The 72,089-nt window shown below is 37.3% G+C and overlaps 4 protein-coding genes across 6 annotated transcripts; all 4 read right to left on the bottom strand.

Moving 5' to 3' along the window:
- Window positions 1-4,036: 4,036 nt before the first annotated feature.
- Window positions 4,037-5,679, bottom strand: LOC145643489 (uncharacterized). Its single transcript, XM_081694832.1, has 3 exons — window positions 5,597-5,679; window positions 4,809-5,171; window positions 4,037-4,566 (listed from the first exon to the last, which is right to left on the bottom strand). Exons 1-3 carry the CDS (start codon window positions 5,643-5,645, stop codon window positions 4,172-4,174), a joined length of 807 nt encoding a protein of 268 aa, XP_081550958.1. The 5' UTR covers window positions 5,646-5,679; the 3' UTR covers window positions 4,037-4,171.
- A 7,647-nt stretch (window positions 5,680-13,326) lies between these two features.
- On the bottom strand, window positions 13,327-24,989 carry LOC145643498 (uncharacterized). Of its 2 annotated transcripts, XM_081694921.1 has the most exons (6): window positions 14,959-15,049; window positions 14,483-14,840; window positions 14,014-14,358; window positions 13,780-13,881; window positions 13,632-13,666; window positions 13,327-13,518 (listed from the first exon to the last, which is right to left on the bottom strand). In XM_081694921.1, the coding sequence occupies exons 2-6, from the start codon at window positions 14,709-14,711 to the stop codon at window positions 13,399-13,401; spliced, it is 831 nt and encodes a 276-aa protein (XP_081551047.1). In that variant the 5' UTR covers window positions 14,712-14,840; window positions 14,959-15,049; the 3' UTR covers window positions 13,327-13,398. The 2 variants fall into 2 exon arrangements, with proteins under 2 accessions (XP_081551047.1, XP_081551048.1); XM_081694922.1 differs by lacking the exons at window positions 14,483-14,840; window positions 14,959-15,049 and adding an exon at window positions 24,785-24,989 and having other exon boundaries at window positions 14,014-14,111.
- A 1,597-nt stretch (window positions 24,990-26,586) lies between these two features.
- Window positions 26,587-31,055, bottom strand: LOC145643405 (uncharacterized). 2 transcript variants are annotated; one of them, XM_081694543.1, is made up of 7 exons: window positions 30,948-31,055; window positions 30,473-30,829; window positions 30,004-30,348; window positions 29,774-29,872; window positions 29,617-29,651; window positions 29,310-29,454; window positions 26,587-26,868 (listed from the first exon to the last, which is right to left on the bottom strand). In XM_081694543.1, the coding sequence occupies exons 1-6, from the start codon at window positions 30,985-30,987 to the stop codon at window positions 29,347-29,349; spliced, it is 984 nt and encodes a 327-aa protein (XP_081550669.1). In that variant the 5' UTR covers window positions 30,988-31,055; the 3' UTR covers window positions 26,587-26,868; window positions 29,310-29,346. The 2 variants fall into 2 exon arrangements, with proteins under 2 accessions (XP_081550669.1, XP_081550670.1); XM_081694544.1 differs by lacking the exon at window positions 29,774-29,872.
- Window positions 31,056-37,586: 6,531 nt separating this feature from the next.
- On the bottom strand, window positions 37,587-62,851 carry LOC113568752 (uncharacterized). Its single transcript, XM_081695085.1, has 3 exons — window positions 62,599-62,851; window positions 62,397-62,486; window positions 37,587-37,900 (listed from the first exon to the last, which is right to left on the bottom strand). Exons 1-3 carry the CDS (start codon window positions 62,849-62,851, stop codon window positions 37,587-37,589), a joined length of 657 nt encoding a protein of 218 aa, XP_081551211.1.
- Window positions 62,852-72,089: the final 9,238 nt, after the last annotated feature.

Raw genomic sequence — 72,089 nt, 5'->3', positions numbered from 1 at the left:
CTTTCTGCATGTCTGATACAAAAACCAGGCCTCTCAAAAATAGAAAAATAGTTTGATTGTCTAATGCTGATTTAGAACCCTGCAAACCACAACTCAAATATGCTTCTCCTTCCATCATGTGTACTTGTGCTCAGTGGATTTTGCATGTGAAATATGTGTATTTCTATCTTATTCTAAAGTATTTTTCTTATTATTTTCTGTCATTGAAAATGTGTTAAGTAAAAAAATGTTTAAGTAAAAAATTAGTAACAATCTGTGTACAATTATTCTTTTTTGTGGTATATAGTCATGTCTTTAGTCTGAACTACTTATTAATTGTCAGCTTTGCACTGGCTGATAAAGTACGATATTAAAAATTATCAACGACAAATTGAAAGAAGACGATTATGAAGTTATCAAAGTATCTGTTTTCATTGTAATTCTTTATGGCTTTCAGGCTTCATCCTTAAATGGACATCTCAAACCCTTGCACTGATGGTGAATATTGGACAAAACGCAACTTTTACCTGTGTCAACATTTTAAGAGAAACAAGTTACCTAGCATGGTTCGAACAGACCAATGGTTCTCTCCCACTTTGTATTGTAACTAAATATTATAGCTATGAAACAAGAAGAACATTTTAAAATGACTCAACAAAACCCATCCTTGAAAATCCTTGAAAAGCTCATCCTTGAAAATCATGAAAGTGGATCATACTGACACTAGCCTTTATTATTGTGGAGCTTTTTTTGCGGGATCAAATTGAATTCTATAATGAATCATATTTAGATATTAAAGGTAATATTGCATGATTAAAAATATTTATTCAGAAATATTCTTTGATCTATGATCTTCTATATGATCTATGCTTCTACTGTATACTGTATTATGTGGTTTTGTTTTATGGTTTGTCAACATACCTATTGTTCTGAGTACCTGTAGTAATGCATGTGATGATTTTTCATTATGATACCTTTCTAAATAGGTCATGATGATATACCTACAGAGGAGTGTGGTGGTGATGACATCTTTTTCAAACTAACACTGCTCTTGAGTGGAATCATCATTATTTTGATCATGGCCCTGGTGGTACTGTTCCTCCTCAGGCTAAAAAAGAAAAGCAAGCAGGCCCAAGGTAAACTCAAGAATGACAGCTTATACAGGTTACATTAATAAGCTTTCCAGAATTCATAGAGAATTTAATGTCAAAGAAACTGCAATCAGGCTTTTATCTCACACAAAATTCTGCTGTCTTTAGCTAAAAACACATTTATTTCTTGTTTCCTTTCAGATGTTCCTATCCAAGCCCACTGTCACCATGTAGAGGTAAAATTGGTTACAAATTGACATTGCAGTGTATACTTGCATATTCAAACACTTGTGGGTTATGTGCTTCTGTTTCATTTGCACCAAAAATAATAACAACAATCCAGTTAAATCAATCTTCAATTTCATAGTACAAGATCCCACTTGTACTAGTTAATTTGTTGATTTTAATCCAGATTGTTATGTGATGTTACAAGACACAAGTATTGTACAGCAGTTACATTAATAGTAACATAGTAATGTAATCCATCTGCAACATTGTGTTCACCTGTAACCATGTAGTTTTACTGTAGAAGCATAGTAGCTCTAATACACAGGTATTGAAGTAAGGCAACCAATGTTTCACAGCAAGAGTTTTCTTGCCAACTAATTACCTCAGTATACATGCTTTTTTTTTTTTCAATCACACAGAGTTTAAATTTTAGCCTACAAAAATAAAGGCTTTCAACAAGGCCACTCTACCATTTCAAAAATGGTGAAATAACTGTTGCTCTAGTTAACAGTGAATCTAATCAGTAATTCAGCTATAGATTATGACGTAGGCGGCACAGAGGAAGTGAGAGGTAAGGTTGAACTGATATGTTCTTTATTCTCCATGTAATTTGAACAAACACTAAAATAAGTCACGTTAAATCTCCTGGAACAGAGTAGGATTGCACCGAAGGGCACTCGTGGTCTCGTTCACTAATGTGCAGCATTTTCCCGCCAAACCTGTAGGATTATAAATAGGGAGATATAGAATGAGGAGCAGGTGTCTCCTATTAAAAGACATGTGACCGTGACACAGGTACTTTGTATATAGACTTTATATAGATGTGTATAAGGCTGACTTCCCACTGCATACATCATGATTTTATTTTGTTGTAAGCCAAATCATGCATGGTGTATGGAAATCTTTGGTTGTGAGTTAAGATTGGTGGACATATAATGCATAAAGTGACATACTCCGTTTTGGCCAATTTAGTGCTTCTGAGACTTTTGTGTGATGACTTTTCAGTTCTGGTAGTGTCAGAAAATGTAAAAAATCAGAGTGAGATTGCTCCTTCAAGCAGGTGCATGATTATATGCTGAATCAACATATTTATATACTGACTTGTGAACTATAAATATTAAACTGCAATAAAAACAATTTTATTGTGAGGTATTTTATGTTTTCAAGTGTATTTGTGAGGTATTTTATGTTTTCAAGTGTATTTGGACAGTTTTTACCAGACTTGTATCTGGTGCATTTACATGTTTGCTTATAAGGAAAATAAAACCTACAGTTTTCACAGTCTGACTTGTGCATACACAGATTTGTCTTTAATGGGCTTTGCTCTTGATTTTTTTGAAGATGCTGGCTTATGAGAAAAAACTCAAAGCAGCATAATTCAAGGAATCCTTGTCATCAACCTGCAAGAGCAATAAAATAACATTCATAACAACGCAAAAGTTTAGTTATCAGCTTTCAAATGAACATTCTGTGTCATACAGTGAGATACCACTTTTTTGAAGTAGGCTTATTGATTGAGAGATTTGAATAACATCAATTTAATTCTGTGGCAATTCAGAAATTAACATTTACCTGATTCACTTGTATTGTTTGAGCAGTTAAAGAGTCTTGAAAACAATCAGAAAGTATAATTAACTGTAATTTCACATTTAGAGATACTGGATATTTATGTGCAAATATATAAGAAAACTTGACAAATCCATACCTTTTTGTCGATACTTTTGTAACATTCTGATAAGCATTATAACCACAGTTACAGTTACGATGTTTGATGATCCAACAAGGATCATAGCGCTTTTTACAACTGATACGTCGATGAGTTGTTTTTCATGCTGTGTTATTTTAAGATTTGTTTTACATGGATGCTACAGAGATGACTCATCAGTATAATTATAATTTTTTATATATATATATATATATATATATATATATATATATATATATATATATATAATTATAATTATTACCCAACATGCTGTTCTACTCCAGGAGGGCTACTGACCCAATCATCGACAGGTCATCAGAGCCTCATCACCTGCATATTGAGTTCACCTGTTTTCCATGTATATAAGCCATTCTAAGAGTGTTTTTGTGAAGTATTGCCTCCAGTTTACCTGAACATACTGAGCGCTCTTTTCCTGTTTTTGCCCTCCTGTTTTTTTACCTAGTTTTCCCGTTACTCTCAATTCTGATTTTTGCTTACCCCTTGTTGGATCAATTATATGCTCAAAATAAATGTGTCACAATTAGTCCCTCCCAACTTCCTTGTTCCGTGTTTTCCCTGTCTTGTGTATTTTAATTCCAGGCAATAGTTTAGTTTTCTCCACCCCTCGTTTGATTGTCCACACCTTCTACCTTGTTTAGTTCATGTATTTAAACATGTATTTCAATCCTAAACACCCCAAAATAAACCATTATTAACCACAGAAGTTAAATGCATTTACCTCAATAAGAAAGAAATAACATGACAGTGCTTGAGAATACATTTTTAAGCTGATATATGAGCCAGCCCTTCATTGTCATACAACTAATCACTTCAATAGCTGAGAATACACAGTTTAATTAATTCATGTTTCAAACCACTTAATCCAATTCAGGGGGACCAGAACCTATCTCAGCAGCACAGGCCGCAATGTTGGGACCAACCCTGGACAGGGCACCAGCCCATATGCATGTTAGGCTGAGACACCAAGTTATGCTAACATGCACGACACTGGAATGTGGGAGGAAACTGTAACTCCACTCAGTATTTTACAGTAGTCTATAAATATCCATAATTTTTAATAGTATGCTATCTCTAAGTATACTATGTATTATCTTTAATCTATTTAACCTGGTGTTAAAACACCAAGTAGTAGTAATTGAATGTTGATCTAGAGTTTGCTTTTTTCACCTGACATTATATTGCAATCCTTACCATTGAAGAACAGTGTAGTTCCATTCCCAAACAGTATCTCTCCACAAAGAGCCACAGCACAGTAGTAAGTACCAGCATCAGAGAGGCTGAGATTCCTCTTTGTGAGCTCATACACAAAGCTCTCTGTAAGAGAGTCAGCCACAGAGCTCTTCTGACACTGACCCTTGCTATGTCCATTAGAATAAAAAATTCCTGGTTGAGACTCTTCTGAACCATGTCTGAACCAATAGACGCTGTGTCCTCCGGCACAGATCTCTGTGAGGACTGTACACTGCAGAGTCACAGAGTTTCCTGGATGAACTGGTTCCAACATAGGCTGCTGGAGAAGTGTGTGGTTGGAATAATGTGCACCTTAAAAAGTAAAGAATTAGAAGAGAAAAATTGTAATAATGAAATTAATTGTAACAAATACAATTGATATGTAAATAGTATAAACTCTAACTTTAAAAATGAAGTAATCAACTAATGTGTAACATAAAATATTACCAAATAAAAAGTCCTTGATCCAAAATGTCTGATAATAAATATCTGCAATAATGTCCAATTAAAATTCTTATTTCTGCATTAGCATTTTGGTTGAAAGTGTAACTAACCTTCAGAATCTTTGATCACCAAAACTGTTCCATCTCCAAAAGTAATGATATTTATAAAAGCCACGGCACAGTAGTAGGTCGCAGAATCAGACTGCTCTGTTTTCACAATGCTCAAAGCACAACTGCTGTCTTCAGTTTGTACAATATAATGTTTTTTGTCAAAACCATTATAAAATGTGGCTTCTTTTGAGTAGCGCTGAGAGTCTGCAACTAGTAGTTGTCTTGTTCCGATAGTCTGCTTGTACCATGAAACTTTATGCATAAAGTCGGAGGAATAATTACAAAGAATTGCCAGATTGGCTCCAAGTTCAGCCGTTATGAGAGGGTCCTTTTGCACAACCCCCACCACCTGACATTGTGCATCTGAAAACGCAAAGAGAATATATGCATAAACATTCAATGAAAAGGACACTGTAATCATATGAAAAACTAAAATAGAAAATCTAACTTAAAAAAGCAGTCTGAGTAAAGGTATATAATCAAGAACAGGAACCTCATTTCTCAGTGAAGTCTGGAAGAAAAACATATTTTGTAGAAATATATATGTTTTTGCAAGTGAATTTATGCAAGTGTACTTATCAAACATATTATATTAACAGACTGGTAGAATTCAAAGACAGATCTTCTAAACAGTTTAACAAGCCTTAGTCTGTAATTTCACTTTTATAATATCCACATAAAATCATAAATACTTGATTCTTCTGATGGTCACCTTTGTATCATTCCAGTACTTAATAGATGCATCTGTTTTCAGAGAGGCATGTACAAAACAAATTTGTTCCAATTACATGCTCTTTGTATAAGGATTTGGTGGAATAATCCTTTAACTCTGCCCATATATTCATTTGCACAGAATAATGGCTAGTGAGAACAACATGTCCTTGTATGGGATGTAGCAGTGGTTGAGTGTCCTATTTCCCCTGGTGGGGAAGATTATATGCTGATAAAGGTTGGGCACTGCATGCTTGAGGTTAGCGCTGTTGAAATCCCCAACCACGATAAGTGCAGCGTCCCGGTGCTGTGCCTGAAACTGTGTGAGAGCCTCATGAAGTTTAACAGTGCCATAGGGTGAGGAGCAGGACACACAGTGCCTCGATAGTGATAGACGTTTGTTTACACACGTGAAAGACAACACCACTCACATATAACATAAGCAGTGAACGCTAACACAACTACAGCAAACATGAATGATGTGAACACAAGCATGAATAAACATAATGACAATGACTGATAAAGACCCACACACCAACAGTCGTTTAAATGCACATACATCACAACACTAAACCTGAGGGTGAGGGTGGATGAGGCACAGTTGCCCACTACTGTACTGTACTACTGTACTGTACTGGCTAGGATACATTCTATGAGTAGATGACTTTGTAAGTCATAGTTCAGTGTATTGTCCTGTCCTCAACCATCAATTAATCTCACCTGGTTAAAGGCATAACTCAAGAAGTTATCCTATGGCTGTTCTATCAGAAAATACCCATAGTTAATTTCACTAGTCAAAGTCAACATCAAATGTATTTATATAGCGCTTTTTACAACTGTTACGTTGACAAGTTGTTCATGTTGTGGTATTTAAATATATGTTTTACATGGATGCTACAGAGATGACTTATCAATTTATATATATATATATATATATATATATATATGTTCTTTCGTCTTTGTACACCCAAACAAACTACAATACCCATCATGCTGTTCTACTCCAGGAGAGCAACTGACCCAATCATCGACAGTTCATCAGAGCCTCATCACCTGTATATTGAGTTCACCTGTTTCCCATGTATATAAACCATTCTAAGACTGTTTGTTTTTGTGAAGTATTGCCTCCAGTTTACCTGAGCATATGGAATGGTCTTTTCCTGTTTTTGCCCTCCTGTGTTTTTGACCTAGTTTTCCCATTACTCTCAATTCTGATTTTTGCTTACCTCTTGTTGGATTTGGCTGCTTGTATTTTTGCTCTACAGTTTTTTGGACTTGGACTGTTTTCCTCAATGATTTCCTCAATGATTGTCTGACCCTGGCTAGATTAACGCCTATGGATCTGGATTACAATAAAACTCCTGCCTTTCTCTGCAAGTGTCTGACTTTGCTTACAACGTTACAGTTGTATACTGTTCTGTGATAAGGAGTTGAGGAAAGAGATAAATATTTTTTCTTTTGTTTTTGGGAAGTTAATGGTTGAGTGGGCTTTAGTAAATGTTTGTTTAATGTGTTGTGCTGAAACACTCCTATTTAGATTCAAATTATGTTGTTATATATATTTTTGTTTATGTTTTTGTTACAGTATAAAAAAGAAAACAATAACATCACTGAAAACCCTCTATAGAGTGCATCTTCATGTTTCTTTTTTAATGTTGTGACCTTTTTGGTCCTAGAATTCGAGCTCATGAAATGTGTAGGTAAAAGGGCTGTAATAACAACAGCTGTTGTCACAAAGCAGCTTTACATATATCTGAGTCCAAGTCCCCAGTGAGCAAGCCAAGGGCAACAGTGGCAAGAAAAACTCTAGAGAAAGAGGGGGACCCATGCTCCTCTGGCTGGCAATGTACACTACAATGATATGAACAGTTGAGAACAAAATAAGTAATGAGAAAAAAAGTCTATTCGGGTTTTGTGTCTGAAACCCATCTGGCCCAAGAATGTCTGTCTCTCTAGGGCAATGGAGAAGTAAGTGGCTGAGGTGGAGGTGTGGTGGACTACAACAGGGGGGCATCAGGGGATGGTAGGAGGAGCCATACTTTATTATGTATAGAGTCAGCAGAATTATTGCAAAGTATTGTCACATTGTTTTCAAATTCAGCAATTATTTTAGGACTCAGGACTGAGTGAAACTTAGCGATTATACAGTCCAAATTACAAAAGCAGTTGGGGGAGAAGAATATAAAGTAGAGGAACCGATTCTCACTAAGAACATCTGGAAGACAAATGCTTATAGTAAAAATAATGGTTTTTGCATTTGTATATTTTGAGAAATTCTGCAGTAATATCACAAAACATAGTAAATATAAAGAATTATATTATTATCTAAAATTTCCTGTAAGACATTTGACAAGTCTTTGTAATTTCAATTATATTCTCAAAATACCAACAGATGTGTCACGATTAGTTCCTCCCAGCTTCCATGTTCCGTGTTTTCCCTGTCTTGTGTATTTTAGTTTATGCAATAGTTTCGTTTTCTCCACCCCTCATTTGATTGTCCACACCTTCTACTGGCCCTGAGACCAACAGAGATGTCGGAGGACCAGACAACCTGCCACGGGCCATCGTGAGCAGGGTAGCTTGGGGAAGGACAGGGAGCAAGACAATGATAGACACAGGGACGCACACACTAACGGGCACGGGCACAGACACAAAGGGGAGCAAAGTGACTGGTACATTTAGCGTAATAGGGACAGACACGGTGACAGTGACAGGCACATGAGCACCACCACACACATTCAATAGTCCAGGGAAGGGGGAAGGAACCCCAACCAGTCCCCCAGTCGTCGGCTGGGTCGAAGATTGACCAGCCTGGCGGGAAGTGTCCCTTGCCAGCCTTGGTAGCAGCGACTGCCCTGGTTCTGGTATTGGTACCGCTGCCTTTTTGCCTGCACAAGGCTTCAGCGTAGGTGCATATGCTCTGGAGCTCTTCGCCTCAGGCGGGGGAGTGTCCTTCTCCAACAACGGTGCCTCCCTGCTAGCCACCTGGGTTAGCTTGCTCGCACCTGGGCAGTGTGCCCTAGGCAGTGCCTTGGGTGCTGGAGGCTCCTTGCTCTTTGAGCTTTGGCGTCGCCGTGGGAGGGAGGATCCCTATGAGGGTACTCTTCTACCTCCATTGGAGCTTCCTCCTCACAATCGGAACCCTTATCCGACTGCAGACAGATGTTGCTGCACTCCTCTGTCTCTCCGTAAACTGTCTCCCCTATGATCATCCAGGTAGGGATCATAGGACCCAGCAGAGTCACGAGTTCATGGTGGAGTCCAGTATTTGGTGGACTGGGAGGGATATGGGCCAGAGGAGTGTTCTGGGTTCCCCTCCTATCACATCCTGGACCGCGAACTTGTTTGGGTTTTTCGGGGGGATCGTGTGGCTGGCCTTGTGACGTCAGGAGCTGCCCCTTCCAGGGGGTGTACTGTAAGGGTTGGCACCAGGCCGAGGCCCCCTCTGGCCACGAAAGGGGGAGTTTTTGCTATGCATGACTGAAGTAGGATTGAGCACCATGGACAATAGGGCTGTTCACTTTGTCTGGCTCATTTGAGTTTTATTTGAAACAAGCCTAGAATCACCAAAACGGGAGTTCAGTTTTGTTGCCCATTCATGGCTGTCATGTTGCATATAAATAGAGAGACTAATATGGTATTAAACAGAGAATAAAAATGTTCTCATTTCAATTATACATTGTATTTTGACCTGAGCATAAACATCTGAATTGTTCATAACTTCTGAATTGTTCATAAAGGTATAAGGTTTTCAAGCAAATCTCAAAGCTGCGTAGTTCAAGCCATCTGTGTCTTCAACCTGACAGAGAACAAAATGTTATAAACCATGCAGAGAATAGGAGTATAGTAAAATTAGTCTACTTTTATGTGCAAGAACATTTTTATTTTTATTTTTTTTACCTTATTTGTGTGTCGAGTGACCTTGACCTTGTCTTGAACCTTTGAAGGGAAAAAAGTAAGTAATGATGTTCAAATATTTGTGAAAATATTATGTTAAAATTTAAAATGACTCCAGTATTATAAATTAATCTTTAAATACAATGTAATTTAACCAACTTTTCTGTTGGTTCTTATATAACAGTCCACCCAGAACCATGATGATAATAACAGTGAACACATTACATATTGTCAAAACAGTAACAATCCATCTGGTATTTTCTGAAATTATCAAAAGCAATAGGTTAAAAGCAAATTCATTTATAGACAATGGTCTATTTTTCCCATTCATTAAATATTAATTATATATATATATATATATATATATATATATATATATATATATATATATATATATATATATATATATATATATATATATACATATACCCAGGAATCATTTAAACTCATGGCAACAGGAGTGATCAGTGTAAGACAGACTCTGATGCTGTATCTCCTACACAGACTTGTGTCTACGACCTTCCCAGGAGTTGCACCAGACATTCTGATGGTGGAACTTATTACTGTGCTGTGGCTGCATGTGGGGAAATATTCTTTGGAAATGGAACTAAAGTTGATGTTGAAGGTAAAACCACTAATAAATAGTGATTATTTTTTTTGTAATACATTTTAACTGTATATTTGTATATATATATATATATATATATATATATATATATATATATATATATATATATATATATATATATATATACAATAAAACCATTTCAGTTTTAAGCTGCCACTTGATCTTTTCAGCCTGAAAAATTTATAAAAACAAAGTAACAATGGAGAACCATTAATCAGGCCAAAGAGGAAAAGAAGCAGAACAGTAAATCTGTGCACACAATTACCTTGAAATAGCATAAGGGGCGCAGATCCAAACTCTACAACATTTGCCTTCACTGTTCCACAGAAATATGTTCCTATGTCATCTTCTGAGATTTCATTAATGTTGAGGTCTAACGTTTCATCACCCAGAGCAACACTGAAGTGGCCATTGTCAAATGCTTGAGCAAATCTGTATTTTGTACCATCTTCAGTTGTTCTCACAACCTGCTGAGGCAACTTTCGTAAACTCATCTTATACCAAATGAAAATACCTTTGCTATCTTTGACCTTGTTTTGGCCATGTTTAATTGCCACGCTATGTCCCTGTCTAAATGTTTGTACCTGAAGTTCCATGATTGTAGAAGTTTTAACAGGAGAGTAAAGAATGCATGTTACTCATATGCAGTTGATACTGTAGCATAAACATACTGGTTATTAAAAATATGAGTGAAAAAAAATACTAAGCATTTCTACTGTTTAGTAGAATCTAGTGAATCAGAAAAAGAGACTTTGTGTTATTTGAATAGATATTTTAAACTTATAGAAGTCATGTGCTCATTTGATTGGTCCAGTAGTTTTGAGGAAATGCTATGTTGTGGTTTCATATTACAGATGATATATTGCAGTGTTGCTATTTAAAGTAGTAAAGCGGTTTGTCAAAATGAGGCACAGAAAATATTTTTAAAAGTTGTCCTATAGTGCTGTTACATGAAACCTTCAGCTCAGTTTATTTGGTTCAATTTAACACAGGGTATTAAGGTATTAACATGTTTAACATGCAAATCAATAGTCTTTTGTTTCACACTGATTTTGACTAAGAAACTCTAGTACAAATTCTAGTTCATTGGTATAATGGACTCTAACCTACTGTACTGTCTAGGATGTATTCTTTGAGTAAATGTTTTCTAAAATCTGAGTGTGATATATAGGTTGAACTCATTGTAGGTCAGCATTGCCCATTAGCTACTGAAACATGATTAAAACACTGATAAATAAATAAACAATAGCATAGCTCAAACAGAAAACATATCTCAAACAACATATCTTATCTGGAATGGCTAAATCAAAGCCCTGACCATTATTCAATTTTATTGCTTTCATCTGAACCACTTAAATCCTAGGCAACTATCCCTAAATAAAACTATACATTACTATACATTACTAAGCAAAACTATACATTGCTGAAAGAAGTTTGTATAGAGGAATACAGGTTACAGTACCTCCTTACACATGAACAGAACTGATCAGCAGATGCAAAACTTGTTTGGTGGAGATTACTTATAGTAACTGATAACTCTTTTAAATTCTGGATTCAACATACTTTTTCAATTATTGTTTAACACTACAATGACCAAGATGATCATTTTGAAATTGCAATTTGAAAATCGCAATTTGAAATTGCATATAATAGCCTTAACAACAACAACAAAAAAAACACCATGTCTTCCAATAGGTTACCTATATTAGTGTATATTTTGGTTTATTAGTATTTTGGAGTACAAATATATTATGAGCAGTTCTACTTTGAAAAGCCATAGCATTTACATTTACATTTACGGCATTTAGCAGACGCTCTTATTCAGAGCAACTTACAAAAGTGCTTTGTCATTTACTCATAAAATATCCTAGTACAGTACAGTAGGTTAGAGTCCAATATACCAATGAATTAGAATACTGTAGAATACAGGGATCAATGCTGATACCTAGAAGTACAAAATACATAAGGTCAATCTTAAACAATGATAAGTGCAATAAACAATAAGTGCTAGGCTACATAAGCAATACCTTACAATAAGTACTAAATTACTCAGTCAATATGGGAACAGTGTCAGTTGTCCTTTAAATATTCTGCAAATAGATGGGTCTTCAGACCCAATGTTAACTTGCCAGTGCTCCTGTTTTTTTTTTTCATAATAGTGTATGTTTCATTCTTTTTCCCCCATACATTTCTTTAGGATGAACCCAAAGAGGGGATCAAAGGCAAGCAGAGGCAAAGTAATGAGCAAGAGGACCAGACAGCCTGTCCATAAATAATATTTATTAGTATAAAATGTTTCATACATTCCTAGAGACCTTATTTTTTGGTTATTTGTAAAGCAATATATTTGTAAAGCCAATAATCCAATTTGCACAATTTGCCTAAATGTATTTGATCAGCCAAGATATGTTTTGAGTCCAGAGTTTGCTTCTTTAGTTTAAAAGTGAAGCTGCAAAGATAGTGTTGCTATCAAACACTGGAACAAATAGTCACCCAAATAGCTCAAATTTCACTACATCTAGTGTGAGTGGAAAATTAGATTTATTAAACTGTTTCTTTAACAATTATGTAGTGTTAAAAACCCATGCATTGAGTTTGGAAAGATATTGTATGTGAATATGAAATAAGACAAAAGTCTTGATATTCAAGAAAAGTTTTTTTTTTTTTTTACTATATACTTGATTGTGGAGAGGACAGATCTGCATGAAAATCTAAATTAGTTATAAGTGAAGTTTTTAAAAAAAAATATTTAGTAATCTTAATTGTTTTCATGCTTGTTGCCTCAAAATACTTATCACAGCAGTTACATAATTAATTTAGTCATCAGAGCTGTGAAGATGGAGTTTCTGAATAATGTAATGTCAGTTGTGATAGTAATTTGCCTGTAAGTTTGCAGCAATAGTCTCTTAAAAATAACCACAGATTTTGTAAAATTACATTAATCTCATAGCAGTAAAGTGCAATATAATGCAATGTAGTAATTTTCCTGTTTATACAGTAACAGAATTTAAAATTTATTTAGTTTCTATAAATGTACAGAGCAATACTGAAGTCTTTGCTGCCAGTTAAAAGTAGGCAAGAAAATACTGTAATAACATAATACAGTAACAATCTGTAAATTAAATGTACAGTTCAGATACTGTAAATTTAATATACTGCCCATAATTGTGCTGTAGAATGTACATGTTGTTTTGCAGTTTATGCATTTCTGCATGTGGCTGTAACCCCCGGTTAGGATTAAGTATGCATCTCAGAAAGCAGGTTAGATTCAGAGCCACAGTATGAAAAGGAAGTTCAGTTTTATTGCCACTTCAAGTCTGTCCTACAGAATGTAAATTTAAACATATCAATAGCCTATTGTATTCTGACCCGGGCATAAACATCTGAATTTTCCTTAACTCTGGAAATTCCAAAGGAGGAAGGTTTCTGAGCAAATCTCAAAGCAGCATAGTTCAAGCCATCTGTGTCTTCAACCTGACAGAGAATGAGAGGTGTTATAAACCAAGCAGAAAATAAGAGTATAGTAAAAGTAATTTTGTAGATTTTAAGTCTATTTTTATTTGAAGGCCAATTAATTCACAATTTACCTTATTTGAGGGACTTGATTGAACATTAACTGAGCCTTTAAAAAAATGTAATAATGTTCAAATATTTGTGATAATATCAAAAATGTTTAAATCAAAAATAATTCCAACATTAAAGACAAATCTTTAATTACATTGTAGTTTATCTAACCTTTTTGATGATTCTTATATAGAAGTCCACACAGAGCCATGATGGTGATAACAGAGCTCACATTACATATTATCAAAGCAGTAACAATCCATCTGTTATTTTCTGAAATTATCAAAAGCGATAGGTCAAAAGCAGATTCATTCATAGACAATGGTATATTTTTCCCATTCATTATAGTTAGGTATACAGCTAAAATCCATTACAAAAAGTATTATAATTTATTATAGATTTTACCTTCAACATCAACTTTAGTTCCATTTCCAAAGAGTATTTCCCCACATGCAGCCACAGCACAGTAATAAGTTCCACCATCAGAATGTCTGGTGTAACTCCTGGGAAGGTCGTAGACACAAGTCCGTGTAGGAGATCCACCATCAGAGTCTGTCTTACACTGATCACTCCTGTTTCCATGAGTGTAAATGATTTCTGGACGAGATTTGTTTGAGCCATGTCTGAACCAGAAGACACTGTGTTCTCCTGAGCAACTCTCAGTAACAGCTTGTAGTGAACACTGGACTGTAGAATATTCTCTGTCCTTGAAAACCATTTCAGTCTGAAGCTGCCACTTGATCTTTTCAGCTTGAAAAATGTGTAAAAACAGGAAATAATGAGAGAGAATCATGAATTCTGATTCATGGTTCTCTCTCATTACTTGCAATGAAAAAAAAAAGTAGCTGAACAGTAAACCTGTGCAAGCAGTTACCTTGAAATAGCAGAAGGGTCCCAGATCCAAACTCTACAACATTTGCCTTCACTGTTCCACAGAAGTATGTTCCAATGTCATCTTCTGAGACATCATTAATAATGAGGTCAAACATCACTTCACTCATAGAAACAGTGAAGTGGCCATTTTCAAATGCTCGAGCAAATCTGTACTTTGTACTATCCTCAGATGTTCTCATAATGTACTGAGGCACCTTTCCTAAACTCATTTTATACCAAACAAAAAAATGCTGGGGATTTTTTTCTGTCTTGGACTATGTTTTGGCCACATTTAATTGCCACACTAAGTCCCTGCCTAACTGTTTGTACTTGAATTTCATTGACTGCAGAGGTTTTAACTGGAGAGAAAAAAAAGAAAAATTTTAATGGCTAGAATCCACCAGTTATTTATATGTACCATGTACTTAACAGGTAGATTGTAGGATAAACATATTGTTTATTTAAAATATGACTTACCAGTTATGAAGAAGCAAAGAGAGAAAAAATGACTAAACATTTTTACTGATAGTAAAATCTAATGAATCAGTACCTTGTTCAACTGTTCAACAGCAAAAGAGGCTTTGTCTTTTCTGAATGGATGTTTTAAAGTTATAAACAGATTTGATTGGTCCAGTAGCTTTGAGGAAATGCTATGCTGTAGTTTCACACTATAGAAAGAGTACTGCTGTGGTGCTATTTAAAGCAGTAAAGAGGCAAGCCAAAATGAGGCACAGAAAAATAGTTATGTTGTCCTGTAGTGCTGTTACACGAAACGTTCAGGTTAGTTTATTTGGTTTATTTATGTCAGCTTAGTTTATTTCACAAGTTTTAAAGCACTAGACTTTTGTTTTAGGCACGGTGAGCCTTGAAAACAATCATGTCAGGTAATCCATAACAAAGTGCTCTAATTACAAAGCATTTTAAATGTTGAACTAAGATCTGCGTGTGATGTGGTGGTTGACCTCATTCCTGCTCAAAGTCCTGACATTAATCCGATTTTGTTGATGTGGTCTCGTCTGAAGCACTGAAATCCTAGGCAATTATCTCCACACTATACATTTCTGAAATAATTTTGCATATTTGAATGCAGGTTACAGTACCTCCTAACTGGGAACAGAACTGATCAGCAGATGCAGGACATGTTTGGTAGAGGTTACTTATAGTAACTGATAACCGTTTTAAATTCTGGATTAAACATACTTTTCAAATTAATGGCCTTGCATGTTTAACAGTAGAATGACCAAGATGATCATTTTGACCAGTTTGAAATCGATATAATTGAAATTGATAATTTTATATCAGTAACTGATTTTTATATAACAAAATAACCCCAACCATGTCTACCAATTATTGACTTATATTAGCGTATATTGGTCTATCAGTATTTCAGATTTAAGAGTATTTTAAAAAAAAGAGTAGTTCTACCATGAAGACCATAGCAGACACCTTGACTGTATACAATATTAGATTATGTGATTAAGAATGGACACATTTTATGAAACATTCTCGTGTAAGTCCAGATGGTTGTAAAGGGTTCTCAAAGCTGTTGCTGTGATATGCTGTGGTCATGAGTAGGTCAGTAAAATGTATTTAGAAAAGTTATTTATGAATATGGAATGGCAAGATTTGGTAGATTGCAGGAAAAGGAAAAGGGACAACGTGTAGTGAAGTCAAGGTGGTATGTAGAAACAGTCTCATTCAGGAATTAAGGTCTCTTAGAAAGCAATGAAGGCTTGCATTGGAGGAGGAAATAGGATATTAATACACTACAGAAAGAGTTGAATGTGTTAGTGCAGCCTTCTTTAGGAATTCTTTAAATTATGTGACCTTATTTAGTAAGGAGAAATAAGGAGTTGAAAAGTATGAAAAAGTTAATTAGAGGGGTATTTTGAGGGTGTTTATAAAGATAACAATAAGTCAAAGGAGATGGAGTTGCCACTACATATTCCAACTGGGGGTTAAACAGAATAGCAAATGGATGTTAGCCCACCAAAATGGAGTGAGGTTCAAGACAAGGTGTGTCATGCAAAGGCAGTTTCTGCACAAGGACCTAAAGGAGTGCCGTATCAAGTGTATAAAAAGGCATCTGAAGTCTTGATATTTTTGTGGAAGATGATGTTCATAAACTGGTAGAAAGGGATTATTAGAGTGGAGAAGTGTAGGAGGTATCCTTATTCCTAAAGAAAAGGATTCCATGGGTATAAAATATTTTCAGCCTATATGTCTTCTTAATGTGGATGATAAGATTTCTTTTAGTGTAAGAGTGTGGAGACTGGCAAAATACTTGAAGAGTTGGTTACATCCAGCAGAGTTGGTTACATCCTGGCTGAGATTGGAAATGGGGATGATGACTGGTTGTTCCAGTTCACCGTTAGCATTTAGAGTGGAGATAGAGCCAATAATTGTAGCCTCGAAGTGGGTTGTAGGTGTGGAGTGGCTACACAACGGCTTCCGGTTACCTCAGGTTAGGGCATACATGGAAGACATGACATGACATGACATGACATGACATGACAATGCTGACAACTACTGTGCTGTGTACCTGGTGGTTGCTAGGGAAGATAAATGATAATTTTAGGTGGGCAAGGATGAAGCCTAATAGCTGTTCACCTTCACATTTCACCTGCTTTTTTGGTCCAATAGTTAATAGAGGAAATGCTATGTTGTAGTTTCATATTAGAGGAAAAAGTACTGCAGCGTTGCCATTTAAAGCAATAAAGAGACATTCTGGTTCCTGGGAATAATGACATAGCATATAGTGCTATGTTAAACAAGACTTAATTTCACAAACACAAAATTACACATTATTATCCTCTCATGAAAGCAAATTTATACAAGTAGGTTTTAAGACTTGCCTTATAAGCAGAAATAGAAGAGCCTTGGTGAACAGTAAATGGTAAGGTCTTCTTGGGCATAGACAACAAATACATAGTCACATCTAAGCATAGAGCATGCCTTTGGAACAGCCAACAAAATCTGTGAAGAAGGCCTCGGGGTTTGCTGCATGGTTGAATAGAATAAATTAGTGATATAAGAGGGAGCTGGTTTGGTAAGTGCTTTAAAAAGAAACAAAAGCATTTACACTGAATGCTAAACTGAACTGTAGCTAGAAGGTGGAAAATAGGACAGGTGTAATATGATCTCTTTACTTAGTGCTAGTAAGTAACCTAGCTACAGTGTTCTTTACTATCTGTAAGCTATGCTATAGGGAATGGTTGATCCCATATATGTTACAGTATTCAATTCATGAAGAATCGATTGCATGAATGACCTCCCGATGATTGCAGAACACTTAAACTTCACAAAAGGTCTAAATTGGAAAATATTGCTTTTCACCACATAATTGATTTGTTTATTAAATCTGAGATCAATCAAAGAACACACACAATTTTTTCAGTATCATCTTTGCATGGGAAGACAAGATTCATGACTTATGGGGCTGTTATTGTCAGAAACAACCAGAGAGTCAGGATGGAAATGCATATATATTATTGAGCAATATTCCAAATGCATAGACAAACTCATAATCAAAAGGTAGGTTTGTTATGAGCAAACAAGAGTCCTGACAGGCATCCAAAGAGGGTAGTAGCAATATGGTGGGTCATTGCACCGAAAGAGAGAATGGCAGAAAACATGGCTCAGGAGAGGCTCAGGAGACTTCAAAACTGAAGATCTTGACTTAAATAGGGCAGGTAATTTAAAAACAGATGCAGAGGAGGGAACCGCAATCACAACAATGGGGATATAGAATGAGGGAGTTGAGAGGGTTGAAGTAAAGATTGTGACAATACCCTGGCTTCAATTAAGAAAAATGCTGTGATTACATTCTTTGGGAGTTTTGTGACTTTTATGACCACAGCCTCATGTTGGAGTCAGAATCCTTCAGGAACTTCAATGAACAAAGTGGAAGGTTGGATGAATTTGACGATACACATTCATCCAACAAACAGTTTTGCCATCTGTTGGATATGATAAAACTCCTGGTCCTCTCAAATGGTCCATTCGCTGTTGACAGAGGTTTTTCAGGTAAGAAGATGGTAATCGTGGAGAACCTTAAGAGCATTCACTGATTTCTCAGTGGATCATTCATGACCATGTGAATAATTTTGGAGGGCTACTCAACATAGTCAGCATGAAGAATCTACTCCTCTCTGCAGTTGCTGCCAGCCAGAAATATCACATGTATCTTGATAACCAAATACATCTAAAGCAAGATGAGCAGAAAACACAGAAGAGGAAATGACTAATGGAGGAGATAATTGAGATAAAAGCAAAAAAGAAGAGAATAGAGGAGGATATAAATGTGCTGCTTAAGACTGCTGATCACAATGCTGAGCTGAGTCAGAAGGAAAACTGTGCTTCGTCTCAAAGTCCAAGGGACATCAAAGAGGTGCAAAAGAAAAAGAAAAACAATCTGGAGGCTTTGGAAAAACAGCTGTCAAATCAAGGAACCAGAACACACTCCTTAATAGGCTCTGCCCTAGTTGACGTTACCTTGCGGAATTTTGTGGTGTTTTGTGCAGTTTTTTTTTTTTTTTCAACTGAATGGGATAAAAGCTAATAACATCAACTTACGTTGATTTGTTTACATTTACGCATCATCTTTCTGAGTTAATGTGAGGTGAAATAAATATTTTGAGTTTATACACTGTATACCTAGAACACAATGTTTTGCCTAACATGGGTTTCACCAACAATGTTGAAATTGTTAACAAGTCAGGCACTACTATTCAAATTGTGTCTATTGATGTGATTTTTATTTTATTTTTTGCATTGTGCTATGTTCATCCTGGTGCCAGTTAACATGTGCCTGTACTTTGACAGCTGACTTGTCTGAAGGTAAGATTTAGCACTCAGCAATATACCAATTGAATAGTGGAAAACAAATATTATGGTTATAACAAAGCTATTCTCAGCTCATTGCTTCTTCAACCCAAAACCCTCCACCCAATGAAATGCTACATAATCATATGAATTAAACCAGAACCAGTCTGATTCAGGAATTATGGTCTCTTAGAAAGCAATGAAGACATGTATTGGATGAGGAAAAAGGGTATTAATACACTACAGAAAGAGTGGAGTGTGCTAATGCAGCCTTCTTTAGAAATTCTTTAAATCATGTGACCTTATTTAGTAAGGAGAAATAAGGAGTTGAAAAGTATGAAAAAGTTAATTAGAGGGGTATTTTGAGGGTGTTTATAAAGATAACAATAAGTCAAAGGAGATGGAGTTGCCACTACCTATTCCAACTGGGGGTTAAACAGAATAGCAAATGGATGTTAGCCCACCAAAATGGAGTGAGGTTCAAGACAAGGTGTGTCATGCAAAGGCAGTTTCTGCACAAGGACCTAAAGGAGTGCCGTATCAAGTGTATAAAAAGGCATCTGAAGTCTTGATATTTTTGTGGAAGATGATGTTCATAAACTGGTAGAAAGGGATTATTAGAGTGGAGAAGTGTAGGAGGTATCCTTATTCCTAAAGAAAAGGATTCCATGGGTATAAAATATTTTCAGCCTATATGTCTTCTTAATGTGGATGATAAGATTTCTTTTAGTGTAAGAGTGTGGAGACTGGCAAAATACTTGAAGAGTTGGTTACATCCAGCAGAGTTGGTTACATCCTGGCTGAGATTGGAAATGGGGATGATGACTGGTTGTTCCAGTTCACCGTTAGCATTTAGAGTGGAGATAGAGCCAATAATTGTAGCCTCGAAGTGGGTTGTAGGTGTGGAGTGGCTACACAACGGCTTCCGGTTACCTCAGGTTAGGGCATACATGGAAGACATGACATGACATGACATGACATGACATGACAATGCTGACAACTACTGTGCTGTGTACCTGGTGGTTGCTAGGGAAGATAAATGATAATTTTAGGTGGGCAAGGATGAAGCCTAATAGCTGTTCACCTTCACATTTCACCTGCTTTTTTGGTCCAATAGTTAATAGAGGAAATGCTATGTTGTAGTTTCATATTAGAGGAAAAAGTACTGCAGCGTTGCCATTTAAAGCAATAAAGAGACATTCTGGTTCCTGGGAATAATGACATAGCATATAGTGCTATGTTAAACAAGACTTAATTTCACAAACACAAAATTACACATTATTATCCTCTCATGAAAGCAAATTTATACAAGTAGGTTTTAAGACTTGCCTTATAAGCAGAAATAGAAGAGCCTTGGTGAACAGTAAATGGTAAGGTCTTCTTGGGCATAGACAACAAATACATAGTCACATCTAAGCATAGAGCATGCCTTTGGAACAGCCAACAAAATCTGTGAAGAAGGCCTCGGGGTTTGCTGCATGGTTGAATAGAATAAATTAGTGATATAAGAGGGAGCTGGTTTGGTAAGTGCTTTAAAAAGAAACAAAAGCATTTACACTGAATGCTAAACTGAACTGTAGCTAGAAGGTGGAAAATAGGACAGGTGTAATATGATCTCTTTACTTAGTGCTAGTAAGTAACCTAGCTACAGTGTTCTTTACTATCTGTAAGCTATGCTATAGGGAATGGTTGATCCCATATATGTTACAGTATTCAATTCATGAAGAATCGATTGCATGAATGACCTCCCGATGGTTGCAGAACACTTAAACTTCACAAAAGGTCTAAATTGGAAAATATTGCTTTTCACCACATAATTGATTTGTTTATTAAATCTGAGATCAATCAAAGAACACACACAATTTTTTCAGTATCATCTTTGCATGGGAAGACAAGATTCATGACTTATGGGGCTGTTATTGTCAGAAACGACCAGAGAGTCAGGATGGAAATGCATATATATTATTGAGCAATATTCCAAATGCATAGACAAACTCATAATCAAAAGGTAGGTTTGTTATGAGCAAACAAGAGTCCTGACAGGCATCCAAAGAGGGTAGTAGCAATATGGTGGGTCATTGCACCGAAAGAGAGAATGGCAGAAAACATGGCTCAGGAGAGGCTCAGGAGACTTCAAAACTGAAGATCTTGACTTAAATAGGGCAGGTAATTTAAAAACAGATGCAGAGGAGGGAACCGCAATCACAACAATGGGGATATAGAATGAGGGAGTTGAGAGGGTTGAAGTAAAGATTGTGACAATACCCTGGCTTCAATTAAGAAAAATGCTGTGATTACATTCTTTGGGAGTTTTGTGACTTTTATGACCACAGCCTCATGTTGGAGTCAGAATCCTTCAGGAACTTCAATGAACAAAGTGGAAGGTTGGATGAATTTGACGATACACATTCATCCAACAAACAGTTTTGCCATCTGTTGGATATGATAAAACTCCTGGTCCTCTCAAATGGTCCATTCGCTGTTGACAGAGGTTTTTCAGGTAAGAAGATGGTAATCGTGGAGAACCTTAAGAGCATTCACTGATTTCTCAGTGGATCATTCATGACCATGTGAATAATTTTGGAGGGCTACTCAACATAGTCAGCATGAAGAATCTACTCCTCTCTGCAGTTGCTGCCAGCCAGAAATATCACATGTATCTTGATAACCAAATACATCTAAAGCAAGATGAGCAGAAAACACAGAAGAGGAAATGACTAATGGAGGAGATAATTGAGATAAAAGCAAAAAAGAAGAGAATAGAGGAGGATATAAATGTGCTGCTTAAGACTGCTGATCACAATGCTGAGCTGAGTCAGAAGGAAAACTGTGCTTCGTCTCAAAGTCCAAGGGACATCAAAGAGGTGCAAAAGAAAAAGAAAAACAATCTGGAGGCTTTGGAAAAACAGCTGTCAAATCAAGGAACCAGAACACACTCCTTAATAGGCTCTGCCCTAGTTGACGTTACCTTGCGGAATTTTGTGGTGTTTTGTGCAGTTTTTTTTTTTTTTTCAACTGAATGGGATAAAAGCTAATAACATCAACTTACGTTGATTTGTTTACATTTACGCATCATCTTTCTGAGTTAATGTGAGGTGAAATAAATATTTTGAGTTTATACACTGTATACCTAGAACACAATGTTTTGCCTAACATGGGTTTCACCAACAATGTTGAAATTGTTAACAAGTCAGGCACTACTATTCAAATTGTGTCTATTGATGTGATTTTTATTTTATTTTTTGCATTGTGCTATGTTCATCCTGGTGCCAGTTAACATGTGCCTGTACTTTGACAGCTGACTTGTCTGAAGGTAAGATTTAGCACTCAGCAATATACCAATTGAATAGTGGAAAACAAATATTATGGTTATAACAAAGCTATTCTCAGCTCATTGCTTCTTCAACCCAAAACCCTCCACCCAATGAAATGCTACATAATCATATGAATTAAACCAGAACCAGTCTGATTCAGGAATTATGGTCTCTTAGAAAGCAATGAAGACATGTATTGGATGAGGAAAAAGGGTATTAATACACTACAGAAAGAGTGGTGTGTGCTAGTGCAGCCTTCTTTAGGAATTCTTTCAATTATGTTAAAACCTTATTTAGTAATCTTCTTAATGTGGAAGGTAAGATTCTTTCCTACATTGTGGAGACTGGAAGCATACTTGAAGACAATTAAACTAATTGGTATATCAATACAACTGGCAGGCATTTCTGGATTTGCAGGTTGTTTGGAGAATAGTAGTATGATTTGGCATCTGATTCAGGCAGGATAGAAATAGAATAGGGACCTACATGTGGTTTTCTTATATTTAGCTAAAACATTTGGTCCAGTGTCGCATAACTTCTTATGTAAAGCATGTGAATTCTTACAGGTTGCACATAAAATTACTAATGGTTAAGCATATCCTGGCTGAGATTGGAAATGGGCATGATGGCTGGTTGTTCCATTTTACGTTACTGTTTACAGTGGAGATGGAGCCCCGAAGTGGGTTGTAGGTGTGGATGGCTTCTGGTTACCTCAGGTTAGGGCATACATGGAAGACATGACAACGCTGACAACTACTGTGCTGTGTACCTGGTGGTTTCTAGAGAAGATAAATGATAATCTTAGATAGGCAAGGATGAAGGTTAAATCTAACAAATATAGAAGTCTAATAATTGTTAATGGAAAACTTGTGCAGGAAATTTCATAATGGAAGGAGAAGTGATGAGTTTAGGTAGATGGTACCGTGCAGCACTAAATGCTAAAGAACAGGTTTGTCAGGCTAAAGGAAGAATTGTTGAAGGCTATTAATAGTACTGAGTAATTACATTTACATTTATGGCATTTAGCAGACGCTCGTATCCAGAGCGACTTACAAAACTGCTTTGTTATTTACTCATAGAATATATTCAAGTACAGTGTAGTAGGTTAGAATTAAACATACCAATGAACTAGAATACTGTAGAATACAGGGATAAATGCTGATACCTAGAAGTGCAAAATACATAAGCTCTATCTTAAGCAATGATAAGTGCTATAAACAATAAGTGCTAGCGTTTGTTAAAAAGCATAAATAATTATATCTTACAAGCAAATTGAAATTGTGGTAGTGGTGTTTCCAGTTTGGCATACTGTCACATATTAGATGGCCACTAACTAATGTGTGTATGAGGTCCCAATTACAGTAGTGGAGAAGCTGTAGAGGATTCTGAATAAATTAGAAATAGGCTGCATTGTTTATGTAGTATAGCATGGTATTGGATGGGAGTGCTGGAGATACCACTGACAATCTTAACTGAGGAACTTAAATGTGCTAAGGTGGCTCTTGAGTTAATTTTTTTTATGGATTGAATGATGTAGTGATAAAAACAGTTGCACTAGTAATGAAATCAGGGAGGAAGTGGAATTCACAACTGGTGGAGCAGTTAGCTAAGAGTTCCTTAGAGTAAAAGGATGCCATTGGATGAGTGCAATGGAAAAATAGGCCTTGGGTCAAGTGATTCCTGAAAAGCATTTAATAAGGCCACATTGCCTGAAAGAAGGTGTATGAAGGATCATTTTAGCAAGAAGAAGATGCATGGTGCACAGCAGAGTATTGCATGGAAAACAAGGCCAATGGATTTACTGGGAAAGTGTGGAGAAATAAATAAAGTGTTTAAAGTATTAGAGTGTTTATTTGATAATAAGCATCTATAAGTTAACACATCACAGAGTGGTAGTAGTAATAAAGCAATTAAGTTTGTGCGAGAGGGGCAACATGTTGGAGAGTGAACGCAAGCTATAAATATGAGTAGATAGGGTGACGTGTAAGACTGGAAATTGGTGGTGGACAGAGGTCAAAACTACAGGTCCCACAGTATTATTGCATTAACTGTGCTGAGGCCAAACATGGTGTTGTACTCTGAAAGTAAATGGATAGTTGATATTCTTGAGTTGATATTATCAATTCCATTTGAGGATTCTGTAGATGAAGCTGGAGATCACTTACCTCAGCTTGTTTTTGGGACAACACACAGTGATGTCCACCTTCACCATAAATGGTCTAGAGGGATCCAGGTCCTTGAGAAGAGGGGCCATTCTGAACCTCTTTGTTAACATAGAGAATGCTTTCTCTGACTCGGGGGTCCAGTCCAACTTCTTTCCCTGCAACATGGAAGTGATTGGAACAGCAATCTAAATTTAACTTTGGATGGACCTGTGGTAAAAACTGATGGACTTTTGGTAAAAAAGGAAGTGTTACAGTGCTTTCACAGAGAGCTTTTTGGGTCATGAGTGCACTGCCTCTATATTGTGGTCATCCATCTGTATTCCCTCAGATATAATCCAGGAAGGAGATGTAATCTTGTGGGAATTGGCCCTCTCCACTTTTCAGTGGAGATTCCATGCAGTATAGAAAGGTACTCAAAGTGGCTTCAGACTGTACTGAACTCTTCCTTCCACTCTTTCCCTTATGAAGATGAAGTTATATATAATGTGCAGGTGAAGCTTCACAACAGTCTATGCATGGCCTTAGACCAACATCCTTCTTTTTAACAAAAAACCCTGTGGACAAAGGGGAAGTGAATGGTCAAATGAAGCCTTGTTTATAGGCTTCATCAATGTAGCCCTCCGTGGCCTGAGATTCTGGTAGAAAAAGAGAGGCTAGAACCTAGCCCTAATAGGAATTGTATTTGCACTGAGATCAACTGAAAATTCCAGGGTTGATGTGGGTGCTGATGTGGCTTTGGTTCTGTAAAGCCATCCCTGAAATCCATGTATTTTGAGGGAAAGATTGGTCAGTGATTTTTACCTTTTAGGTTATGCTTGCTCTAGCAGACCATGAGTCCACTGGATTTTGTGGTTGATGTTCAATGCATTGGGGTATATGTGATAAAAATGATCAGGTTTCAATTTGTGAAGGGGGATTATGTTATGAGGAATATAGCTGTTACACTCCTGGAGTGCTGCAGTGTGCTCCTTATTCAGTTCGGGATTTGGGGCTGTCTGTGCACCTTGTCGCTAGCCCCACCCCTCATTGAGTGATTGCTGGTCTTGCTGTAACTTATATAGGGACCCTGCTGCAAGAAAACGGCGGTTGCCCAAGCTCCTTTTTGTGTTAGTGTTTTGCTGTGCTTACCTTGTCTTGATATCCCTAGTTAGCTTGTGTATGTGTAGATTTGTATGTTAGTATTCCCTGTGTTTATTTATGATTGTGATCCCTGTGATAGTTGAAAGGTTTTTCTGTATGTTTACATATAATTACTGATTGTAGGAAGTGGTGCCTGTTGGTTTGGGTTTGGGGTTATTGTCTGTTTATTGTCAGGGAGTTAGTGTAGGATTGTATTTTATTTTTATCCTGTAAAGTGTAGTTAGTTGTGGTGTTTATTTTGGTAGTGTGGGTTTTGTTTGTTATGTTGGCAAATAACCACTCCTGAAGCTATTCAGTGTTTGTATATAGATGTGTGTCTTTGTTGACCATTTAAATACACAAAATTTCACCTCGTCTACTGGTTTAGTCCAGTGATAAATCATTCCACCTACCATCCTGCTACCAGTCTTTTCAAAGTGCTGTTGTGACCTCACCATCTAGACAGGGTCGTAACATAGCCCTTACCGACAGGTCTGCTGTCATTGTTTCTAATATTTATAGGATGAGAGAGGAGTATACAGGAAATGTGTAGTTCTCGCATTAAGCTCTCGTCTATGAAAGTGCTGACTTCACCAGAATTTATGAGAGCTAGAGGAGTGAAGGATCTCTAATTCAAAACATTAATTGGGACAGAAACCTTATGATCTGAAACAACATCAAGGCAAGGTGAGGCAAGTTTATTTGTATAGCACGTTTCAAACATGGTGACAATTCTAGTGCTTCACATAGACTTCTGGATATAATTAGGTATCTCCAGGAGTGTGACATAGACAGCACAGAGGAAGCAAGAGGTGGGGTAGCAAGGAAGTGCTCTTTATTCTCCATAAGAGAATAACTAAGAGAAGCACTGATAAAATAAACAAAAAAACAATCCTTTTTCAGGAAGACAGCGCAGCAATTTGTAGAGACTCTCTGATCTGTAGTCCAGCACAATCTTCTTGGATCTGTGGGTTTAAATAAGTGGAGAAGAAAATAGGTAACAGGTGAAAACATTTAATAAGCAGGTGATTGAGAGCAGTGTGAGTGAGTGGTGTAATCCCTAGTAGCAGTGGGCGTGTCCCTCCTGCTGGATGGCTGGCCAACCATGACAATGAGATATGAGATATATCAACTTGGGAATGTTTTCACCAAATATAAAATATTACATTTTGTTGATTTAAATAGAAAACTAAATGTAAAGGAATAAAACATAATATTATATAAAGAGATTTAATTAAATTTAATTAAAATAATTATACTTCATAAATGACAGTGCATAAAATCAAATGTAACCTATAATGTGTTGAGGTAAAAGATGAAAATAAAGGCAGAATAATGAGGAATGAAATAGTAACCCCACTAGCTCTTGCAAGTGGGACGTTGGTCTTCTATTGTCATACTTTAGAATATCGTTGAAACAAATCACCATGCAAATGAACTCCTCAAGGGGCGACACTTTATCCCAACACACCAGCTCAGTTTGTACATGCTCGTATAACTCATTTTGAAACATATTGCTAACCATACAGCCAGTGGCCTGCCTAGGCTGTGGCTATGGAGCTGTAGCCCTGGGGCTTTTTTATTAGTCCTGCAACTTTTCTAATACCAAATTTACATTACCAGGTGAACTTTGAATAAAATCATGGTAAAATATAACCACAAATTCACTCACCAGGACTAAAAATGGCAAAATGTAGCATACACTGCCCTGCCAAACCAAATTTCAAACTAACAAACTCCACCTCCTTTTTTCTTTTTTGTCTTTGAATCTCAGACTTCTTGTGGCTGATGCAATGATGACACACAAAACAATGACAAGGGTAATGTTAATGTTAACGTTTACATTGTAGACACTATTGTAGAACATTCATTTTTCTTACCATGAATACAAGATACTTGCCCCTACACCATTGCCATTACATGTATAAAGTTAGTGTTACAGAGAACCTATTATTTATTCACTTTTCTGGTTAAGGTTATGATGTAGTGAGGTTAGAAGTGTTGCATTTATGATGATGTTCTTGAAAATAAATAGTAGAATGAATCTAGTGTAAAAATGAAGCTTTATTCTACATTATGCTAATAACTATTGGTTTTGGCTAACACTAGAGTCAGAGCCCTGACCTACCTAAACTGGAATAAAATTGAATTACCCATCTCTTCAAGCCTGCTTGATGGCATTACTTGATATAATAATTCATATTAAAATGGTGTGTGAAACTGTGGATGTAGGTTAGTAGTGAATAGAGAAAAGCAAGAAAAGAAAATTAAACCAAAACTAAACATAATGGTAGTTATTAAAACTAGCTTCACATAAATTTACTGGCAGAAAGGTACACAGGCCACATTTGTAGCTGATTCATATTATTCTCCATTTTTAAAAGATCCTATATGTTTTCTAGGTGGACATAAGACATTTGTTTTAGTAAGCAGGATGGAGAACAGAGCAGTGTTGGTTTTTCTAAAGGTTTTTTCCTCATGTTCTAAGGAGTTTTTCCTTGCCACTGTCCCCCTTGGCTTGCTCATTGGGCCTTGGACTCAAACATTTATAAAGCTGCTTTGTAAAAACAACTGTTGTAAAAAGTACTCTAGAAATAAATTTGACTTGACGTGACTCATTGATTGTTTTGCTAGACTACCCTTTCTGTCACTCCAAAAAGTAAGGTAAGATCAGATGTGTGTTAATTTATCTTACGATAAGAAGTAATAGTCTCAGCCTCAGATGGCCTGCTCACACTCTATATTTGGTCATCTTGCATGTTAGATAAAAGTACACTGAACCATATCAAATGCGTGACCCTAATGTGGGTATTTTATGCATCATATCGTGCCTCTATTGCTTTGTGTAAATTGTATCAGAAAACACATTACCTGTGAAAACAATAACAGGCAGAATAATTTGCTTAGTGTGTTTAGCAAAAAATTCACAGTACTGCACGTGCTTTCTGAATGTTGTCAGATATGCTTGTATGTTTCAATTGACATCATGGATTTTTAGCTTGCTATTTAGGTGTACTGGTTAAGTACTCACACATTAAATTAATCTCATATTAAATTTCCTCGAGCAATGTAGTAAAAATTTATAGATTCAATATAGTTGTTACAATATATCAAAGCACCTAAAAGTAAGATCAGAGTTCATTGAGGGTGTGGTTTCATGAATATCTGGTAAAGATTTCACAGAGCAACATTTCTTATTTGGGTGAGCCTCAGGTCTCTGTGCAGTCTAGGCACACTGCATACCACAGTTTAGACTCCTTAAAATGATAGTTACTCCCTGATAACGGTTTCTCACAATGGGTTATAAGTTTATTTACCTATCTTTGAAGCTGTTATATAGTTGTTTACTTGAACCATTCAAAGAACTTGACTCATATCATTAAGCTTTCTTAAAATGTAGAGATACCTGTCCATGTTGGTGATGATTTTGATGGATATTCATTTCACTTTAATCTGTATTTCAACATCTTGACTGTCTTTGACTCTGGATATCGCAAAGGTTTCTGTGTAAATCTCACAGCCGTGTAGTTTGACACATCAAAGTCCTCAGCCTGAGGCAGAACAAGAGCCGTTACAAATTAATCACAGGACAAAATACACACAGAGCTAAAAATATAATTCTGTATTTTGTACAAATACATTATTGTGGACAGATCCATGTATATTATAAAGAAAATGAACGCATGAATTGGCATGACAGATTACTCAGTTACCTGATTTATGTGACTTTGATTGTAATTGGAAGCACCTTTATGAAAAAATAGGACTATTAGTAATATTCCTGGTAATAACCTACTAATACTTACCTTTAGTAAGTGTTTACATTTAGCAGATTGTTACAAAATAGCAGTAGTGAAAGAGAAAACGTACCTTTCTGTTGATTTTTAAATAGAATTCCAACCAAAACTACCATAATAATGTTAAATATACTGGATGTTGCCAGTGCAATAACAATCCAGAGATTATATTCTGAAATCATGAAAAATATTGTGGATCAATATCACACAATGTAGGGGCAAAGGTGCCCTCTAACTAAAACTATGCAATGTAGTCATTATTTTGTTATTCTGGGATATCTCCTGTTTTATCAAAATTCAAACCTTCATCATCAACTTTAGTTCCATTTCCAAAGAGTATTTCCCCACATGCAGCCACAGCACAGTAATAAGTTCCACCATCAGAATGTCTGGTGTAACTCCTGGGAAGGTCGTAGACACAAGTCCGTGTAGGAGATCCACCATCAGAGTCTGTCTTACACTGATCACTCCTGTTTCCATGAGTGTAAATGATTTCTGGACGAGATTTGTTTGAGCCATGTCTGAACCAGAAGACACTGTGTTCTCCTGAGCAACTCTCAGTAACAGCTTGTAGTGAACACTGGACTGTAGAATATTCTCTGTCCTTGAAAACCATTTCAGTCTGAAGCTGCCACTTGATCTTTTCAGCTTGAAAAATGTGTAAAAACAGGAAATAATGAGAGAGAATCATGAATTCTGATTCATGGTTCTCTCTCATTACTTGCAATGAAAAAAAAAAGTAGCTGAACAGTAAACCTGTGCAAGCAGTTACCTTGAAATAGCAGAAGGGTCCCAGATCCAAACTCTACAACATTTGCCTTCACTGTTCCACAGAAGTATGTTCCAATGTCATCTTCTGAGACATCATTAATAATGAGGTCAAACATCACTTCACTCATAGAAACAGTGAAGTGGCCATTTTCAAATGCTCGAGCAAATCTGTACTTTGTACTATCCTCAGATGTTCTCATAATGTACTGAGGCACCTTTCCTAAACTCATTTTATACCAAACAAAAAAATGCTGGGGATTTTTTCTGTCTTGGACTATGTTTTGGCCACATTTAATTGCCACACTAAGTCCCTGCCTAACTGTTTGTACTTGAATTTCATTGACTGCAGAGGTTTTAACTGGAGAGAAAAAAAAGAAAAATTTTAATGGCTAGAATCCACCAGTTATTTATATGTACCATGTACTTAACAGGTAGATTGTAGGATAAACATATTGTTTATTTAAAATATGACTTACCAGTTATGAAGAAGCAAAGAGAGAAAAAATGACTAAACATTTTTACTGATAGTAAAATCTAATGAATCAGTACCTTGTTCAACTGTTCAACAGCAAAAGAGGCTTTGTCTTTTCTGAATGGATGTTTTAAAGTTATAAACAGATTTGATTGGTCCAGTAGCTTTGAGGAAATGCTATGCTGTAGTTTCACACTATAGAAAGAGTACTGCTGTGGTGCTATTTAAAGCAGTAAAGAGGCAAGCCAAAATGAGGCACAGAAAAATAGTTATGTTGTCCTGTAGTGCTGTTACACGAAACGTTCAGCTTAGTTTATTTGGTTTATTTATGTCAGCTTAGTTTATTTCACAAGTTTTAAAGCACTAGACTTTTGTTTTAGGCACGGTGAGCCTTGAAAACAATCATGTCAGGTAATCCATAACAAAGTGCTCTAATTACAAAGCATTTTAAATGTTGAACTAAGATCTGCGTGTGATGTGGTGGTTGACCTCATTCCTGCTCAAAGTCCTGACATTAATCCGATTTTGTTGATGTGGTCTCGTCTGAAGCACTGAAATCCTAGGCAATTATCTCCACACTATACATTTCTGAAATAATTTTGCATATTTGAATGCAGGTTACAGTACCTCCTAACTGGGAACAGAACTGATCAGCAGATGCAGGACATGTTTGGTAGAGGTTACTTATAGTAACTGATAACCGTTTTAAATTCTGGATTAAACATACTTTTCAAATTAATGGCCTTGCATGTTTAACAGTAGAATGACCAAGATGATCATTTTGACCAGTTTGAAATCGATATAATTGAAATTGATAATTTTATATCAGTAACTGATTTTTATATAACAAAATAACCCCAACCATGTCTACCAATTATTGACTTATATTAGCGTATATTGGTCTATCAGTATTTCAGATTTAAGAGTATTTTAAAAAAAAGAGTAGTTCTACCATGAAGACCATAGCAGACACCTTGACTGTATACAATATTAGATTATGTGATTAAGAATGGACACATTTTATGAAACATTCTCGTGTAAGTCCAGATGGTTGTAAAGGGTTCTCAAAGCTGTTGCTGTGATATGCTGTGGTCATGAGTAGGTCAGTAAAATGTATTTAGAAAAGTTATTTATGAATATGGAATGGCAAGATTTGGTAGATTGCAGGAAAAGGAAAAGGGACAATGTGTAGTGAAGTCAAGGTGGTATGTAGAAACAGTCTCATTCAGGAATTAAGGTCTCTTAGAAAGCAATGAAGGCTTGCATTGGAGGAGGAAATAGGATATTAATACACTACAGAAAGAGTTGAATGTGTTAGTGCAGCCTTCTTTAGGAATTCTTTAAATTATGTGACCTTATTTAGTAAGGAGAAATAAGGAGTTGAAAAGTATGAAAAAGTTAATTAGAGGGGTATTTTGAGGGTGTTTATAAAGATAACAATAAGTCAAAGGAGATGGAGTTGCCACTACATATTCCAACTGGGGGTTAAACAGAATAGCAAATGGATGTTAGCCCACCAAAATGGAGTGAGGTTCAAGACAAGGTGTGTCATGCAAAGGCAGTTTCTGCACAAGGACCTAAAGGAGTGCCGTATCAAGTGTATAAAAAGGCATCTGAAGTCTTGATATTTTTGTGGAAGATGATGTTCATAAACTGGTAGAAAGGGATTATTAGAGTGGAGAAGTGTAGGAGGTATCCTTATTCCTAAAGAAAAGGATTCCATGGGTATAAAATATTTTCAGCCTATATGTCTTCTTAATGTGGATGATAAGATTTCTTTTAGTGTAAGAGTGTGGAGACTGGCAAAATACTTGAAGAGTTGGTTACATCCAGCAGAGTTGGTTACATCCTGGCTGAGATTGGAAATGGGGATGATGACTGGTTGTTCCAGTTCACCGTTAGCATTTAGAGTGGAGATAGAGCCAATAATTGTAGCCTCGAAGTGGGTTGTAGGTGTGGAGTGGCTACACAACGGCTTCCGGTTACCTCAGGTTAGGGCATACATGGAAGACATGACATGACATGACATGACAACGCTGACAACTACTGTGCTGTGTACCTGGTGGTTGCTAGGGAAGATAAATGATAATTTTAGGTGGGCAAGGATGAAGCCTAATAGCTGTTCACCTTCACATTTCACCTGCTTTTTTGGTCCAATAGTTAATAGAGGAAATGCTATGTTGTAGTTTCATATTAGAGGAAAAAGTACTGCAGCATTGCAATTTAAAGCAATAAAGACAGGACATTCTAGTTCCTGAGAATAGTGACATAGCATATAGTGCTATGTTAAACAAGACTTACAAATTACATATTACTACACTCTCATGAAAGCAAATTTATACAAGTAGGTTTTCAGACTTGCCTTAAAAGCAGAAATAGAAGAGCCTTGGCGAACAGTAAATGGTAAGGTCTTCTTGGGCATAGACAACATCTAAGCTTAAAACATGCCCTTGGAACAGCCAACAAATCCTGTGAAGAAGGCCTCGGGGTTTGCTGCATGGTTGAATAGAATAAATTATTGAAATAAGAGGGAGCTAGTCTGGTAAGTGCTTTAAAAAGAAACAAAAGCATTTAAAATTAATTCTAAACTGAACTATAGCTAGCAGTTGGAAAATAGGACAAGTGTAATGTGATCTCTTTGCTTAGTGCTAGTAAGTAACCTAGCTACAGTGTTCTGTACTAGCTGTAAGCTATGTTATAGGGAATGGTTGATCCCAATATATGTTACAATATTCAATTCATGAAGAAAGGATTGCATGAATGACCTCCCGAAGGTTGCAGAACACTTAAAGTTCACAAATGGTCTAAATTGGAAAATAATGCTTTTCACCACAAAATGTATTTGTTTATTAAATCTGACATCAATCAAAGAACACACACAATTTTTTCAGTATCATCTTTGCATGGGAAGACAAGATTCATGACTTATGGGGCTGTTATTGTCAGTAACGACCAGAGAGTCAGGATGGAAATGCATATATATTATTGGGCTATATTCCAAATGCATAGACAAACTCATGATCAAAAGGTAGGTTTGTTATCAGCAAACAAGAGTCCTGACAGGCATCCAAAGAGGGTAGTAGCAATATGGTGGGTCATTGCACAGGAAGAGAGAATGGCAGAAAACATGGCTCAGGAGAGCCTCAGGAGACTTCAAAACTGAAGATCTTTACTTAAATAGGGCAGGTAATTTAGAAACAGAGGCAAAGGAGGGAACTGTAATCACAACAATGGGGATACAGAATGAGGGAGTTGAGATGGTTGAAGTTAAGGTTGTGATAATACCCTCCCTCTCTGGAGCAGCCAATGGCAGTCTGTGGTCTCCCTGGAGGGTGACCATTCAGACACAGTGTAGGACATTCAAGGTGACCTGCATGGTAATCCTGAACCAGCCTGACAAACCCATGCTGATTTTATGTGCTAACAAATATGCTGAGAGAAAAGACTGCAACTACTCCTCTCTTTTTGCTGAAGATGGTCTCAAAGCTTTTTTGAAAAGGCACCACTTAAATATCTCCTTGTGAGAAGACTGTCTGTTCTGGATCCAAGGTTCCTGCTCAAGAACAAAGAGGTAAGTGCCTGAATACACCACTATTCTCCTTGCAGAAGCTGGCTTCAATTAAGAAAAATTCTGTGATTAAATTCTGTGGGAGTTTTGTCACTTTTATGACCACAGCCTCATATCGGAGTCAGAATCCTTCAGGAACTTCAACCAACAAAGCGGAAGGTTGGATGAATTTGACAATGAACATTTATCCAACAAACTGTTTTGCCATCTTTTGAACATAGTAAAATCCTGCTCCTCTCAAATAGTCCAGTCACTGTTGACAGAGGTTTTTCAGGTAACAAGAAGGTAATCATGGAGAACCTTAAAAGAGCATTCACTGATTTCTCAACGGATAATTCATGACCATGTGAACCATGTTGGAGGGCTACTCCTCTCTACAGTTGCTGCCAGCCAGAAATATCACATGTATCTTGATAAACAAAAACAACTAAAGCAAGATGAGTGGAAAACACAGACAAGGAAAGCACTAACTGAGGAGATAATTGAGATAAAATCAAAAAAGGAGAATAGAGGAGGATATAAATGTACTGCTTAAGACTGCTGATCACAATGCTGAGCTGAGTCAGAAGGAAAACTGTGCTTCATCTCAAAGTCCAAGGGACATCAAAGAAGTGCAAAAGAAAAAGAAAAAAAGCTGGAGGCTTTGGAAAAACAGCTGTCAAAAAAGATGTCAGCTGTGGAAAAACAAGGAACCGGAACACACTCCTTAATAGGTCCTGCCCTATTTGACATTACCTTGCTGGAAATTTGTGATGTTTTGTGCAGTTTTTGTTTGTTTTTTCAACTGAATGGGATAAAAGCTAATAACATCAACTTAAGTTGATTTGTTTACATTTATGCATCATCTTTCTGAGTTAATGTGAGGTGAAATAAATATTTTGAGTTTATACACTGTATACTTAGAACACAACGTTTTGCCTAACATGGGTTTCACCAACAATGTTGAAATTGTTAACAAGTCAGGCGCTACTATTACAATTGTGTCTATTGATGTGATTTTTATTTTATTTTTTGCATTGTGCTATGTTCATCCTGGTGCCAGTTAACATGTGCCTGTACTTTGACAGCTGACTTGGGTGAAGGTAAGATTTAGCACTCAACAATATACCAATTGAATAGTGGAAAACAAATATTATGGTTATAACAAAGCTATTCTCAGCCTATTGCTTCTTCAACCCAAAACCCTCCACCCAATGAAATGCTACATAATCATACTAAATAAACCAGAACTAGTCTGATACAGGAATTATGGTCTCTTAGAAAGCAATGAAGACATGTATTGGATGAGGAAAAAGGGTATTAATACACTACAGAAAGAGTGGTGTGTGCTAGTGCAGCCTTATTGCTTTCCTCAACCCAAAACCCTCCACCCAATGAAATGCTACATAATCATACTAATTAAACCAGAACCCCAAAGCTAAAATAGATCTCAGGCAGGCCTGAGATGTTGCTCGGGAACACTGAAGCCAAAACTACAATGGCCACTTCACTCTAATAAGCACAAAAAAATAAAAACAACAAAAGAAAGGTACCTTTCTAAAGTCAGTTCTATAGGTACAAATGTGAATTTCTCTCCTGAGTAGGATCTGCAACACGCTACCACTCGGCATGCAAGTGCGTCACACTCACTCTGAGCCCATCAGTGACCCAGGACATTATTCAGAAACTACCTTTAGCCTACAAGGCTAATACATTGATATGCTACTTCTCTACCCTAAGTGAAAAAAAAAAAAAAACTTCCCACAATATACTCATAATCATTATTATCATTGAATCATTGTTAGACACAAATGGCAGTTATGCAAAGATTCTCAAATCACCACTGTGCTTTAGTAAATTTAATTTACCGAACTGGAAAACCATCTTGCTACCCACCACATACATCTTCACATTCCTCCCGCTCCAAAAAGCTCTTAAAGGGGCAGTTACACAAACATCACTATTCATCCCTGGATTACCAGATCATGTTTGCAATACATCAAACCACTACTAAACACATTTTCAGATGGGCTACATTAGTATTACTGTTGCCTTTCCATCAGCTGGAAGCAGTCTAGCCATTCTCCCTTACCTGCCTCTGTTTTAACATAAACTAGAAGCATACCAAGCACATTACTACAATCATGGTTTTATTGGAAATATACAGAAAATAAATTTTAAAAAAGCACAAACTTATTGTGTGGTAGGACACTACATGAACCTGTACTACATCTAGCTATAAATTGAAATTAGTCATTTTAGTCAAACCTTAATGAATTCTGCCATGTCTGTTTTAATAACATTTTAAAACTGAAATAATTTGCTGATTACATCTGATTGCGCCACACAGAGTACTGGACTCACATCGTTAACCTCTCTTAACATGTGGGAGTCCATGTCCATGTTGGTGATGATTTAAATCTGTACCCATTTCCCATGAGCTAAGAAACTTTAATCTGTCCATAAACATCTTGACTGTCTTTGACCCGGCATGTTGTGTAGGAGGAAGGTTTCTGAGTAAATCTCACAGCTCAATAGTTTAATATAGTTGAGTCCTCAGCCTGACAGAGAACTAAGAGGTGTTATAAACCTTTCACAGGATAAAATACATGTAGAGTTTAAAATTGATGTTTTTTTAAATCTGCACTTTTTAGCTATAAATATAACAAATGCATCGTTGATTCTAGGACAGAGCCATCTTTACCAGTAGGAACATGAATGTGCATGATGGGTGACCAGTTACCTGATTTGTGTGATTTGGGTTGTAATTGCAAGCACCTTTATGAAAAAACCCCAGAACATTTTGTTCTGTATACTTTTATACGTTGTATACTCTTAGCAAAACTTTAGAAATGTCTACATATAGCAAGTTTTTATATTTGTCAGATTGGTACATAGTAAAGTGAACTTACCTTTCATTTCATTTTTAAATAGAATTCCAAACAAAACCACCATTATGACAACAAGTATTATAGTTAATGCTGCCAAGGCAATAACAATCCAGTGGTTATTTTCTGAAATTATGAAAAATATTTTGAATTAATACCACACAATGTATTTATAGGCAAATGTTGCCCCATACTAAAATTATACAATTCAATGAAGTTCTATTATTCCCAATGTGTCTGCAACATTATAAAAAGTCACACCTTCAGATGCACCTTCAACTGCAGTTCCATTCCCAAAGATTATCTTTCCACATGCAGCAAAAGCACAGTAGTAAGTTCCAGTGAGGATGAGGTTCCTCTTGGGGAGCTGGTACACACAACTCTGTGTAGAATAGCCAGCCTCAGATCTCTTCTTACATTGATCACTGCTGTCTACATGTGTGTAAATGATTCCTCGATCAGATTCTCCTGAGCCATGTTTGAACCAGTAGACACTGTAGTTGCCTATACAGCTTGAAGTATCAGCTTGTACTGAACAATGCAGCATGGTAGATTCTCCCCTTTTGATAACCATTTTAATCAGAGCACTGTGGACATTCTTTTCAGCTTTAAAATGAATTAGGCAAAACAGAAACGAGCAATCAAAACACTAAAAGTGGTGTAAAACATAAAATATAAAATATAAATGTAAACAATGTTGGCCATGGTGTAATGTTGGAGTGAATTATGTATGCTGACACAGCACAACTCTATACCTTCAAACATCAAAAGGGCCCCAGATACAAACTCTATAATACTTGTGCTTATTTTTCCACACAAATATGTTCCTACATCATCTTCTTTAATTTAATTAATGCTGAGATCAAAAACACCATCCACATTGATACTGAAGCGGCCACTGTTAAATGCGGGCTCAAATCTGTACTTTTTATTGTCCCCAAATGATCTCACAATATTCTCTGGCAGCTTTCCAAAATTCTGCTTGTACCAGGCTAAATCATTATTTGTGTTTTCTTCAGCCATGTTGAGGTCACACTTTATGGTAATATTGTCTTCGTGCTTTACTGTTTTCATTTGAAGCTCGGGGATGTCAGATGTTTTTACTATATAAAAAAAAATGTTAAGTTGAAGTGTTTAAAGGTTAAGAAATGTGTAATGACCTTATTCAGCTTAGTAGCATGAAACATAAATATATTCAAGCAGAATGACACTCACCAGTTACAAAAAGACAAAAGGTGATAAATAGCACATCCATTGTTCCTGCTGAAGACAATTGTGAGGTTTAAAAGATTGATCTCTTGTCAGTTCAGTAGTAGGCCATATATGATTGGACAGTTTAAAGTAGGGGGATGGATTTGATTGTTTCAGTAGTTTTGAGGAAATACAATGTTTACTTAGAACTAATTCACAAGCCATTTTAGATAAACAAACAAAAAAATAATAATATTGCAGCATTTTTAAGCCTTATCTCTTCTCTACATATCAAATTTGATACCTTTGTATGTGCTTATAAAAGAATATAAAACCCTTTGACACACTTAATGTTAAGCCTTCACAATATTTTAAACACCAGAATGAATAATAAAACTACATAAAATGGCCACCATTATCACTCAGCCAAGCCAAGAAGAGGCAAACATGAAAAATAAGGCAACAGGGATTCAAATTGCACAGGTACAGCAAACTGAAAGAATCCATAGATTATTTGCCACAGTGAAAGTTTTTAGAATAACAAACTTTAATTTAGGTTTATACATACAATACTAACATGAAGAGCTCAAAGCATGTTTATTTTCACACCTGACTTAATTAAAAATAATATACAAGAACAATTTATCAGGACTGCTACCATCTCTCAAACTGTACTGTAAATGGGAATTAAGTGTGTGTGTGTGTGTGTGTGTGTGTGTGTGTGTGTGTGTGTGTGTGTCTCTGCGTATCTGGTGTGATGATTGCCTATAGAAGGCCTGCCAGCTGACTCTATCCAACCATGGGGCCCAGAGACACCACTGAGCATGTCAATGTTTCTGGACCTATGCATTAAGTGGCAGTCATGTCACAATTTCCTCCTGGCTTATTTCTTGCTTAATGACCATAGACTATGATTTTGGGATTGCCCTAAAAGTAACTCACTACACACTTGAGTCTGGCTTCACTTCTCTACACATTACAATTGGTGACCACAGGACCACTGCTGGCTAGATAGTTTTGGGAAGCATACCTTTCTCAACACCGCACTGACAGTCATGGTACTGGTATGAATGTGTAACCCTAGTAATTTGGAGAAAGCAAGGAGGTGATTTTTTCCCCACAGTTTCCCTGGCATATTTAAACTGTGCAATATAACAAGGTTACTTGAACAATGATCTCTGTTCTAGAATGGCTAAACACATTTTAAAACCCTTACAAACATTTTTTTTTCTGCAAACCCAGTTGCAGGCTCATTTTATTTTGCAGTTATAGGAAGAGTAGACAGAAGGCCCTGTCTGAATATGTAGTCCATACAGGTTACACAAAGACCTAACATAAATGACAATCTAAACCAAGCAAACATTAGAAAGGGATATTTAAACACACTGGCAAATGAAGAGCAGGTAGTAGACATTAACTCAAGGGGGATTAGAATTCCAGTCAGGTCTCCAGGTTTCAGTGGCTGGAGTGGCACATGCCAGGAGCCAACAGAATAGCACCCTCTTAGGTGGCTGCAATGGAACTTCAGAATTTTGCCCTCACATTCTTGGAGCCTGGGCAGTATGTCATAATGAAACTGAAACAAGAAAATAATAATGCTCACTGGGCCTAGGCGGGGTTTAGTCTTTTAGTAGTATATACTGTGGTGTGTGATGAATAGGAAAGGGATGCTCAGCTCCATGGAGCCAGTGTCCACAATCTTCAAGAGCATTTTTCATAGCCAAGAATTCCCATTTTACATTTACTGGATTTAGTTGATTCTTTTTCCCAAAGTGACTTACAATTATGAAGGAATACAACTTGAGCAACTGAGGGATAAGGGCCTTGTTGAGGGGCCCAGTTTCTTTCAGATCTACTAAGCATCCTTGAATAGGCACATAGATACAACTTGTCTGAGGTGCCCTGACATTGGGAAAGCACAGTCCCTGCTCCTGTTTCAAAGGCATCCACCTTGCCTACTAAAAGGAGTGTGGGGTCAAGGTGTTGGATATGGCAGTGAGCATGATGCATTCCTAGAGGTCCTGGAATGTCTGGTTGACAGAATAAGAAAACAAAATCTCTGGTAGTTGAATAAATGGTTGGCCACTTTATCACAACTGTCTCCTGGATAAAGGGAGGATGGAAAATCTGTTGGACCTTGAGGACTGTGATTTGAATACCTCTGTCCTAGGTAATCCATACAGAGGTGAAGTCCCCCATCCTTCTTCACAATAAAAGAGAGTGGTGCAGCAGCAAGGGAGGGACATCCCTGAGATAGCAGCCCCATGAAATTTGTCTATGGCTAAAATTTCAGGACATGGCCTTGCTAGTACTTAGGCAGAATTTGTACGAGGAATTTTGTTTTGGGACTTTTGGGGCAAGGGTGGGGACTTAAATTATGTGAAATACTCAGTGAGCTCCCCTCAGTCCCAGGGTTGTGTTGAGCTAGTCAGGGACATCAAAGAACAATAATGCTATGCAGGAAATGGGTGCTTAGAAAAGAATGTGCTTGTGACGCTTGTGTCTCCACCATAAAAGCATAGATCATGAGTGTGAGGGGCATTCCTCACCTTGACTAAGTTTGTTGTGGACCATTTCCATAGGTACAGCTTTAGCAGGGGTGTTGTTCAAAGCAGCTTGTTCATGCAGCAAAGATAGCGGGGCAGCCGATGTCCAGGCACAAAATATGTAGTCAGCGTGGATGGCTAATTGAATGTACTGAGACAGAGACAGCTTATCTTGACTGGCAAGTTTTAAATGTAGCTCTGTACCAAGACTGCAGCAAAAGGCTGATTTCAAAGCAAGCTCACTCCATCCATTTTTAGTGGCTAAAAAACAAAATGTAACTGCATAATCCACCGCAGAATGGCACCCTTGTTTAAAACTTAAAAGTTGCTCTCCTGGTTGGTTGCCAGATACGGGGTGATCACAAATGTCAGGGTAATTTCATCTTCATCCTGAATGTAGCGCTGGAGGTATGCAATGAAAAGCATGTCACACAGCTGCTAGATTCAAGTACTGCAAGGGAATGTTCTTAGGAATGCATATGAGCTGTTTTGTCAGCCACTGTGTTGGAGACTGGAGAAACCTGCTTAAAGGCAGTGGTTAGGGTTAGGTTAGGGTTACGGTTAGGGTTATGTGGCCATGATGTCATGCAACTGCTGAATGTGACTGCTCAGGAAAGCATCGTGGTTACCTAGGCTGTTCTCAGCTCTTAGAGTCCCACTGAATGCCCCCTTCTATTGTTTTCCATAACAAAATTGCAGAGGTTTATCTGTGACTGATATCTTGGCAGTGAGAGATTATTTTGTATTCACGAGGCAGAGTAAACAAAAGTACAACACAATCAGTCTATACAGGAGATGCAATATCAAAAAACCCAATTACAACCCAAATAAAGCAGCAAAACAAATGAGATCGAAAATGTAATATAAAAGCAAAGGCTGGAGTAATAACAGCCTAGAAATACACAGATAAAACTTCAGTTCTCATGACAAAAACACTCAGAAATGCATTTTGCAGAGATTGGCAAGATCTCACAAAGGACACAAAGATGCAAAGGTGTATATGAACACCTGGAAGCAAGGGACAGATGAAAGACACGAACACATGGGAGACTAGAATTCCATTGAGGATTCTCTCTTTTGGCCATAGAGGAAGTGGGTGGAGCGGGTGTGACAGTCAGAAACACTTTTCTGAATTTGAATTTCAACATAAAGTATGTAATTATTTAATGGATTATTTATGGATGTGTTGCAATTTTTTTCATAATTCAGATAGTTTGAATCCATTACAATGTACATTGTTAATGGCTAAACACATTCAGAGGGGTGACTTAAGACAGTATGTATATGTGATAGCATGTACAGCAGTTAGAAACAATGAATTGCTGCCATTATATGTACACATACATGTATAATAACATACAGCTACAACTACTTTGTAGCTGTATGGTAGACCATCCTTTATGACACTTTCGTATTTTTACTTCCTGTTACTGTAAGTTAGTTTATTGTCCGGTTGTCTTGCTTAGAAGCAGTCTGTCTCTGCCACTTTGCAAAATATGCTTTTTTGACTTAATTTGTCTAATTGTCTAGTCCTGATACAGAAATGTAGAGAAAAGCTCTTTAGTGTTTTCTCTCTTAATCTTAACATATCATAAAGATTGTGATTAGAGAATATTTTGTGATGACAGTCAAAGCTGGTAAAATGTATTTGAACCACTGACATAAGGGAAAAAAACCTGAGGATCAGTCAGAGAATCATATGAATCAGCATTTAATAACAGTGAGTAAGCAATCAAGAAAAAACTGACAATACAGTTGTCACACCATCTTTGCTGCAAACATAAATCTAATAAATAGAAATAATTTCTTTATTTGATATTTTATTTACATTTATTGATGTAATTATTTACTTGAAGTATAGTTTGAAATGGTGAAAGCAGTCCTTAAAATGGCAAGAGGAAAAAAACAAGTGGTTTTGTTGAACTGGCTCTCACAACATTAAAATGTAGTGACAAGTGTGACCTTAATTTGAGGTGAGACTAGTTGTCTCCTGTGCTGAGGCCTTACCATTGCTCTTCTACATCCTCTACGCTGCTCCCCTTATTCCTTCCACTTCCCCTATTTCCTCCATGTGTATCTACTGTACAACAGATTAGCTACACAGAGCTCTTAGTTAGTGTCACTTTTTATCCTTGCATGTGTTCATATCCAGTAGTCATGTTTGGAAGTTCACTGGATGAAAATTGGTGTGGCAAGTATATTCAGTTTATTCTGTGTGTAGAAATGAAGTGTCTGTGTGAGCATAAACCCCATCCTATGTGCTTTGTCTCAGGACTAATTAATGAGACACATTTCATAACAAAAGAACAATGAATTGTCATCAACATTATGGTTCTACATACATCGTAGAATATTACATTAATTTAAAGCTAGTGTAATATGGTTTTTACAATATGGATTCATAAGTTTATTTATGAAGTGTCACGGGACGGCCCCCCCATGTCACGTGGTACGGCCTGCCGCGTGCAGGGGGGTTCACCCATGTTTCTAGCCACACCCCTGTGAAGGCACGCACCTGTATGGGGTTAATTGTTAATGTGTGTTTGTCTATTTAAACCCCCGTCAGTGCGTGCCTCACCGTTGGTCATTGTTTGTTCGCTGATGTATGTTAGTGCGTACATAGTCATTTGTTAGATGTGATTGTAGTCTGTGTTTAGTTAAATGTATAAGTCATGTCTGTCGTTAGTATTGTGTGTGAGTGCATTGTTCTACATGTTTTATGTTAATAAATCTTCACTTCGAGGGAGTCTGTGTGCTGCTTCCTGCCCACCAGCACTTTGGCCAGCGACAACGTTATATGAAGCTCCTTATTGTGTTTGGTCTTGCTGCTGTTAGAGTTCTCTCAGTGATTCCAACATATATGTATTTTCTGTTCTAATCTTTCAAAAAAACCTGTTAGTCTATCATGAAATTTGTGATAATCTATGTAGCATTGTGTGACATGTTTTGTAAAAAGAAAAAGTGTATAAAAGGTTGATAAGAGCCAACCCCAGTAAAATTTGTTTTGAGTGTTGCACCAGTGATACAGGCAAAAGTCTCCTGAGCTCTGGTTATGGACAATCACATGCCAAAAGTTAATTAGTAATGTTTAATCAATTGAGTAAAAACTGTATTGCTTTACCATATTGTATAAATGATTATTGCATCCTCTAAGCACTACATCTGGACTCCACCTCTGGGCACCATGTGAAAGTCCCTAGTTCTGGCTTCTTACTCTCTCCCTGTTATAGCTTGTGGTCCCTCTTTCTCTCTCTCTCTCTCTCTCTCTCTCTCTCTCTCTCTCTCTCTCTCTCTCTCTCTCTCTCTCTCTCTCTCTTAAAATGACAATGGATTATAGGCCTTTTAGCCTTGCTTCGCATTTAATTTGGTGTGGTGCATATTTGAAGGCATTGTGAGAGGACTAACCATCATTGAACTCCTGACAGTCCTCCACACCCGTGCACATGTCAAGACTAATTCAAATGTGTGCAGAGCTCTATAGAAGAATGAAATGTTGAGCACTTAGATACTGCAATATGAGCAGCATGTTTGTGATCAACAAATATAAGGGATTAATTTTTTCATTTTGGTAGATTTGTATGATTAATCTCTGTTTGGTAGATCTTTATGGGTAACCTAACATATGCTTAAACTCACATTTTTAAAACATGTACAATGCAGTGAACCCTGTCATGAGAGTACTTTGAACCTCTTTGATGTAGAAAAGACGTTAGTGGTCACAACAGTGGTTTTTGCACTGCTCTGTGAGTTTGCTCTCTTAAACTAAAGATGGGTGTCAATGTGGCACCTTTTATAAAGATACTAAATGATGGTGAGATAGAGCTTTGTAGAAAGTCATACTAACCTTTTGCATTTAAAACAAAATAATTGGCCATCTTCACATGGTGTTAGGAAACCTGTAATGTAATGTAGAAATTGTTCTAAAATACAGAAATATAGACCTTACCGATACAATCATTCATTTCTTTTTTTTTTTTTGCATGAGATGTTCACTTGTTTGAAACTTGAAGCTCTACATCAGAATAATCTGGTCAGATATCCAGCCTGTACTGCACTGTACAGCTCTTGTCTTTATTAAACAAATGATGAAACAGGGGCATCTACACAATCCAGTTTGTTACCAGTATGTTGTTTTTTAATCTAGAAACTGATAGCTGTGTTGCTTTTGCCTTTAAAGATAATGTAGCTCATGAGATTACAAGAAAATTTGATTAATTGCAAAATATTGTGCAAAAATAGATAGATAGAGTGGTCACTTCATTAGTTGCATGTATTCTATAGTTGTACCTATGTGACATTTTATGCAGGAGCAATACACAAGCAATGAAAAGAAGTGATATTATTTCAGCAAATAAAGAAAACACTTGTAAAAGCAAAAAAAAAAAGCAACAAAATGTACTGAAAAGGCAATAGCTCCAGGACTGGCTATTTAGGCTGTAGCAGGCTAAATGTGAAGTGCTAGAGGATGGCAACTGTGGGGACAAAATAGTATGAGGCACTAAGAGGCAGGTGATGGCAATGATTGAAGGAGATGAGAGACAGGGGCTGGGAATGAATCAATTAGTGGGTAACTGGGAATGGAGAAGTAGTCTAGAAGGGTGTGTCTCTTCCTGACTGGTGGTGGGCCGGTCATAACAACCTATAACTGCACCTTTTATTTTAAAATATTTGTTTCTTTGAAACATATTTATGTTAGACTTGCATGTCCAGATTAACACGGTATCTAGCCAGTGGGTCAAGATCTGAAAGTTGGTCTTTTTAGTGGCAAAAGTTTTTAAACTTCCCTTCTGCCTGTAAGTAACTCTACAAAATCTACTACAATAAAGTAACGTTATGTTTCAATGGAAATTTACCTGTAGATCCTTTACTGAAGTGCTTTTCTATAACTAATTTAATACTTTTTTTTAAATGAAATATATTGTTTGTTAAGATTGGTGAAGATATTCATCTGACTTGCTCATTTTTATCTAATCTTGCTTCAGCAACTGCATGGTTCAAACACACTCCAGCGACAGGAACACACCTGGCACAGGAAACAAGAACAGGCTGAGACGCACATCTGGCAGCAGGAAATGGCTGGGTATTGTCTCTACGCCGGGACCTGGCTAGGCAGCGTCTTTCACTATGCCAGGAACAGGACCAGGAGGAGCAGAGGCATCCACTATGCCAGGAACAGGAACTGGATCAGGATGGGTGGCGCCTCTCACACTGGGAACAGGAAGTGGATTAGGATGGGCAGTATCTCTCAAACCAGGAACAGGAATCGGACTTCTTCAGTAAGTGCCTTTCCTAGTCCTTCTAGGTCCTGCTCTACACGCTGCGAATCCCTGATGTTTGCTTTGTGATCCGTAGGGTATGAGCACTTATCAGGAGTCTCAACTACCTTCATGTCTGATGTTTGCTTATCCTTTGCAGACTTCATGGACTTACGTTGAGAACCCCTTGTCACCACAGTGCCAGGGGAGTTAATCTGCCTGGTGTAGGCTTGCTGAGAGAATTTTTCTTCACAGTAAGGTGACCACTGACCAGAGAGGTGCCTACTCACTGTGTTCTTAGTAGGTTGATCATTCTGTAATGTGTGGGAGGTGACGAGTGAACACACTTGTGAAGTGCTTGCACCTTGGATGTAATAAGGAACGGAACTAACGGAGGATGCCATAAGGAATGGGACTGATCGAATATAATAAATAAATAATATGTTTAATAACAGAAACAGACTAACAACACAGAACAAAGAACAGACAGCTAACATATAGAGGGCAAGAACTAGGCAGAAAGGACAAAACACTTAGGAATGATTAACGGAGAAAAACGATGAGGAAAGAAACAAGGACTAGCGGGGAGTATACAGAACTGGGCAATGTAAGAAAAACAAACAATAACCAAGACAAATGACACAGGTAATCAGAACTGAAAAGGAAAACCAGACAACACTAGCATAAATAAAAAGGGGAAGAAAAACCTAAACAGAAGCGATGGGAGAACACCTGACAAGGAAAGAGAGCAGAATCAGGCAAGCAAAAACTAACAGGGAAAGCAGCACAGACGAAAACACAGAGAGAAAGTACAACAGACTAGCGAACAGAAAAAAAGGAAACAGGGAAGGCAATATAGAATATAGCTAAACCAGGAATTCAGATAGTTGCATTGTGTTGGAACTGAGAACATCAGTGATAAATTACCACCTGAAGTATTCAGTGAAGACCTGCTGGACAAAATCAAGCATTTAAATGTTAACTTTGTTATAAAATATATTTTATATCATTAGTGTTCATTTTCTGCAAAATGATTTTTTACTCATATGTACTGTGACACAAGGACATTTTATTAACATGAAGTTTTTACTGTGTTAAAATGTAATACAATTTTAAGATGACTGTGTGTAATGCATAGCAAGGTGTCATTGAAGAGGTCTTGGTTGTACATAAGTTAAAAGCTGAGATGAAAGTTGAATGCTATAGGTATTAACAGCTTTAAACAGCTTCCCTTCCTGTCAAGAGTCTTTCTGGCTGTTAAAAGTTTATCTGTGATGTGGTCAGAATCCACAGTTGCCTATGTACTGCACCATATCTACACCATCTAGATTGTGGTTATTGTTTTCATGCAAACATATAACAGAGTTCACAGGAAAGTGCATTTATCAGTAAACTATGCTGAGCATTCAGAAATTTATGATCTATGAAGGGCTGAAAACAGGATTCATAACATGTGAATGAAAAAAAATGTCAAAATGTATTTTAGGGCATTGGAAGTGGAAATAATCATGATTGTGTGTGCAGATTATGAACAAACATCTTCAGACAAAAACAAGACAATGGGGTATTTCACAAAGCTTGTTTAACAAACTTTAAGCTTTACCTTGAACTCCAAGTTGACTTATTTCAGCATGTCATATACAGAGTTTTTGGTTTCTGCCCAACTGAAGATCAATCAATACTTAGTTGGTTGATCCTAACAAAAGTGCATCTCAGTTAACTATAAAAAAGCTGTCCTCAATGGTGCACCAATAAGAGGATTCACCATAGCCTTTAAAGATAAAAAAAAAGAATAGAGCATATGCAGACTATCAGCATACAGTACCAGTCAAATGTTTGGACACACCTGACACAATAAAATGTGGCATTTTAATCTAATGGATTACACTTACATTTGCTTCTAATATAAATATAATTTGGGAAAGATGTTAGCCTATATATGAATGAATTTTCAAAACATACACACTAACACAAAATTTTAGATACACTCTCAGCAAATAGTTTTCTTTCAGAACTTTAGTTCTTCACCCTACAAGTTCCCTGTATATGTGAGAATGTTTTCAAGTCTGATGGGAAAAGCATCATAGGTGTCTGCTTCATGAAGCTCATAAGAGTGGGCAAGAAACTTACTGAGGATGGACAGAGAATATACACAGTAAGTGTCTGTGCATAATGAGTGAGTCTCAAAGACTGAGTGGAATCCATTTGCAACATTTAATAATAGGGGCAAAACAAATGGATATTTCAAAAAGATATACACAGGGTCAAAACCAGGCAAGGCACAGATCAAAAACCAGCAGAAGTACAAAAAAGGGCTAGGCAGAGGGCAGAGATCAAAACACAGAGAAGGCAAGAGAATATGCAACATGAATGTTATGTATACTTGTGGAGGCAATAGTTCACAATGAGCATTTGGTTTAGTGTATAGTGAGTTTAAATAGACTGACCATTAAGCATTAAGTAAAAACAGGTGAGACAGTAACCATGGAGACCATACTAGTATGCCAGAGAGGTGGAGCTTTGGTGGCCATAGGGGGGGATTGCTGACTCTGTGTGTGTGTGTGTGTGTGTGAGGAAAAAAGGGAAGTGGTGTAGGAAAGGGTGCAAAGATAAATGTATCAACATGTTATTGACAGATAAAGAACATTAGGTATTAAATGATTAATTAATTAATTAATTAATGATTAACAGAGACAGTATTTAACTCCAAGGCACTATAAAGGCTACACAAATTTATTGACATAGGAGGATAATATTATTTCTCCTGATCCAGGTAAGATTGGTGGAGCAGCTCCTATCAGGATGGGATCATATTTGTGAGCTCTGTTGAGTGACCCCTTTAATATTACTATCAAGAATCCATTGCGGCTGAGAATCTGTTAATACAGTAGTTCTGGTTACTGCAATGACAACTACAGGTGGTCCGTAACTAGTCTATTCTAGTTTCCTAGGAAGCAGACATTTAATTACAACTCTGTCACCAGGTTTGAATTTTTGTGTAGGCTGTACTGCTGGAATAGCAAAAGAAAAGGCAAGATTAGGTTGAAGCAGGTCAGTTTTTCAATCGGAATTGCAGTGTATTCTGACACGATTATGTCTCCTGTATGCATTGTGCCAGGCTGGCCCATGACCCATGCGGTGGGGAAGATTCTTCCAATTAAAATTTCAAAAGGAGACAATTTAGTGGGTTACCACAGGAAGTATATCAACCCACTTTTTTCCTGTCTCTTGCATTGCTTTGCTTAGCCTGTCCTTTAAGGCTAAGCACCAGCACCAGTGTATGAAAATGTCATACACATAAATACAGTGAAAACGTAGTTTCTATCTTGTAATCCATCTTGCAGGAAGTGGTAGCTCAATGGTTGCTTGTTCAAGTCCCAGCATTGTTTGGCCCTTGAGCAAGGCCCTTAGCCCTCAATTGCTCAAGTCATAATTGTATGATGCTTTGGATAAATGTCATGTAAATGGGATTATAGTTAGAAAACTTTTTTTTTTTACAAACTCAAGGAATACAATTTCAAAAATTGTTCTGCCTCGCCTTCTGTCTTCAGAACATAAACATTACCTGTGTGACGTAGATGGTGGACAACTCAAAAAATTGAACTGTAGATGATGCTAATTGACGAAAAGGAGTGTTGTCTTTGCCTGCAATAATTCACTGTACTTTGCGACCCCCATGCACAAATAGCCCAAAGATTCCAGAATATCAATAACATCAAAAAAAGATAAAGTCTGTCAACTTAAAAAGGGCACATCAGAAAGGGTCCTATACAATACAAGTAATACAAGTATAGTAGTATGGCGCCTCCCATCTGTTTGAGTTGCTATTATTTGTATCAGGAAGGAAAATGTAGCTCTGAAGCAAATAACTGTAGAGCTGAATCAAAGAGCTATAAAATCAATGCAGTATGAGACAATGCAGGATTTGCATGAACCTCGTCTGTTGTATTTTTCCCATATATAGTCAATATAGTAAATATTTTAGAACCTTTTGTATTGAAAAGAGAAGAGTTCTCACTGACACTGCATGAAGACATGGGATGACTAATTGCTAACATCTGTAGGGCTCAAGAGAGGTGGCTAGGAGGCACCTGAGGGCTCCTTGCCCCTTTGAATACATGGTCCCAGAGTATGGCACAGACCACCCTTTACTGGGGATGATAGTTTGCCAGGTTGATGCATGGGATGTCACCTTTGGGATGGTTAGAACATCCATATACGCAATGCAAAGTGATACTAGCAGGTGTGTTCCATGGATCTTTGGGCCCCATGAAAATGTATTTAATCAGAAACATCTGAGACACTTGGGTTTCTGGTTTGGCAGGTAGTGCCATATGAGTGCCCCTCACATTGAGATCCAGCAACAAATTAATTCCCAACCAGGCCAGTCACAGCCATTATCCTGTTATCATGTTGATTATTATCATGTTGCTTGGCAAAAGTCCAGTCCCAACCCAGTTGCAGAACTATCTGTTTTGGCAGAGCCATATAAATTATTAAACAAATATGGTGTGAATTCATGCTATGAATTCATACAGTGAATGTCATTTTTAACTTGAACTGAATCCCAGCTGTGCAGATATTCAGTATAACAGTGCCCCCTCTCATAATATTGCTTAAATGTTGTCATCGAGCCCATTATCACATCATTTCAACACGGTGGCACCTTATGTGCAACTTGATTCTGTACCCAGTGGGTATTCAAGTATGATGTTCTGTATGCAAAGGAAAATTCTAAAATAATATTCATTTATATATTGAAAATGTCAAAGTCATGGATTTATATAATAATTGTGGTATTTACAGTACATTTAATAATGTATATGTAATGTCTGTGCAGACAGATATGATTGGGCATGTGCAAAAATGAAAGATTTATTTAAAAAAGAGACAGGAACAATATCAATAAACACCAATGTCACCTTGAAATTGTGTAACTATACTAAAATGCAATACACCTTTGAAGGCTTTACTACTTCTTTCATAAGGTTTGGAAACTGATTTTGTGTTAAGATTACTGTGCTTTGCACACTGCAAGATGAGTATTACATTTGTAGTTGAGCACAGCTCTATTTCACAACTACCATCTTTTCATCCTTTTAGGATGAAGTAAATATACAGTTTAAAAAAAAAATCACACTATTATCTTTCAATTTGGTTAATTAATTTTCAATTCTGTCATTTCAGCTTTATGGGTTGAAAATGTCAAAGTCATGGATTTATATAATAATACGGGTATTTACAGTACATTTACACTACAGTACACTAATAATAATAATAATAATAATAATAATTGGAATTCCCTCCATGTGTAACAAAAACAAATTCAGCATAAGAGGAAAAAGTTATGTATTTTTTTAATGCTAACAAAACATTTTTAGATTTCAAATTTAATATTAGTCTGACAGGCAGCCATTTATTGCCATTTGTGTTGTATTAAAACAATAAAAGTTGTTTTGCTATGACTTTTCATAAACAGTGAATGTTCAGTGCATGTTTTATTTATTTTATTCTGAATCACATTTATTGTTTTGATTTAAATACAAGTTTTCTTATTTGGTTATTGCAGACAAAGGTACTATGGACCCAACTATTTTTATTTTAGCAGCATCAAACATCGTATGCCTGGTTGTGGTTTTATTATTATGCAGAAGATTACACAACAGTCATCATAAAGGTGCATTTTATTTTTGAGACGTAATTGTTCATTTCTCATTTTGGGTGAATGTACCTTCCATATTTCACATTGGTTTAATTGATCTACTTATCATTTGTTTAAAATTCTTCTGAAGGTCAAAGAGTTCAAGTAAACCAGGTGATTATTTTATTCTATAATAACTTTAGTAGATTAGGTTACATGCGCTAAATTGTTACATATGTTTAAAATGCTCAAGCATTCTCACATTGTGCTACATGTTGGGTTGTGATTACTTTCAGACTGAGGACCCAGGCACCTTGAACTATACAGCTCTGAGCTTTGCTCATTCTCCCTCTGCCCGAAGAACCACAGCAAAGTTCAACAGTGATCAATCTGTATATGCACAGGTAAAGACACATCAGTAGAAAACCATGTAAGGATTTCCTTACAATATTCTTTTAAGAAATGAATGTATGGTGGTATAATTTATGTAAATGATTGGATTTCAGTTATTGTAAAGTTCCTATTGCTGAAATAATAACAATAATACTTAATACCAATTATTATTACTTTTGTTGTTAGTAGTACTAGCAATGTGGGAAGTGTGTCTAATTTGTTAGCTCCAAAACAGCTATACATGTGGTACAGCACCTAGCTTTTAAGCAGTCAGTTGTAATTCTTATGTGTTTATGCAGTTTGTTTGTACAGTACTGTTTTAAAATAAATACTTATCATTTTAGGATTTCTGTCCTCTAGCACACTTTATCCAGCTTTTATCCAGGGCAGTGGTAGCCCAGTGGTTAAGGTACTTAAATTGTAATTGGAAAGTTGCTGGTTCAAGTTCTTCCACTTCCCAGTGTTGGGCCCCTGAGCAAGGCCCTTAACCCTCAATTGCTCAAATTCTACTCAATGATAATTGTAAGTCATTTTGGATTAAAGCGTCAGCTAAATGCTGTAAATGATTTTAACCTTTTTTAATCAATATAAATAATCAGTGTTTTGTTTGATCTGCAGATCACTTGCACTGTTTTGTGCACTTCTGTGACATGAAAAATATATATTTTTTCCTGCTTTGTAATAAATAAGTAGATTTTTTAAAATCTGTGAATATGAAGCTTTGCAACACGTCAGTGTTGCAGTTACATGTAAATTTATTAATAGTAATAGTAAGGCTTGGGCATAAGAAGGCTTGAGGTTTAGAATGTTTCCATCCTTTTTTGGGGGTGGGTGGAGGGGGTTCTCTAAGGCAATCTTTGATGTGGACAGAACCCTCAGATCCATGTCTGTGTTATCTAGAAAGTAGTTACAGATAAATATACACTTAAACATGGAACAAAGTTCAAAGGAAAGGAGCTTTTCACAAAACATTTTCAACATACACTTAATTCTAGCATACTGTTTATAATATATGTGCTGAAGGAATGCATTAAGGATGCAAATAAGTTCTTCAGATGAAAGATCTCCATGCTTGAGACTTGAGCAGCCCTGTTTTATCCCAGTCATCACTTAGTTCTGCCCACAGGACCACTCAGTTATGGCCACAGGAACTTTGCTGAGACCATGCTCAACACAGTATTGATTCAAGCATGGTAATAGGTGTTGAGCTGGTGCAAGGATTTTTTTTTTACACAAATCAATTTTTCAGTTTGGTTAAGAGTGGTCTGCAACAGTGCCAACCAGACAACAGGACTATTATTTTTAGAAACTGATGTGGCAGTTTTAATAATTTTAATAGATTGTCAATTACAATGGATAAAATTAATTGGGGCAACAATTTGATTAAAAGGGAAATGTATTAATTTTAATACATTTATTAATGATTAATAATCCAGTCTCAACTCATGAAAGTCGCCAATTCGGTAAATGGTTATTGCTCATCTACTAAACATTTGAATATCACTTCTCAACTCACAGAAGTAATAATCAAGGGATATTTATTGAATAAGCATAAATAGGAAAAACCTGCACAACAATCATTGACTAGAATTCTATTAATGATCAGGAGTATTAAATTCACTAGAATAACCATCCTAACAGGCAACTAAACAGAATGTAACACTTAATTCATGGTGGATGGGGTAGGCAATTAGGCTAATAAAAAACAAGCTTCTGGGAATGACCAACTGGGTAATGTACTTATCAACCAAACAAATCTAAAGCAATTGTATTAATCAAATAAAATTCATGATCTAAGCATAAAAGGAAGATAAGGGGAACAAGGGCCAGCCTTTATGACACAGTGTAAGGGAAACTGGGCTAATAGTGGTGTTAATGAGGCTGAATCACAGATGAGAGGAAAGAGGTAACTAACCTAATTTAATTAGTAAATAATAAAGTTACTGTTGATACCAACTGGTAACGTAGAAGGGAAATCTTATGACACGCCGGCGTCTGAACCATCTGTCAAAGCATGTATTTCAACAAAGCCGTCTGGATAGAGAAAATCGTAAATGGGTAACCCCTTTCCTTGGAGTTGTCTGATGGCTCTGAGGGAGAAGTTCAGTCTCCATCACATCGCCAGAGTGGCTCATGCAGACAGAGTCCATTTCCTTGAAATCATCTCAATGGCAGTGCATGATTTATGAAGACTGATGACAGTGACTGGAACAGGATTCTTGGACAGGGGGAATTGGGTGTTCATAGCTTGCTCGAAGGAGAGCCATATAGGCCTTTGTGGGCAGACATTTATGAAGCAGGGTTGTTGGTTCATTACTGGCAGTGTATTGGAACTCCAGACTTAAGCAGAAAAGTTTGCTCAATATAAGATGTGATGGGCAAATTACACAACAACAATAAGAAATTAGTAAGATAATAACAAAAATAAACAAAAAATGCAAATATAAAATATGGTAAAACAAACTAAGATAACCTGGATTTGAATCTTGCTAACCAAGAGGTTATTCACTTATTTTAGGAAATAATTTCTGCTGAAGTTCTCTGGTGTTTTTTTTTTTTCAGTAGTTCTTTGCAACTTGCAACAGACTAAAGAGGGGGTTGAGTTTGACAGGTATATCTTTGGGGGGGGGGGATACATGCCTAGTTCAAGCAAATTCAATAGCCTTTGTCATGGTTGGCCCCTCCTATCTTTCTTATTGTCTTGGTTTCCCTGTCTAGTGTAATTATTCTGCTTCTGTGTTTCATTTTCTACACCCTTCATTTGTAGCACCTGTGTCTTGTTAAGTCCTCATGACTGTTAGAGACTGGTTCAAAGTGACAAGCCCTTCAGGTTTGATCTCCTCCAAGTTACCCTCTGCCCTCCATCCTCTGTAGCCGGATCCGGGGGAAGTCAAGAGACACTGACATCAAGGTAGTGAATCAAGAGAGTTCCACTTTATTGAGGAAAGCACACAGTATATATGGGTCCTATATCTACTATCTAAATCTACAGGATGACGGGGAAAAGTGAAGCATGTTCTAAGGGTTTACCTAGAAAGGAAAGAGACAAGGTTAGTAAAGATTAGATGTTCTATGTATGAACGAGCCACGAGCTGTTCCTCTGCCCACCATGAGCCACTCCTGTGCTTAAAGAGAGACAGGGAGAGAAAGAAAGAGAAAGGGATTGGTAAAGGAGACAAGAAGAGGGAGCGGATGACCTCGGGCGACTGGCTCGTGGTCAAGCCGCCATGTCATGGCTGATAGGCAGAGACCTTGCGTTGGGTGCCTGAAGACATAAAGGCTCCAGTATCTAACAATTACACTGTGTATGTATACCCTGCCTTTTTGCCTGTGGTTTGGCTGGTTATTGTGAATCAAAGCCTCTGTTTGTAGTCCATGCCTTGTTGGTGATTCCTAGCCTCTTTGTTAGAGGCTGCATCCTCTGTTTCTCATGTGCTTTTGTTTGTTTAAGATGTATTCTCAGAATCTGTGTTGGTTTGATGACCCTGGACTGTACAAACGATTAGGACTCTAGATTTGCCCATAATAAAATTCGCTCTTCTCCGCATGCGTCCGCCTCCTTTCCGCTCAAAGTTAAAGCCTTTGTGTTCAAAATTGAGGAAAAAATCATTTAAGAGATACAGGAATACATAGGATCCACCATGAATCAACTATAAAGAAAATAAATGAATAAAGAAAAATAAACAAAATCACATATTCCTACCCATTTCTGCCTCCTCATCTTAGAATGAAGTTTATAAACAAACCCTGAGAGGTGTAGAGCAATTGGATAATTTCCTATTTTCCAGAAGTTACAAACTACTAACTGTAATATATTGTCTAATTGGTTCATATACGATTTCTGGTAAACGCAACTAGGAGTGAGTAACAATTTGTTTACAATATGCATGAGGTTATGCAACATACATATGAAGTAATCTGGATGAGTACTGCAAATTAATAAGGAACAAATAATGAACAGAATAATATGACAATAGATACATATAAAATAACAGGAGCAAATGTCATGATTTGGAGATTATGTTAAAATAACCATATATTACTCTTTGATTATCATTTGACATCATATTAGAGTAAATAGCAAGTTGTTACTTTGTGAATCTGTGGGATGAGAAAAGATATTTGCCCTGGTAGGGATTTGAGTGAGTCTGATGGAATTTATGGTCACAGTTTCTTGAAGTATAACCAGGCTAGGAAGCTTTCCTCCTTCTCATACATGAGTTTATGACATCAAAGGACAGGGGGCTGAGGGTCAGAACACAAGGCCATCTTGACAGCTAGGCTGTTTATGGCTTTGTTGCTCAACGTCAAAGCACCATTGGGTCCTGGGTCTGGTTGGTGGTCCGGGGGTAAGAGAGGGCCCCCCTTTGACCAGGTCAAAGTTTCATCAGGGGAATAAATGGTAGTCTTATCTTCACTACACTGACTATTCATGACTAGGGGCTGACTAAAAAAAATGCCAACAGACATCTACAACATGATTCCAATAAAATGTCCAGTGAATGAATACAGGGTTATAGCTGTATTTAGATGTATCTATGTGCTATCCTTGTGTGCAGTTACTGAGGGTACCACAAACATTTATTTTAGAAAAACAAAAATCATGCCAAAATAATTACTCTGTTATTTAATTCTCAGTTTGGTTATTTCATTTTTATGTTTATATACCAAAATAATTGATGAACCAAACTTAAATGAAATATACATAATATCCTTTTATATACTTCATTGTCAGTTAAGGTGGTTTCTTTGCCTGACAATTTCATAACGCATTAAGTGTTAACACATGCTTCTGCAGACGTTATAAGCAGGGAATAATGCACACACATGGCACATTTGCATTGCATTGAAACGAGGCAATTTCTGCTCCATCTCTCATTCATTTCTAAGAACGCCAACACCATCTGGTGCATTTTGTCATATCACATCAAGCCATAAGTTGAAACCAGTGTTGTTACAAGATGGAGGAAAGTTGACCAGGTAAAGTTGTTAATTGGTATGGGATGGTCCTGACAGAAACTTGCTTGTGTTTTTAGTGACACTCCCCCAAACCAGCCAGCAGGAGTTGAAACAAGCATTTCACTTCACTGCAGTGTTTTTCATTTTTCTCACATTAGCATCTTTCATGCAGTAGATTTACTAGAGTGCAGCATGGTCAGAACAGGGGGTAAAGTCATGGGCATCAGACGGTGGGACATAGAACTACTTTAACTGGGTTGAAAACCTGTTCATACTGCTCTGTCAAGTGGACAGATGTCACTATGAGAAAAGGATCATTACAATTTTTTTCTTAATTGCTCAAATGCATTTCTAAAGTTTTTGCACTTTAGGCTACTACATGTATCAATAAATGCTTTACTTGTAGTCAAACATGAGGTTATACTACTGTGTTGGTTTAGGGGAAATACAAGGGGAAATATTTTGCAGTATTTTGAAATCAATGCCACAAAATACTGTGTACTCGCACCTTATGCCCTAGTAGATTCGGGAACTGCAGGTAATGTCATGGACTGGGGCTTTGCGAGGAAGCTGCGTATCAAGGCCATTGCTCTACCCTCCTCACTAAGTGTACAGGCTCTGGATGGGGGTCCGGTGGGCTCAGGATACATCTCCCATGTGACTCCCCGGGTTCTCCTTGTCACCCGGGAAGGGCATACGGAATGCATCAGTTTCTTCCTCCTGCCTGGTCTGTCTCACTCCCTCACCCTAGGCTTGTCATGGCTGCGTGCGCACAATCCACAGATGCTGTGGACAAAAAAACAGATCCTGCAGTGGGCACCATCCTGCCATTGGAGGTGCTTCCCCAACAAGGCTACACCCCTCCAGGCTACTTCAATAGAAAGCCCGGATGCTGATAGGCGAGTGCCTATTCCTTCGGAGTACCAGGACCTGGAGCAGGTCTTCAGCCCCATCAAAGCCATGCAGCTTCTGCCGCATCGGGACTGGGACTGCTCCATAACACTCAAGGAGGGAGCGGTGCCCCCTCAGTGCAGGATCTACCCCCTCTCTCAGAAAGAGGAGCGGGCTATAGAACAGTACATCAAAGAGGCGCTGCAACAGGGGTATGTCCGACCCTTGACCTCTCCGGCATCAGCAGGAGTCTTCTTTGTGATGAAGAGGGACAGGGGCCTGAGACCTTGTGTGGACTACCGAGGACTCAACAAGCTCTTGGTGCAGTACCCATATCCCCTCCCCCTGGTACCAGCTGCACTAGAGCAACTGAGATGAGCCTGGTATTTCACGCAACTGGATTTACGAAGCGCATACAACCTAATCGGGATCAAGGAGGGAGATGAATGGAAAACAGCTTTCAGCACCTCCATGGGCCACTATAAGTATTTAGTTCTGCCATATGGTCTGGCAATGGCCCTGTCGGTTTTCCAGGCCTACATTAACGAGGTTCTTAGGGAGATTTTGGGAAGATCTGTTGTTGCAAATATTGACAACATTCTGATCTACTCCCCCTCCCGGAAACAACATGTAAAGCAACGTACATGCCATGCTACAGATCCTATTAGAGAACCACCTATATTGTAAGGCGGAGAAGTGCTAGTTCCATCGCAAGGAGATCAACTTCCTAGGGTACGTCATTCAACAAGGGTGTGTGGGTATTCAACCAGGCAAGGTGGAGGCAGGGAAGGTGTGGCCAAGGCCATTTACACGCAAGACACTACAACGCTTTCTGGGCTTTGTCAACTTTTACAGGAGGTTCATTAGATCCTTCAGTTCACTGGCAGGGCCTCTCACAGATCAGCTCTGGGGACCTGTGAGAAAGATCAAATGGACTCAGGAGGTCGACAAGGCCTTTGAGGAGCTCAAGATTGCCTTCGCAACTGCTCCTGTCTTGCAACAACCGTACCCTGCGAGACCTTCAATGCTAGAGGTAGACGCCTCTGACATAGGAGTGGGCATGGTGCTTTCGCAACACATGGGAGAAAGAGGTGGCCTGCGGCCCATCACTTAAATTCTCTCAAAAGCTGAGCTCAGCAGAAAGGAACTACGGGGTTGGGGACCGTGAGCTCCTGGCGATTAGGCTAGCTTTTGTGGAGTGTAGACATTGGCCGATCTACTGTTCTGCCAGGTCTTCAGGCAATTCGGTCTGCTAGGTCAACTAGGAGCTGGGTAAGTTCTTGTGCCTCTATTGTAACCACCACCCAGAAACATGGAGTATGTGCCTCCCATGGGCGGAATACACGCATAACTCCTTGCGACACACAGAAACTTGCCTCACCCCGTTTGAGTGTGTTCTAGGCAACCAGCTGCCTCTTTACCCCTGAAACGTCCCTACATTGGACCAGCCAGAAGTGGAGAGATGGTGCCAGGAGAGCGAACGGACCTGGGAGGAGACGCACCAGAACCTACGTAGGGCGATCACTGTCTACAAGAGGAAGGCCGACAAAAAAAGAGGAGAAACCCCCAAGTTTGAGATCGGGCAGAAGGTATGGGTCTCTACCAGGGACGGCCGAGCAGGCACCACAGGGAAGCGTGAGGCGAGATATAAGGGCCCCTATTCCATTACTGTCCCGAGTTAATGAAGTGACCTACCAGGTAGGCCTGGCAGGGCTAGTCAGGCTTCCAGGCCCCTCCGCATTTCCTCACTGAAGCCCGTGAGGGAGGGCCATCTCACGGAGGAAGGGGATTCCCCAGAAATTCCTCCCCTGTCTCTGCTGATGGAGGAGGGCCCGGCGTACAGGGTACGTTTTCTGCTGGACTCCCGTGGGAGGTCCGGGGCCTCCAGTATCTGGTGGACTGGGAGTGATATGGTCCTGAGGAGCGCTGTTGGATCCCGGCCTCTCAGATTTAGGACCCCGACCTCATTGCCTCATTTCATAGGTGGCGCCCACTGAGGCCTGCCCCGAGTTGGCCCCATGGGCCGGGGCCGGTCAGGGCCTTTGGAGGGGGGTTCTGTCAGGGTAGACCAGTACCCAAAAGGGGGGGACACACCCTCGCAGGACCAGGACCATGTCACGCACTTTCCTCGCTCACAATCACCTGTCTTCTGACAGGAGACACCTGCACCTCATTGACCTGCACGTGTATTTATACACCCACTGGTTCCGAAGGAAGGGGCTGCACATTAGTAGCCGAACCACGAGAGCCTACTGGAGAGAAGCTACTTCGCTCCTACCTACCCACTAGACTCGGTGAAGTGACGTGGAAAGAATGAACAATAAAGAACTTGTTAATGGAACTTCACCTCTTGCTTCCTCTCTGCTGCCCTTGTCACATGAACAAGGCTTGAGCATGCTCTTTCAAGTAATACTCCTGATTTTGTCCACTTACTCTATATTGTCAATAAAGAAAGAATCATCATAAATGCAGCTGGTCTTGGTTTGCTACCAGATGTATTAAATGAGGCATTGGATGGTCTTTACATGAATTACTCTAGAAAACCACAAGTACTTTGTTCCTGGACCAGTGCACATGCAACACATTCACACCAATTACAAGCTTATCAAGCAGGTAGCCAATAATGTTGCATGCAGGGTACTTATATTATACCTTCAGTTCTGTGTTTACACAGTTATTATCAATCATTCTTTTTATCAATCATTTTTCTCTTTGAGCTCAGACGTTTCCCCCAGCATCATTGTGCATGCACAGTTTACACACCACATTATGCGTGCTCAGGCCTCATGTATCCTATTTGGCATTCACAGGCAGCTGACTTTTCTGTTTTCTGTCGTTTCACAAGGGAAGATACTACACATCACCTTGTCAATATGCATCCAGAAATACTAACTATGTATGAAATCATTCTCTCATTCTCTTATTCTCTATTTCAGAAACTACTATGTGTCTGAGCCATTTTGTGGTGGGGTTCAAAATCTCAAAAATGGTAAATTAGGCAATGTATAGAGTTCACTTTCAAATATCCAAAAATTGTAGTGAACGGCTGATGTGTGCTACATTTTATAATGGTTATTATGATGTGATGTGAAGGTATTTCATCAAAGATGGCTGTTTTGTATAGGAATAAGTGGTCAAGAGCTAGGCAATGTAAACTGAGGTGACAAACAATTCCTTAACATATAACATATAAAGGGTGATATTTTGTCAGTTTATGTATGCTGTATTTCTAGCTGGATAGGAAATGTGCTTTGCTTGCTAATCATTATGTCTCTGTGATGTAAGTTGCTGGGAGTAAGTGAATGAATAAACCTTTCAGAACATAGCTAGTGATTCTAATAAAATTAAAATGTTTGAAAAATTCTTACTGTCTGGAATATATATAACCTTGAGATCCCCTTTAATGGCAAGAAAACTCTTTAAAATCCTGATATTCTTAATATCCCATTACCTTTAAAATGATCAGAACTTATATTAAAATAATCCACTTTGAAAAATGTCATATAACAGAGAATACCAAACCTAAAAAGAAATAAATAAAAATGCAAAACACACTCACAAACATTTTTACCTGATTCAGCTGAGAAGTGTGAGCAGTGCCTTATGAAAAGAAGACAATTTATATGTTTCTAATGAGCAAGTTTACTATGCCAGTAAAAAATTTTTTACGAAAGACCTTTTGAAAAATATACAATTTGAAGTTTGTCTTACTTTTTAGCCAGTGCTTGCATAACAGTCTTCCAAGTATAACAATCACAGACACACAAATTATGTTTGATGTTGCCAAAGCAAGTATCATTGAATCCCAAGATGTACAATTCTCTGGTATAGTAGTAAAAAATCAAAATTTAAAAATTCCAAAATACTTAACAATATAAAAAGGGGAATTTATAAAGCAATATAGACTAAATTTCAAAAGTAAACACACTTAGATGAGATGGACTCAGTAATAAATGAATTTATTTACCTTTGATTCTCCACGGGGAGCTCATACACACAACTCTCTGTAGGAGATCTGGCTTTAGAGCTATTCTTACAGTGATCACTGCTGTCTCCATGAGTGTGAATAATTCCTGAAAGAGATTCTCCTGAGTCATGTCTGAACCTCTAGACACTGTGTCCTCCTGCATAGTTCTCAGTGAGGACTGTACACTGCAGAGTCACAGAGTTTCCTGGATGGACTGGCTCCAACACAGGCTGCTGGAGAACAGACAGGCTATGGGACTGTGAAGCTAAAACAATGCCATAATTTCATGTGAAAGCAGTGATACAAAAATATTATTTTAAGCCAAAAAATATATTAAATGAAAGTATGTAAATATAGCTAACATAAACAGAAATTACCTTTTACAATCGATTTTGTTGCTTTCCCAAATTTCACTATGTTGGATTGAGCATTTCCACAGTAATAAGTAGCAGAGTCAGAGACCTCTAACTCTGTTATCACCAAATGATTTCTATCCTCTCCGATCACCAAGATAAAACGAGCATTATTCTTGAATCCATCATAGAATGTGGCCTTCGTGTCATATTTGTAGATAGTTGCAATGAGTTCAGGCTTCTGACTAAATGCATGCTTGTACCATGAGAAATGCATATCAATATCACTTTGATAAAGGCAAGTAACTGTGATATTGTCCCCTTCATTAACATACAGCAGAGTGCTGTCTTGATTAAGGACTTTTTGGGTTCTGCCATGATCTGGAAAGAAGTATAAAACAAATTAGGTAACTATGGTGTGTCATACGTATTCAAAAATAATTAAAAGACATATATTTACTTACTAATTTGGAAAATTGACTTCACACAAACAAAATGTTATTTGAATTTTTATTCAACGTTGTCAAAAACTGTCAGACTTTCCATAAGACTGCAATGAAAACATTTTTCAGTTGTGTGTGTGTGTGTGTGTGTGTGTGTGTGTGTGTGTCTATTGTTACATGCATGTTGTTTTTACCTTTTCCTGTACATTGTTACTGGACTGTGTTTTCTTACTGTGACCGCTTAAGGAAATACTTAATACTTAAATAATTCCTAATCTCTGTTGTACTTTTTGCTCCTTAACACAGATAAAGATGCCACTTAAAACAAATATTGCAGAATTTATACAATTATTTATTTTGTTAAAGGTGTAAAGTACAAACAGTAAAGATAATGGTAAATATTACTTACCCAAATTAAAATAAGGTAAAGCAATTAAAGGCCAGAATGAAAACAATCCCCTTATGTTCAAAGCTACACAATGTGATCTATCAAAAACAAAATGGTTAGTCAATGTGTTGCCTAAAAGTTACACAAATAATTCACATTTAACTCATTTAACGCATTTATGTTAAACATACAGTGGGAAACACATAGATGTTAGAAGAGTACAGTAACCACATGTCCTGGCTGAATATTCTTAAACAAATATGCAAGGCAAATATGCAAGTCAACTACCTACAGTGTGCAAGGATATAATTCAATGACTGTCACTGTAGGTCAGAGTGAGGACATGGCTGGTCACTAGAGGGCAAACCTTTTTTTGTAATGTGCTCAGGAAAAGAGGTTTAACGTTACTATGATTCACTGGCGCCTTTTGTCCATTTTAGAAACATGAGAACTCATTTGTTTTTGCTTATTTTAGTAATAATTGTTGTCATATTGCCATATCAAGGTTGCATTTCAGCATTTAGTGAGGCAAATAAGCAATTGGCTGCTTCTATTGCTGCCTCTATGCCAAAACAGATATTAAGATCCTCTAACAGTGGGGACTAAATGTTTTTTTTTTAGGGTTAATCCTCAGGGCCTTTGAATGTTAATTTTAACTTAATTTCTATCTTTTAGAACTGTATAGAACTGTCTATTACAACAGACAAAAATTTAAACACATTGTGTACATATGAAATTGTAAAGAAATTTACAAGTGTACCAAATGAGGCAAGCAGCTAGTATCATAAATAATCATTTAAAATAAGAAAGAATAAGAAGATATAAGAATATTAACTGAAGAACACTCTTGTGATTTTATTTGGTTAAGTAGTAAACCAACATAATTTGTTTTTTTTTCAGTTGATCTACTTTTCCTGGTAAAACAATTTGGCCATAATCAGAGATGGATAGAGTAACCAAAAACTGTAATCAAGTCAAAGTACTTTTACTTTACAATAAAAATTACTCAAGTAGAAGTAAAAGTAGTCCTTTAAATTATTGCTTCAGTAAAAGTAAGAAAGTATCTAGTAAAAAGACCACTCAAGTAGGGAGTTCCTTTATCAGATTTTATTTAAGAATGAAAACAGAACGGCAAAAATCACAGCCTTATTTAGGCAGCCGTGCTGCATCACATACAAACACCACATCAAATAAAATCTTTAAGAAAATCAGCTACACATATGAGATCCACAAAAAACACGACTATAGTAGGTTTGAACTTACACTTAGATTTATGCTCTGTATTTTAAATGCAAGGCGAACAAAAACATTTTCTACAGTCACTTTCTTTTACAACACAGCTTTAGAATCAAATGTCATATACCTATTTAACAATTCTGAACTCTTTTATCTTTCAGTCATAGCTTAAACATGTTTACTGAAGTGTGTCATTGTTAGCAAATTTGCATTCTGACATATATCATCTAGCACATGTTAAGTTTTAAAAGCAGTTGGCTTTCAAGATGTTTGTTGTGAATTCTTGATCATTTTGCAGTGAATATGTAAGGGTTGGCACCAGACCGAGGCCCCATCCGGCCACCAGAGGAAGGCCTTGAGTCAACTGTACCACTAATCAGGTTTAACACCCAACAGCTAGGCTAGAGCTTATATAAGCTCAGTGACCCAATCATTCACTCTTGGGTCTTTACTAAAGGTTTAAGACAAGTTCCTAGACAGTAATTTTAGGTATTGAGGTCTGTGAGCCCTTGTGCTATACTTCACTTTTTGTCTGTGGGAATGTTTGTGCTTTTACACGTCTCCTCTCCAGTTTTCTCTCCCGAGGCTTCGCTTAGCCATTCAAGTGTCTTCCTGTTTTCTGCTTTTGTTTGGGAAGTTTTAGTTTGGTTTTCCCCAGTGCATCAGGGTTGCCATTTCTTCCCATGGCTTCCTTTGTTCTTTATTTTTCCACGCTCTGTGTGGTTTAGTTTTTTTTCCTTTTGTTTTACCTGAACCAAGATCTAACTGTCCTGCACATGGGCCTACCATTGTTAGTGTGGTTGCTCACCCAGTAGGCTGTTGGCATCGTCATCTAGCTGACCTGGGCTCAAGCCCACTTTATAAAATAGGAGTACAGCAATACTAAACAGTCTCTCACAGGCTGCAGAATTTGAGTGACAATTTCTTGATTTGAGGAAAGGAATGCAAAATGTTGATACCATCATAGATGAACATGAAAGGTACCACTCCAGCTCTCCTGTTTAGAAACAAGTTCCTAAACTTCATAGATGCAAAGAAATTTTCATCAGAGTGGCTATTGTCTGCAAGAACCTCATCATTATCGAAGTTCATCTCAAGGTGATTCCGGATGTAGTCAAGCCCTGTGCCAAGACATCATTTTCAAAATTTTACTCAATTATTATATAGGCTAGCAGGGCACTATTTTGGAGCCATCTCTATTAGAAAGCCTACAGCGTTTCAGTAACAAATCTGTGATGTATTACTTTTGTAAAGACTAGAAAAGCATTCACATTATTGTTCAGTGTTATTATTCAGTGCTCCATTTGTACAACTGTTCTGTTCACTTTTTTTGCTATTTATTGATGCACACTGCACTGAATTTCTTTATTAAAGATAAATTACCAACCTTCAATAAGACTTTCTCTGTGGTTCAAGATGTTCTGAATTCTGGTAGAAGTATAGCTACAGCAATCAGCTCAGTATCTTTTATGACCTATCTGAACTTCAGAATTCCTATCTGAACTTCTTCAGAATCTATAGAGCTATAAGCAGGAGCCTACAGACTTTACAGGATGATTCAAGCTTCAACATCCCCTGCAGTTGAGAATGAGTTGGCAGAATGAAACCCACATGTACAAAAGGATTCTTCTTGGAGAATGTCAAGGGCCATGAAAAAATGTTTCACAGTAGTGTACTCATCCAAAAATTCCAATTCTGCCGGCTTCAGCCGTAGATATCAACTGTAGATATTCATCAGATGGGATGCGCACTTTTGATGCCTTGAAAGCTGGTATTTGAGGCCAGTGTCATCATTCAAAATAGAAGACATCTTGGTATTCCACTTCTAAATCACTTTCATCTTATGACTCATCATCAAGAATGGAGACATGTGAATTCTTCTTTTTCTTCCCCGTACATGTAAAATTCCTTCAAGAACTTTGAACAACTGTCAGTAGTTGTCCTGGTAATCTTTTCCTTGATGTGGTACTCTGAATGTATTTCCTCTAATGCAGATGTAAAAACATCAAAAGTGTGTGGGCCCTTCATGCGTCTGCAGGCCAGGGCAAATGAGTTTCTGGACAGCTTCTTGCATTTTCAAACTGTCCCGATCAGTCCCTCCCAGGTTCTGTGTTCTGTGTTTTCCCTGTCATTTGTTTTTTAGTTCCATACCATAGTTTCATTTTCTCCACCCTTCGTTTGATTTTCCGCACCTGTACCTCGTTTCTAGTATTAAGTTCATGTATTTAAACCCTGTCTGGAGCACAGTGGTTTGCTTCTCATTTGAATTTGTGAATGTGGTTTGTTGTGGTTGTTTCTTGAATCTGTGTTCCTTCATTTTTGTTGGCCTGTCTTGTTTAGCCCCGAGTGTTTTTCCTAGCCTTAGTTATAGCCTGCTTTCTCATTTGCCTTCGTGTGTTTGTTAGTCATGTATTCACATACTTTCCGTGTCGGCTCTGACCCTGGACTGCTTTAAGGACTCTGATTTTGGATTTGCCCATAATAAATTTCGCTCCTCTCTGCACATGCGTCCACCTCCTTACCGCTCAATGTCATTACTTTCCTTGTCATTACTTTATAGTAAGGCTGAAATGTTTGTCACGTTCTAGAATGATGATAATTTAACCACAGAAAATGGTTGGGTACCTTCAGAAATAAAATTAAGCAACAACTTTTCTACTATTGCCTGAATTACTTTTGGGACATGGAGGGGAAAATGCATTTGTGAGCTTAGCAGACTTCACAGCTGATGACATTCTAGACTGTTAACTGAGTATATGTCTTCAGTTTGTTGGGATGAACCCTGTGTTGAAGAACAAAGTTTAAAATTAGGCTGCAGGGTAAAAATGTAGACGTATTACAAAGATGAGCCTGCTCAAATTCAAATCAAAAACCTATCCAGCCACAGAAGGCACTGGAAAGCAAGCTTAGCTCAAGAAGTGAGCATTACAAATTGATAAATTATAAAATTCATACAAGGTCACTTTTAACAGTACTAATATACCATAGCTATAGTAAAACAACTTTAAAAATCAGTGTCATGTATGACACTGTTTGCTTTCTGGTTAGCCACATTATCTGCCACTGTTAGCTACTAACTCCATCATTCCCCATTAGTCAAATCTGTGACTTACCGCAATGTTTTCTCAAGTTGGATGTTGAGTTCTTGAATGCTGAAGCAGCCACAATTTAAGGTTGGCTGAACAGGTAGTGCATGACATAAGTATTGGTTTTGGAAGTCTGTAAAGAAAACATTGCCTCAATATGAGGTCAGGCATGCTGTCCATTCACTGTATCATCTGCTGTTTGAATTTGCTTCATTCGCTTCATTCAAAAATAATTTTAAAATATAACAGAAGGAACATTAATAAATATAATGGCATAAAAGTACATTTTGACCTCACAAATGTACTCGAGTATAAATTACTGTCTTTTAAAACAACTTTTAAAAGTACAATTTTTCAAAATGTTACTGAAGTAAATAAATGTAACAGATAATGTAGCGTGTTACTACCCACTTTTGTCCATAACCAACCTAATCATATTTAGAATTCACAGAATATAGCCAGATTAGGCAAGCCATGTAACGAGGGGAGGCTTGGAAGGGTGCAAAGACATATACCATTTATTTTGAGACAGAAGACAATGTAGCACTAAGGCTATTGTGGGATCATACACCGACAACGTTCACGTTTACACAAAGGATATATATATATGCACACACTAACATCACAACAGGGAGCAGATGTGAAACACATGGGGGCGTGGCCACACGGATGAATACACACAAACACACACAGGGAGACATTTGGGAGGAGGGGCCGTACCATGAGAGAGCCCCCTCCCAGCGGCGCGACAGCCTATCGGGCTACGGCACCGAAACCCACACCAAATAGTCCACAAAACAGTCCAATAGTCATAGTCCACAGATTTGAAAAATGATTCATATAGAAGCTTATGGGCTAGCATTCACTTATTAGTAAAACTGTTCATGTTCATGCAACTGCATTAATAAGATGAATTAGGTCTTTATTCTCTTCTTTTATATCATCAGAAAACACTGAAAGTATAGTTCAAGGATCCAGCACCCTAGTCTTACTGCACTTCTTACTGCAAATATCATATGTGCTGCTCGCTTACATTTCAGAAAACAACTACAATGATTCCATTGTGCATATGAGGAGCCAGAACTTTTATTATTTTGCTTTGAAGGTGAAAAAACTGATTAAGTATTTTCACTGTAAGAATAAGTCTCATGCTTGTCTCATACATACTTACATTTAAAAGAGTAATATATGTCATTCAAGTACAGTGTATTAGCCCTATAGTCTTGTAAATTAAGTTTCCTTTCTGCTTGCCTGGTTTGGTGTTCATGTAAGTGTGTTTTGATTTCTTTTTGTAGTTTTTTTTTTTTTTTCTAAATCAAAAGTAATAAATAATGAATTCGGTGACTAGGCTGTACTCCTTACGATTTATGGGTTTGGCAGGGTACTATCAGGAATTTTTCAGTGGTGGCAGCACCTCTTACCTAGGAACAAAGGTTTAAGCTTGAGTGGACACTGGCACTGGTGGGTTTTCTTTCACTAGGAACTTCAGTTTGTATCAGTTGGATTATTTTTGTGATAGAGAAAGATCATCTAAAGAAAGGGTTTTGCAGCATTTCAAGGTCTATGTGCTAGCTCTCTTGTGTTATATACAGATCATAACCCTCTCACTTTTCCCCATTCCTTACAGAACCCCAACCAAAGGCTTATGAGATGGATATATTACACATTAGGGCATGGAGATCATGATTGCTGATGCCTTATCCCCTGTTGCTTAGACCTTGTGTATTTATTTATTTTTGTTTGTTTTTGGCCAGTGTTTCATTCTGCTCTCTACCTCGCGTTCAGGTTCTACCTTAAATTCCGTATTCTTGGGCCATTTTTGGTTGAAAGCAGCCCCTCTAATTTGACTTGTGGTAAATACAAATTCTGAGGCTTTTGCATATTCATTAGCCCAATTTAAAAATACCTTACTAATTTTTAGCTATTAGGAGTCAAAATCCTATTGCAATTCAGGCAAACAATTATATTATACAATTGTTTTCGATCTGCAAAATAATTTACTCCCCCTTTTATTTCCTGCACTCATGCTTTGCTACTTCAAAATTGCACAGCCACACCCATCTTCTGAATCTGAAAAAAATCCTGATACGTTTCTTGTTAGAAACATGACCTCTTATTTGACTACATTTCAAATATATAATCAGATGCATCAACAGAAGTTCTACATTAATTAGCCAGGAAATTGCTTAGTTTTGATTTGTTTAGCTTGTTTATTATTACAGTTATATTATTACAGGACCATAATCCCACCCCCACACATCTTCACACACACACACACACACACACACACACACACACACACACACATACACACACACACACGTGCGTGCACATACACACAAACATATACACATACAAACATTTATGCATCAAATGATAATTTAGCCTACAACCTTAAAACTATGAATGATTTTAAATTAACACTCAAATAAAATTCAGGATCCTTTTCATTCAAGATCCAAACAGAAGAGAAAATTAAACTACAAAATATAATAATTGTTTAATTACCTCAACAAGCCTAAGTTGCTTTAGAAAGAAGACTTTTACTCAGATATAACATTGGTTGCTCATCTGAGCCCTTTCTCTGACAATTCAGTTAGACATTTAAAAAGCTAAGCTAAATTTGTAAGTCGTTAATGTTTGCTAGAATACAATATGCTTTATTATAAAAGAAACTAATCCAATGAATGAATGCAAGACCCTGTTGATTTTATTTTTCTGCATTAATTACATTTAACTGTATATATACATACAGTCTCTGATTCTCTATGAGGCCTGATTTTATAGTTTTCATGCCGGCGTATTTTCACCTGAGCAATCTTTATTTGTACTTGCTTCAGTTGTTCTAGAGATGGATGGTCTATGAGCAAAACTTAGTGAAACATAATTCAAGGTATGTCTGTCTTGAGCCTGATATAGAATGTGAATAATTAAGATACACATGGTTAATGTAGAGATATGTTTAGATAAATACATGTAACATGACTGTATATCTGTACATCTGTATATATAGATTTAGATTTATACTCAATTACCCAATTACCCAATTTATACTCAATTACACAACAACTGTAGATATGGTATTATACAAAATGGATCTGTACATTCTGTAGATTGTGTACATATATACCCAACCATATACATTGTACATTGTGTATATAATCATAATATACATATATTGTACATACATTGTTAATATATTTTTGTACATACATAGAATATATATATTTATCTGCATATATATATTTTTTGCTCTATGCACCCCTGTTTCTCTTCCTCAGTTTGGACAGAGCACTCTCCACCATTTCACTGCATGTTATACTGTGTATGACTATGTATGTGACGAATAAACCGAACTTGAACTTGAACTTGAACTTGAAATATATGCAATAGAAACTGATATTTAAATTTCTTACAGTCATAAGTAAGTCTTACACCAGTAGAAAATAAAAAAAATTTTGCAAGATAGGTGAAGATTATGTTTGAAAACTAAGAGACTGCATACCAACCACAACCCATCAGTAATGCTACTGTCACAGTAGGCCAGCCATACAGCAGGAGGGACATGCCCACACCTGCACATACCCATGCACAGCACCTGCCCCGGTCCCAATCACTAGCCTACTAATTACATTCACTTGTTCCTTATTTTCCCCATATTATTTAGGCCTAAAGGGTCTTGGCCTATTAGCGGACCTTAGAGCTACGCACGATGACCAAGCGCAACACTGATTTAATGCCTGTTTTGTTTTCTTATGGTCACTGCTTCACAGCCATTTAGTCTCACCTCTCAATCCCTATGTGCCACCACCATCACAATTTCTAAAGTTCTAAAGCAAATGAAATTATGCAAGTGTCAGTCATTTAGCTATTTATATGTCTAGAGGGGCACACTTTTTTTCCCTGTTTAATATTTGAAGTATATATATATATATATATATATATATATATATATTTGTTCCTATACCCCCATGTGCAGAATATGACAATCCAGTATATGACAATAATGCAAAAACTAAAGAGCAGTACTGAAGTTCTTAAAATAGAAAAAAGAACCAAGTTGTTCATGTGTGCAGAGCAACCCACACCTGAAACAATATTATGAAATAATGATAATTGATAAATGATAATTTTATCCCACATTTTTATTTAGAAACATGAAGTGGAAGTTTATATATATTTTTTTAAATAAAATCACATGCAACTCACTTTTAATACCCATCTTCACTTTAGTCCCATTTCCAAAGAGTTTCTACCCACACATGGCCACAGCTCAGTAGTAAATTCCCATATCAGAGGAGTCTCTTGGTGTCTCAACATTATCTGACAAGGACTGTGCTTCCCTGAAAACCCCTGTTTGTT

The sequence above is a fragment of the Electrophorus electricus genome, chromosome 13, assembly GCF_041902795.1.
Source record: "Electrophorus electricus isolate QZ-2024a chromosome 13, ASM4190279v1, whole genome shotgun sequence".
NCBI classification, from domain to species: domain Eukaryota; kingdom Metazoa; phylum Chordata; class Actinopteri; order Gymnotiformes; family Gymnotidae; genus Electrophorus; species Electrophorus electricus.
Note: the sequence above shows the minus strand (reverse complement) of the source record. Positions and strands in the feature narration are given on the sequence as shown.

Bases quoted from the DNA above. Each gene is read 5' to 3' on its own strand.
- LOC113568752 (XM_081695085.1), bottom strand. From the start codon at position 62,851: ATGCATTTCTCATGGTACAAGCATGCATTTAGTCAGAAGCCTGAACTC. The intron at 62,487-62,598 runs GTAATTTCTGTT...GCATTGTTTTAG, and splicing joins AACAAAATCGATTGTAAAAG to CTTCACAGTCCCATAGCCTG. The intron at 37,901-62,396 runs TCACTGAGAACT...CAGTACAAGCTG, and splicing joins GACTCTGCAGTGTACAGTCC to ATACTTCAAGCTGTATAGGC.
- LOC145643498 (XM_081694921.1), bottom strand. From the start codon at position 14,711: ATGAGTTTAGGAAAGGTGCCTCAGTACATTATGAGAACATCTGAGGAT. The intron at 13,882-14,013 runs GTAAAATCTATA...TGATAATTTCAG, and splicing joins AACTAAAGTTGATGTTGAAG to AAAATAACAGATGGATTGTT. The intron at 13,519-13,631 runs GTAAATTGTGAA...ATTCTCTGTCAG, and splicing joins AATCAAGTCCCTCAAATAAG to GTTGAAGACACAGATGGCTT.
- LOC145643489 (XM_081694832.1), bottom strand. From the start codon at position 5,645: ATGGGCAGAGTTAAAGGATTATTCCACCAAATCCTTATACAAAGAGCA. The intron at 5,172-5,596 runs GTAATTGGAACA...TTGCGTTTTCAG, and splicing joins AATCCTTATACAAAGAGCAT to ATGCACAATGTCAGGTGGTG. The intron at 4,567-4,808 runs GTTAGTTACACT...TTACTTTTTAAG, and splicing joins GGTGATCAAAGATTCTGAAG to GTGCACATTATTCCAACCAC.
- LOC145643405 (XM_081694543.1), bottom strand. From the start codon at position 30,987: ATGTTTAGTCATTTTTTCTCTCTTTGCTTCTTCATAACTG. The intron at 29,873-30,003 runs GTTTGAATTTTG...TCATGATTTCAG, and splicing joins AACTAAAGTTGATGATGAAG to AATATAATCTCTGGATTGTT. The intron at 29,652-29,773 runs GTACGTTTTCTC...TTTTTCATAAAG, and splicing joins ATTTAAAAATCAACAGAAAG to GTGCTTCCAATTACAATCAA.